Raw genomic sequence first — 72,089 nt, forward strand, 5'->3', positions numbered from 1 at the left:
CTGTTTCCTTCTCTTGTCTGCTTTGGAGTTGATTCTCTCCTCTTCTTTTAGTTTGTTTTTTTCCTTCTTCCCTATATTCGGACTATGATATATTATCAAACAAAATATTATGTGGAATACCCTTGCAAGAACCTGAATATGTATAACATAAATGTGATTCTTATGGATTGGTAATTACATGTGATAAATTATAAAGTGAAATAATTAAAGTACGCTTATGCATTTCTTTCTCTGAAATTTTGTGTCATTTAATAAAATTGGACTTCTTATGCGAAATAGTCCAACAAATATTCTTGCTCTGTGTATGTACCTGGGCATTTCCACCTCCCCAATTGTACAAATAAAACCTACAGCGATAACATACTGGATTTGCCCAATCTCGTCTGATCTTGGAAGCTATACAGCATTGGGCCTGGTTAGTACTGGGATGGGAGACCACCTGAGAATATCAGGTACTGTAGGTCAATGAATACAGGAGGTTAATTGGGACAAAGCGGTACACAGCATTGCATTAATTAATAAATATTTAAGGGTTACTAGGGTAATAATCCTCATGTTTAATCAGTATAGTATCTAAATTATTGTGCAATTGTAGGAGGTATGTTACCCTAACAAAATATTTTCACCATACATTACACAGGTTTTCTAAAAAAATTCTGTACACCTGATATATTCAATAATTATACAATTGTATTCAGCTAGAATAACTTTTTGTTGAATAATGTGCAGTATGTGTGCCCTTTAATTTTAAAGGTATTAATAAAAGTTAGATTTTATGTGAATCTAATATGAATTCACACTTAAGTGTGCCCCAGCAACAAGCCCTCTCCTCCTCCCTTATTGGCACAATTACAGTGGATGTGTAGTTACCAGAATGTCCTCCGGCACAATGACACACTGCTTGGTCCAGCACATATGTAATGGTGGTCATGTAACACAGTGATGTAAATGTCGCTATGAACGTGGCATGCACGGTGCTCCTGCACCAATAGCCATCTTCAGCACCTGACACAGAGTTGTACAGTATTGCGCAGCCGCATGGAAGTGCCTGTATAATACCATACAACTAATATTCTAATAAAGCAGGAGGTGTCTGATCTTCCAGGAGACAATACTCAATCTGAGTAACCCTGAGCAGTGTTCATTCGCTCTCTGCTCTGGTGCTTCTAGCACACTCATGCAACAAACGGCTCTGCTGGGCTGCTGTGATGGGAGAGGGGCCCAGGGGGTGCGGTGCCAGACCCGGGCCCCCGACCGGCCCCTCCAGCAGGACCCAGGCAATTAGTACCTACCCACCCCTCTGACGGTGCCCCTATGTAGCAGTACATGCCCACTGTAATGTGCACTCAAATGTGTTGCTTTCACAATCTCCCTGAAATGCTTTTTCAAAAGTAGGCAGGTACGCCTCAGGTGAGAGCACTATAACCTGCATTACCACTGCTGTGACTACCACCAGAGACCATACTTTCCTACTCGCCCAGAATGGATGGGAGGCTCCCAAAAATAAGGTGGTGCTCCCGGCCACCCGGAAAAGTGGGCAAGACTCCCGCATCCCCCTCTAGCCATCCACATCCCCCCTTAACCTGTTCACAGCCCACCCCCACATGCGACTACCCACTTACAGAGCTCAAATGGGTGTCGGGGGGGTTACGATGATACAATTCGCACTGAATCATGTCATCATAGTCCTGCCCCCATGATACCATGCCTGGTTTCTGTGCACTGTATAGAGGGGGGCGGGACCATGATGACGCAATCATGAAACCATGCCCCCTGCAAAGCTCACCTTTCTGGCACCCATACCGACCCCTGTGCTAACCTAGTTGCCCTCTCCCGGAGAAGGGGGCAGCAAAGTCAGCAAGCCTGGTTCAAGTCTCTTTGAGGGAAATTTATTAAGCTTTGAAATGTGATACAGTGGAGTAATAAAGTACCAACCAATCAGCTCCTGTCACTTTACAGGCTGTGTTTGAAAATTGGTAGTTAGGAGCCCTTTGGTTGGTACTTTATCACTCTCTATTTTATTACTTTTCATGGCTTAGTACATCTCCCCCTTTGTGTGGGCTAATCACCATTTCACATTCCGCTGGTAACTATTGAAACCACCCATGTTCCACCAATAGGTCAGATCAATAGATTTACTAAATCTTGTAAAACAGGCAAGTGGTGATTTCACCCATAGCAACCAATCAGATTATATCTATCATTTCTCTATGGCATTCTAGCAAATGATAGGCAGAATCTGGATTGATATGGGCAACATTACCACTGGTCTGTTTTAGAAGCTTTAGTCAATCTATCACTTGAACCAGGCCTGGCCAATCTGTGGCTCTCCAGCTGTTGAGAAACTACAATTTCCAGCACGCTTTATTAGCTGATCGGTGGGAGGGGATGCTGGGACTTGTAGTTTCACAACAGCTGGAGAGCCACAGGTTGGCCAGACCTGCTTTGGACTTTTATACCAGCAATCCCAAGCTCTTATACAGTATAGTCCCTTGATCATTTGAACAAGTAAACTATTCATTGAGTATATCCTTTTTTTTGTTATTTCTGTCAAGTGATCTCAAATCAGTGTCGTTTTGTAACTAGAACCAGAAGGAGGACATTTTTTTTTATATATATATATAAATTCCTCATGTTTCCACACTCACTCAGGAATAGCAATCTTGCTGGAGTGCTACACAGACCATTGGTGTAGGAGATAATCCGTATTCCAAATAATGTATAATAAACCTAGGGCAGGCTTGCCTACCCTCCCGATTTGGCCGGGAGCCTCCCGATTTTCGGGTGCCGCTCCCGGCCCCCCGGGAAGGCAGGCAAGTCTCCCGCAAGCCGCCATCCCTCCCTACCCCCCTGCAGAGTTACTAGAGAAACCCCTGCAGCGGGGAGGCCCGGTGACGCGATTCGCGCTGAATCGCGTCATCGTAGCCCCGCCCCCTGCTTTACAATGCCGTTTACTCCGGCATTGTGATGAGGGAGCGGAGCCGCGATGATGCGATCTCGCGGCCACACCCCCGGCCCGCACTGGCCACGCCCCCACAATGGCGTTATCGCGCAGCCACGCCCCCCACTGTCAGCTGACATTCAGCCCCCTCCCGGAAGGAGGGAGCTGAATGTCGGCAAGTTTGACCTAGGGGTGCACTCACCAGGCTATTCAGAGAAGTAAAAAAGTTCTATATTCCATCATAACATAAGTATTCACCCTAGTCAACATATTCATACTTTTTTTATGATGGAATAAAGAACTTTTTTACTTCTCTGAATAGTCTGGTGAGTGCACCCCTACGCTTATGATTATATTTATATATATATCTATATATACTATACACACACACAAGTTTGTAATAATGATGCACACACCCATTTATATAATAAATTCTGATGGAGCAGGTACACTGATTTCTAAATACTCATACAATATGCTGTACACAAGAAAAAATACAATAGTCCTAATGAACAACTAGAGACCAATTAGTCCAATATTCAGACACCAACAGCAGCTGTGCCTATAATACTCAGTTTTATCTCAAATAGTGTAACAGGAAAGATGGACAGCGCTAAAATAAAGTGTCTCTGTATTGGGCACACAATCCATGTCAGCCAAATAAAAAGTTTAAAACTGTAAATACTCAAAACATTTTAATAGATCAATATGCAACATGTATACAAACATATAGAAAAAAATACACCTAAATGTTATAATAATCAAAGCCTTACAGTCAAAATATACTTGTAAATAAGTAGGAAACAATCTATATGCAGGAAGCTCAGTGGCCAGAGGAGTGAATGATAGGTCCCAGCATAAAAATAATCATCCAACAGCCACACTGCAAGTTTATGTATATCAGCTGCCTGACCAGATTATAACAAGCAGCCACACAGCAGAGTCCAACATCATCTATAGCTGACTGCTCACTGATTGCTGCTGGAAGGTTGGATTTATATCCTACGTCCATTCTACAGTCACTGCCGATCACTATTATTGCAGCTTCTTTCTGGGCAGCCTTTCAAGCATGGAGTTTCCCTCTTAAACCAAGACTGTTCATCATCCAGGTATAGTAATTCTATTCTGCTGCACTGAGTGGTTATCAGAGCATTTTTTTTATATTTATGCTGGGAGGACCTGTCATTCACTCCTCTGGTCACTGAGCTTCCTGCATATAGATTGTTTCCTACTTATTTACGAGTATATTTTGACTGAAAAGTTTTGATTAGTATAACACTAAAGGTGCATACACACACACAACGATTTTTTGAACGATTATTGATAACAATATCGTTTATCATTCAATTGTTGAAAAAATTGTTCACTTTCTGAGTTAAAACGATGAACGATTACATTTCATGCGCGTTCACGTTTGTAGTTTGTAGTTCAGTCAGACTGACCAACTCAATGATTTTCAGTAAGGGAAAATGCAAAAATCGTTTGTAATATAATAAAAACTTTCACAACCTTTGGCGCTGCCTCATATAGCAGCAGAAAAAGATCAAAATAAAAGTCATCAACTTATAAATACAGTAATACACACATAGAATGATCTTACAAGTCTGCGCTATGAGATGTTCCAAACAGTAAAGGAGTGTAGTGTGTCCCCGGTAGGGTGTGCTCAATGTCGTTCATGACATTGAACACACCCGCTGAGCGGTATCATTAACGATATCTTCAGCGCCGGGCGCTCTCAGCCATTCCCCAACATGCAGCAACCTGACAATATCGACAGGTTGGCCTGCATGTTTACCCGATGAACCATAATGACGAACGACCCGCGGGAATGCGCATCGTGGTTATCGTTCATCGTTTTGGTGTTAAAAATGGACGATAATGTGGACAACTGAACAATAACAATATCGTTATCGTTCAGTAGTCCACTTTAATCGCCCAGTGTGTACGCACCTTAGGTTTTTTTTCACAGACTCCAATCATATTTCAATAAATCAGTCCATATGTAAAAAAACACATTTAAAAAGAAAATATATTGTAATATTGTTCAAACTGTTGAATTTCCACAGTATGAGGAATGAATGGAAAGATGTTGAAATTCTCAATCCGAAACAAGGGAAGATCTTGAGAGAAGTTCCGTTAAATACACCCACAACGTGATTAATATTTCATAGGGTGGTGCTTAAATGCATGCTTACTTTAGTAAGATGTGGTAAAGGTACGTAGCAGTTTCTTTATAATCTCCCATCAATTTCCATGAGGGATCCACAGAATCTCATATGGATGTAGTCCACAGCACTACAAAAGGAACAGAAGGGATCACAAAAATGACTATATCACCATAAATTTATTAAAAAGACATATAAAAGGACATTCCAATATATCCTACTGCGAAAGATGGATCCCGGGAATACCGCTATGTAGGTAACATGGGTCACACTGGGTAAGTATGGTACATAAAAAAGACACTAGTATGCGTTTCGACGCTCTGCTGCGTCTTTTTCAACATAAGTGTCTTGATAAAGCTAAAAGAATATACACACGTCAAGTTCCATAAAAGTATCAGCTGAAAAACCGTTTCTTAATAAGATGTCACTCACCACAGACCGGAGCATGTAGTTTCATGCGGCCACCATTTTGTCTTTCCAGACTACAAATCCCATAAGACCATACTTGCCTACCCTCCCGATTTGGTCGGGAGCCTCCCGAAAATCGGGTGCCGCTCCCGACCTCCCGGAAGGCAGTCTCCCGGCAACTGCCGACCCCTCCTGCCCCCCACCGCAATTACAGGAAAATTCTCGGCAGCGGGGGGCCTGTGACGCGATTCACGTCGAATCGCGTCATTTTGGCCCCGCCCCCTGCTTCACGCTGCCTGTAATATCGGCAGCGTGTAGCGGGGGCGTGGCCAACATGACGCGATCGTGTGGCTCCGCCCCTGCTCCGCCCGCAAACTCTTGAAGTCTGTCCAGCCCCACCCCCATTTGCTGGCCACGCCCCTCCAGTCAAGCCGATCTGGCTGCTCCCTCCCGGAAGGGGCAGCCAGATAGTCGGCAAGCATGCATAAGACACTGCTGCTATTTATGTCATATGGGTCATTTCTGTGCCCTTAAAAGGAGTGAGGTGTATTACTTCTTAATAAGGTGCAAGTGTCACATGGCCGCCTCGCAATCTTATCAGTCACAAGGCGATTGTAGTTAAAAAAAATCGTTCATTACACTTTAAAAAGTCTGACAGATAATCTGACAGAAAATCGTTCATAAAATCATTCTGTGTGTATGCAGCTTTAGGTGTATTTTTATCTATATATTTGTATACCTGTTGCATATTGATCTATTCCACAAGTTCTCAAACTCGGTCCTCAGGACCCCAAACAGTGCATGTTTTCCAGGTCTCCTCACAGAATCACAAGTTGAATAATTAGTTCCACCTGTGAATCTTTTGAAATGTGTCAGTGAGTAATGAATACACCTGTGCACCTGCTGGGTGACCTGGAAAACATGACCTGTGTGGGGTCCAGTGGCGGGCAGGGTACCATGTGCCCCCCGGGCTGCAGTGTCATGCGGGCCGCGGGCAGTCTGTGTCACTGTGACACAGACTGCACCGTGTGTGTAGTGCTGACCGGACTACTACTACTGGGGGCACTACAAGGGGGGAACCACTACTGGAGGCACTGCAAGGGGGGGACTACTACTACTGGGGGCATTACAAGGGGGGAACCACTACTGGAGGCACTGCAAGAGGGGGACTACTAGTACTGGGGGCAATACAAGGGGGGACTACTACTACTGGGGGCACTACAAGGGTTGGAACTACTACTACTGGGGGCACTACAAAGGGAGAACCACTACTGGGGGCACTACAAGAGGGAGGGACTACTACTGGGGACACTACAAGGGGGGACCACTACTGGCAGCACTGCAAGGTGGAGACCACTACTGGGGATTGTTACTGGGGGCACTTCAAGGGGGGAACTACAACTGGGGGGATTACAACTGGGGGCACTATAAGAGGGGGACTACTACTACAAGGGGGACTACTACTGGGGGCACTACAAGGGGAGGACTACTACTACTAGGGGCACTACAAAGGGGGACTACTACTACTTAGACACTACAAGGGGAGGGGACAACTACTAGGAGCACTGCATAGGGGGGAAGGGACTACTACTAGGGGCACTACATAGGGGGTAGGGGACTACCACTGGGGGCACTGCATCGAGGGACCACTGCTGGGGGGCTCTATAAAAGGGCAATACTGGGGGTACTGCATAAGGGGAGACTACAACTGGGGCCACTATTTAAGGAGCACTGCATAAGGGTTACCACTATTGGGGGCACTGCATGGGGGGTGGACTGCTACTGGGGGCACTATATAGGGGGTACCACTACTGGGGGCACTATATAAGGGGCTTACTACTGGAGGGGGGCAGAAGGGTACTGCACAGGGGGGACCACTACTGGGGGCACTGTATAAGGGGCACTGCAAAGGAGGGATCACTACTGGGGGCACTACTGGAGGCCTGCATAAGGCGGTCCTCTCCTGGGGCACAGGGGGGCACTGCATATGGGCACCATGACGGGGCTGCCCCTAATTTTTATTATTACTTTACATTAATCCCATATGGACCCGCCTCCTCCCTGGAACACTTGAGGGGGGGTGGCGGGCGCCGTAGCACACACGTTCTTCGGGGACCCTGGCTACACGCTACTCCTCTGCCAGGGCTGCCTGCATGCATTTGTATATATAAATAAACTGAGTCTTTTTAATTTATAAGCTGTGCATTTATATTTAGCCTAATTTTTTTACTATATAATACAGTGTAAGTTCATGAATTGGTCATTAAAACACTTTAGGGGTATCACACTAGTTTTGTAACTATACTCATTTGCCTCTTAGGGGTCAATGATATTAGCCATGATGAACTTGCGGGTGTGAGTTATAACGGCAGTGGGCGCACTTTACGGCCGCCCAGATCTGCTTAAAATTGCTTTCAGCCCCATAGGGCTCCAAGCAAAATTAAGCGAATTTGGGCTCGGAGCGATACACGAAGGGTGTGAGGTGCCAGTCTGTTGCCGGCATTTTAATGCCATTGCAACGGCAACTCGCACCCTTCACCTGGAATAGGATTGACCCCATTGTATTGGGACTGTAGCAAATTAACAGTTCTGAGATATCTTCCAAAAACCTTTCAATGCTGCCAGAACCCTCTTCTGACATCTTGTTTGCACCTCAGTTATTTTCATTCTTCCTTTTACTAACACATGGTTCAACTATACACACACACATGTAATTCATCCTCCAATCTCTCCCTTGCAAACAAACGATCATCTAGTGCTGTTGATCTTCTCAGCAGATCACCATCATCTGATTCTATCCTACAATTACTGTACACAATGTGAAGTGGGATAAATGTGGTTTTACCATATAATTTGCACCCTGCCCTATTTACTGTACATCACTGAATCTAATTAATTTTATCCTATGAAGGATATTATCTCTGCCAGTTGGGCAGGCCTGTATTAACAATGGACAATTAACAAAGGGTGGAGCTGCAGTTCCAGGGGAATTGGTATGATTCTGCAGCCCGAAAAGGATGAAAATCCCGATCGTCCCCAGGTAAGTATTCACTAACCTATTCTACCCCCTAACCCTCCCTTAGGGGTGCCTAACCCTAACCTTCCCACCCAGTACCTAACCCTAATCCCCCCTCTAAGTGCCTAAACCTAACCCCCCCTTCCCTGCCGCCTAAACCCAAGTCCCACGGGGGGGTGCCTAACCCCAAGTCTTCCCCCCCCCAGGAAACCTAAACCTAACCCTCCCCCCCCAGCGGCTGTCCGCGCTCGGTGCCCGGCATCACTCTGATCGGGATGCCGGGCGACGGTCTCTCGCTGTCGGTAAAATGACAGGCGTCTACATTTAGACGCATGTCATTTAACCCTCACCGGGATTATGCAGTCAGGAAGCCGGCTGTCGGGATTAGGTCCGCTGGCTTCCCATCTGCATACCGTTCCAAGCCTCCCATGAAAATAGGCCCTCAGGATCTGGTGGAGATTGGCAGTGTGTACATGAAAGAAAAGTGTATATCCTGCCATCTGAGGGCCCACCAAATCCAACCCCGTCTGCACCCCTGAGTGGTTAGTAATTACTATTGTCGTGTATGATTCTGACTAACAAGTTGGTTATCATAGTGATGGGCAGGGAATGTTCCCTTTCTCAAGGAGGGCTATCCAGTGTGCAACCATGCCACCATGGCACATACATGGGAAGGGCATGGACGCTGGAGTGATTTCCTCTAACAGTGTTGGCTTCTCCCCTTCACACAGGTTTCAGCGAGTCCCGCTTGCGATGTGGGGGCTTGCTCCAAGCAGCTGCATGCTGTAGTACAGTACATAGCCAGAACAAGACCCTGATCAGCTACAGGTGAGAGGGAGAGCATTGTGGGTGGGGTTGGGACCCGTACTCGAAAAAACTATCCAATCTGGCCATTCTAAAATAAATTGGCTCACTATACTCAATATAAAAACTATCACAAATACTAATACAACAAGATATAGATGTGTGAATGGACCGAACTAGATTTGATTGTGAGCAATGTAACAGATTGCTTCCTATTTTATTGTTGGTGGTGAGTCAGAAATCAAGGGTTCAGAAAAGAGAGAAAGAAGACTCTTTGTTAGGGGCACTCTAATATGTATATGAATAAATTAAAACTTAACTTTTATTATATATAGGGAAAATGATCAACATCAAATTTTGAAATTGTGTTCCTTTGTACGTGACACCTCATGGATTAACGGCATGGGATTGAAATACCAACGGCTCAACAGCCGCTGGTTCAAATCCCGACAGTGGAAGTCCAACAGTAGGAGATTCCAACGCCCGGTGGTATGTATCCTAATTTTCCCATCCCCCCGCCCCAACCCTTCCTTAGGGGTGCCTAACCATAACCTCCCCCTTGTGCCTAACCCTAAACTCCCCCAATGAGAGTCTAAATGTATCCCCCCCCAGCACCCTAAACCTAATCCTCCCGGGGGGTGTCTAACCCTAACCTCCCCCTGGTGGTGCCTGACCCTAACCCCCCCTTCCCCTAGCCTAACCCTAACCTTCCCCGCGGGGGTGCCTAACCCTAAGTCCCCCTGGTAGTCCCTAAACCTAACCCACCCCATACCCAGGCTAAGTGTTATACTTGCCCAGCACATGACGATCGGGATGTCGGGGGTCGGTCTATCAGCATCAGGATTAAGATAGGTGTCAGTATTTCGACACCTATCTTAAATCCTGTGTTGGAATTTAGACCGGCGGCATTGTGTCCACCGGTCTATTAACTACATCCCGGATCAACTATATGTCTAGTATAACACTGGTCAAAATTTAAAAAACTGACATACAAAAAGAAGTAGAAAAATGCTGTGGGAATAAAAATTCTCACCATGTTTGTCAAACAAGCAAAGGCGGTTATTGCTAATAGCTTATAGTACATATATCTACTGTTGAAAGTTTACACTTAGTTTATTGAGGGTAATTCAATTTGCATGTAGAAAATTCTGTATCACTAATCAGTGATTGTATCAAAAAGTTTGACCCACATGCAGAATACTGGTAAGAGATATTGTCATATCAATGTCAAATTATTTATTTACAACATGTTAAGTTGGTAACAGCCAAATTTCTTAAGAATCAGCAGAAAGTTAATCATTGCTCTCCAATAGTAAACCCGGCATATTTTTGTTACAAATGTAACCAGAGTTTCCCAAACAGAATATAACTTAAGATGCAGCTCAGATATATAGATGTTACATTTAGGCTCATATTCAATTAGTTTCGCACCCCCGGACGGGATTTGGAACCGGGGACACACTACCTCCAGCAATTGTCTAAATCCCACTGCACTAATGGCGGATACCGGACGCACGTCTAACACCAACATAGCAGTCAAGGCCTCAGTTATACGTTTTGCTTCAGGATGACTGCTGTCGTACTTCATCCTCCTCGCTAAGGGCTGTTGGAGGGTCAATTGTTTAGTAAAAGTAGTGGTGTTCCTACTTCCTCTCTGGGATGATGAACGACTCCCAGCAGCAGCAACAGCAGCAGCGGCAGCAGGAGGCGTAGCAATGCAGGATCCTCCGGAGGAATCCCGGATAGGAGAGTCAGTCATGCCAGTGACATGGCCTGCAGGACTACTTCCGATCCTGACTAAGGAGGAAATTGACGAGGAGGGAGTTGACGGTGTGGTTTGCAGGCGCTTGGATACAACAGGACAACGGGATTTAGGTGTCCCTGGACTGCTTACGGTCTTAGCCAAAGTTTCTGAACTTGACAGTAACTTATTATGAACGCGCTGCAGGTGCCATATAAGGGAGGATGTTCCTAGGTGGTTAACGTCCCTACCCCTACTTATTCCACCTTTACATAAGGTACATATGGCAAGACAGTTGTTGACCGGATTTGGATAGAAATATTGCCAGACCAAAGAGGTGGAATGTTTGGTCTTCTGCCCAGGCATGACCGCGATGCGCTTTTTCATCCCACGGACAACAACTGTCTCCCCCGGAGCCTGATTTAACCAAACCACATCACCATCAGAATCCTCCTCGCCAACTTCCTCCTCAGCGCCAGCTACACCAGTATCCTCATCCTGTTGTACTTCAACAGTGACATCTTCAATTTGCATATCAGCAAGTGGACTGTGGGTGCTCCTTTCAGCACTTGCAGGGGGCGTGCAAATGGTGGAAAGAGCCACCTCTTCCCGTCCAGTGCTGGGAAGGTCAGGCATCGCAACCACCACCACACTTGGACTCTCCTTGGGGATTTGTGATATCTTCTTAGAACGCACAGTTCTTCGCTGTGCTTTTGCCAGCTTAACTCTTTTGATTTTTTTAGTGGGAGGAGGGCTTCCATCGTCATGTGAAGCTGAACCACTAGTCATGAACATACTAGGGATCGACCTTAGCCGTTCCTTGCCACTCCGTGTCGTAAATGGCATATTGGCAAGTTTACGTTTCTCTTCAGATGATTTAAATGTTTTTTTCAAGGTCATTTTCCTGAACTTTGTCATTTGGGATTGTATGTGCCCTCTATTATGACATTGGGCATCGGCCTTGGCAGAAGACGTTGATGGCATGTTATCGTCTCTGTCATGACTAGTGGCAGCAGCTTCAGCACTAGGAGAAAGTGGTTCTTGATCTTTCTCTATTTTATTTTTATCGGAGAAAGTTTGGTCCTCCATTTATGTTATATCGATTTGATATATACGTGCAGCTAAACACAGAAAATATTTTTTTATTTTTGCTGGAGAGTAGTGCACTTTGTGGGTTACACCAGCCTTTAAGAAATGAGCCAGCCGGCTCTTTACTTATGGGACACAGGCGCACGCTTGGCACTGCTCCTTTGTTGATGCACGTGCGGCTACTGCGCACACAATTCACAAACACAGAAAATAATTTATTTTTTGGTTTGGACTGGAGTGTACTTTAGGGCTTACAGCACCCTTTAACGGTCAAGCCAGCCGGCCCTTTACTTATGACACAGGCGCACGCTTGGCACTACTTTGTTGATGCACGTGCGGCTACTGCGCACACAATTCACAAACACAGAAAATATATATTTTTTTGGTTTGGACTGGAGTGTACTTTGGGGGTTACAGCACCCTTTAACAGTCAAGCCAGAGGGCCCTTTACTTATGACACAGGCGCACGCTTGGCACTACTTTGTTGATGCACGTGCGGCTACAGCGCACACAATTCACAAACACAGAAAATATTTTTTTTTTTTTGGTTTGGACTGGAGTGTACTTTGGGGGTTACAGCACCCTGTAACAGTCAAGCCAGCCGGACCTTTACTTATGACACAGGCGCACGCTTGGCACTACTTTGTTGATGCACGTGCGGCTACTGCGCACACAATTCACAAACACAGAAAATATATATTTTTTTTGTTTGGACTGGAGTGTACTTTGCGGGTTACAGCACCCTTTAACGGTCAAGCCAGAGGGCCCTTTACTTATGACACAGGCGCACGCTTGGCACTACTTTGTTGATGCACGTGCGGCTACTGCGCACACAATTCACAAACACAGAATATAATTTTTTTTTTGGTTTGGACTGGAGTGTACTTTGGGGGTTACAGCACCCTTTAACGGTCAAGCCAGCCGGCCCTTTACTTATGACAAAGGCGCAAGCTTGGCACTACTTTGTTGATGCACGTGCGGCTACTGCGCACACAATTCACAAACACACAAAAAATATTTTTTTTTTGGTTTGACCTGGAGCGTACTTTGGGGGTTACAGCACCCTTTAACGGTCAAGCCAGCCGGCCCTTTACTTATGACACAGGCGCACGCTTGGCACTACTTTGTTGAGGCACGTGCGGCTACTGCCCACACAATTCACAAACACAGAAAATAATTTTTTTTTTTGGTTTGGACTGGAGTGTACTTTGGGGGGTTACAGCACCCGTTAACGGTCAAGCCAGCCGGCCCTTTACTTATGACACAGGTGCACGCTTGGCACTACTTTGTTGATGCACGTGCGGCTACTGCGCACACAATTCACAAACAAACAAAAAATATTATTTTTTTGGTTTGAACTGGAGTGTACTTTGGGGGTTACAGCACCCTTTAACGGTCAAACCAGCCGGTCCTTTACTTATGACACAGGCGCACGCTTGGCACTAATTTGTTGATGCACGTGCGGCTACTGCGCACACAATTCACAAACACAGAAAATAATTTTTTTTTTTGGTTTGGACTGGAGTGTACTTTGGGGGTTATAGCATCCTTTAACGGTCAAGCCAGCCGGCCCTTTACTTATGACACAGGTGCACTCTTGGCACTACTTTGTTGATGCACGTGCGGCTACTGCGCACACAATTCACAAACACAGAAAATATATTTTTTTTTGTTTGGACTGGAGTGTACTTTGGGGGTTACAGCACCCTTTAACGGTCAAGCCAGCCGGCCCTTTACTTATGACACAGGCACACGTGCGGCACTACTTTGTTGATGCACGTGCGGCTACTGCGCACACAATTCACAAACACAGAAAATATATATTTTTTTGGTTTGGACTGGAGTGTACTTTGGGGGTTACAGCACCCTTTAACGGTCAAGCCAGCCGGCCCTTTACTTATGACACAGGCGCACGCTTGGCACTACTTTGTTGATGCACGTGCGGCTACTGCGCACACAATTCACAAACACACAAAAATAATTTTTTTTTGGTTTGACCTGGAGCGTACTTTGGGGGTTACAGCACCCTTTAACGGTCAAGCCAGCCGGCCCTTTACTTATGACACAGGCGCACGCTTGGCACTACTTTGTTGATGCACATGCGGCTACTGCGCACACAATTCACAAACACAGAAAATAATTTTTTTTTTGGTTTGGACTGGAGTGTACTTTGGGGGTTACAGCACCCGTTTACGTCAAGCCAGCCGGCCCTTTACTTATGACACAGGCGCACGCTTGGCACTACTTTGTTGATGCACGTGCGGCTACTGCGCACACAATTCACAAACACAGAAAATATTTTTTTTTTTGGTTTGGACTGTAGTGTACTATGGGGGTTATAGCACCCTTTAACGGTCAAGCCAGCCGGCCCTTTACTTATGACACAGGCGCACGCTTGGCACTACTTTGTTGATGCACGTGCGGCTACTGCGCACACAATTCACAAACACAGAAAATATATATTTTTTTGTTTGGACTGGAGGGTTCTTTGGGGGTTACAGCACCCTTTAACGGTCAAGCCAGCCGGCCCTTTACTTATGACACAGGCGCACGCTTGGCACTACTTTGTTGATGCACGTGCGGCTACTGCGCACACAATTCACAAACACAGAATATAATTTTTTTTTTGGTTTGGACTGGAGGGTACTTTGGGGGTTACAGCACCCTTTAACGGTCAAGCCAGCCGGCCCTTTACTTATGACACAGGCGCACGCTTGGCACTACTTTGTTGATGCACGTGCGGCTTCTGCGCACACAATTCACAAACACAGAAAATATATATTTTTTTGGTTTGGACTGGAGTGTACTTTGGGGGTTACAGCACCCTTTAACGGTCAAGCCAGCCGGCCCTTTACTTATGACACAGGCGCACGCTTGGCACTACTTTGTTGATTCACGTGCGGCTACTGCGCACACAATTCACAAACACACAAAAATTATTATTTTTTTAGCTCCTGCGGGGAGCACCCCTGATGGACAGAGCACCCCCTGGACAACACTACAGCACCCCTTTAGGACTGGGACACTGCACAGGACTTTGGAGTGGACACAGCCCCTATGGAGAACTGACTGCACAACACAGTCCAGCCAGCCCCTATGGACTTTGAAGTAGTGGACACAGCCCCTATTAACAACAGCAGCACAGCACAACACAGCCAGCCCCTATGGACTTTGAAGTAGTGGACAACAGCAGCACAGCGCAGCACAGCACAGCACAACACTACTCTACACTGCACTACACTACACTACACAGCCCAGCCAGCCCTAACTCCAACCCTCCCTCTTCACTGGCCACAGCCGAGTGAGAAAATGGCGCCGACGCGGGTACCTTATATAGGTTCCAAAACCCGAGAGACTCGGAAGGCGGGATGATGACGTTTTGCCTCGATTTCAGATTCGAGTCAGACGGGAAAAGTCAAGCCTGACTCGGATCTGCCTCGGATCGGGGGGGCTCGGGGGGGTTCGGATTTCAGAAATCCGAACCCGCTCACCCCTAATATATATATATATATATATATATATATATATATAATTTTATAATTGTTCAATTATTTATTGCCCGATCACTGTGGCCAGCAGTGATCGGGCACATGGGGAGGCAGAGCTGAGGCCTCGGGAACATGGCAGCAGCTGCGGCTACCAGAGCCGCTGCTGCTGCTCCTACACAGTGATCACCTAGTGATCACTGTAGAGCCGGAGTTGCAGCGGGAGCGTCTCCTGCTGGTGGCCCGGATGCAGAGCAGCGGCGGCGGCTACCAGAGCCGCCGCCGCTGCTCCTTCACACACACAGTGATCACTATGTGATCACTGTAGTTCCAGAGCCGCAGCGGAAGTGTGTCCCGCTGGCTGCCCGGATAGATAGCAGAGCCGCCGCTACTGCTGTTTACTGAAGGGGGTGGAGATGGCTGCCCGATCACTGCTGGCCACAGTGATCGGGTCACAGCAGCAGCACTGCTGCTTCTATGGGAGGGGGGCTGCCGACGGTGCCCGTTCACTGTGGCCAGCAGTGATCGGGACACGCTAGAGAGGCAGCCATGCTTGCAGAGGGACCAGAAGGTCCCTCTGATGTAGGCGGCTGCTGGAAGATTAACTTCCCACAGCCGCTTAGTGGGCATTTCTGACTGGTCGTATCAGATACGACCATGTCAGGGAAAGCCCAGCCTGGTGCGGTCGTATCTGATACGACCGTGCCAGGCAAGTGGTTAAAGCTGAAAGAGCATTAGTGAATCAGGCTGTTAGTAGACAGAAGGCTTGCATGCATAAAGTCATTCCAGCTGGAGAAGGCTAATCACTCAGGAAAATAATAGCAATATGCGTCTTGTGCAAATAGCAAATGACAGTAAGATCTTACCACCTTTGAATGGTAGCCGGTGTCCTCCTATTACTATTACAAATATAATTAATATTAGAACACCATACAAGTGTATATTATTCTCCTGTACAACAGGAGACATTCTGCAGGGGATTCAAACATGTGCCATAGTCAGATATTTGTAATTTGGTTGCTTCTGTTAGGTAAAGCTTGGCACTTCATTTGGTGTAGGTTACACACAAGGATCAGGGAAGGCATTTTCCCAATTGACCAAGACCTAGCTTAGCAATTGTATAAGATTATGTAATCTTATACAAGAATGTATAAGATTAGATCATTTTTTAGGGCAGGGGGTGCCGAATACAGAGGATGATACATCTGTGCATACCAGAGCAGAGTCCTAACCACACAGTTTGGTGCCCTGTGTAGATAAAGAGCATTGGTGCCACCATCCATAACAGAAGTAGGGAGAGTGCGCGCCGAAGAATACAGGTTTGGTCTCGCTGGGAAGGGGCATGACCACACAATAGTACCTCCAACTGAAACTTCACCACACAGTAGTGTCCCTTATTCACGTCACGCCACAGAGTAGTACTCCTTAAAACACATTATGCCAAACACAGTAATGCCCCTTAAAACACATTATGGAAAACAATGAGTAATAACACTGCACACATGGGATTGATATAATAGGCGGGGTGTGTGGCATCTACAAAGAAGGGTGCCCTCCCTACTGTATATGTACAAAAAGTAGAGAGGAGTAGTGAATGCGCTCAGAACCCCTCTATACTATGCAGCTAGATGGCCTGTCGTGTCAACTCCGTAATTGACCACAAAAAAAAGGGTTATTACAAAATTGTAAAATGATCAAACTTTTATGCAATCAAATCTCAAGATACATGTACAAACTTGACCTGATAAACTGAAACTACATATCAGGTCAGGGGTAAATAGGGAGTGTTCAATGGTCGTGACTAAAAACAACAAACAGTAGGATACATGTTCAGAGTATGAAACAAAAACAAATTTAAATATAGCACTGGAGTCGCTGTAGATAGTATGTCTAGTGTAAAAATAACTGTGATTCGCAGAATGGTATAAGAGTCAGTACTTGGAGAACTTCGGTGTGGAGCCGGAGCGGTGTCCCACTACTCACCCCTCTAGATGCGGTTAGTCCTTGTGATGCCGCAGTGAAGTGTGTCTTTTGCCCGGGGTGATCAAGGTGGAATACGAGGTTGACCGGGGGGGTTGAGTAGCAGGGACCCTAGACCAGGGAACAGACACTGACAGTGTGGACCAGAGCTGCGCCTGGTTGAAACACCCCTCACTGTCCACGGGATACCAGCTCTGTATCCTCTGCCTGGGGAGGGAGTGTAACCGGTTTCGATGTTCAAGTCTCCACACATTATGCATCTTAAAACACATTATGCCACACAGTAATGCCCCTTACACTTTATGCCACAAAATAACGCCACGTATAAGACATAAAGACACAGTAATGCCCTTATAACAAATTATGCCACACCATGCCCCTTATACAGTGCCTCCTGTAGTAGTCCTCCTGTAGCAGTGCCCCTTATGCAGGCCCCCTTGTAGCAGTGTCCATTAGGCAGGCCCCCTGTAGCAGTGCCCCTTATGCAAAGCCCCCTGTTGTAGTGCCCCTTATGCAATGCCCCCTGTAGCAGTGTCCCTTATGCAATGTCCGCTGTAGTTGAGCCCATATGCCGTGCCCCCTGTAGTTGAGCCCATATGCCATGCCCCCTGTAGTTGAGCCCATATGCCATGCCCCCTGTAGCTGTTCCCTTTATGCAATATCCCCTGTAGCAGTGCTTCTTATGCAATGTCCCCTGTAGCAGTGCCCATTAGGCAGGCAACCTTGTAGCAGTGCCCATTAGGCAGGCCCACCCTGTAGCAGTGCCCATTAGGCAGGCACCCTTGTAGCAGTGCCCATTAGGCAGGCCCACCCTGTAGCAGTGCCCATTAGGCAGGCCCACCCTGTAGCAGTGCCCATTAGGCAGGCCACCCTGTAGCAGTGCCCATTAGGCAGGCCCACCCTGTAGCAGTGCCCATTAGGCTGGCACCCTTGTAACAGTGCCCATTAGGCAGGCCCCCCCTGTAGCAGTGCCCCCACCCCAGTACTTACCTGACGGTTATGACACATAGGATCTAGCAGCAACCCTTTCCTGACCCGTCGTCTGGGCTCCCGCTCCCACTGCCGCTCTGACTGGATCTAAAATGATCCAGCAGACACAGCAGCGCAGACTCCTCAGCTCGCAGGTGATGTCATGACATCACCCGCGCACTGCATGACTGGGAACGCTGGCCTCTGAAGCGATCGGAGGCCTCCTTAGCCTCCGATTGCTTCAGAGGCCAGCGTGCTCAGTCATGCAGTGGTGAAGTAATGGCCCCATGCCCCGAAGCCACCACGTGGGCTGCTGGAGCCGTAGTTACACCAGTCCACTCCTGGTGCCAGCTTCTCTTAAATTCTGGCTCCTCAGCAACAGCATGACGTTAACCGTCGTGCCACAAAAGGAGCTGCCGGGACGTCACGCAGGCAGCACCACGGTGAGTGACAGGAAGGGAGGGTCGCTGGTAAAGGAGGAGGAGGTGGAACAGTGATCGAGGTGGGAAGGCTGCGCGACGTCACTGACCGGACTGGCCCATTTGGCCATCGGCCCTTCTGGCATTTGCCAGAACTGCCCGATGGCCAGTCCGGACCTGTATGTGACCTACGGGTAACACATGCGAACAAGCGTATGGGGACAGTGGGCCTTTCTGTGAGAGGAAGGTAAGCAGGAGATATCTGTGCTTTACTCTCTTGATGAATGGCCCACAAACCTAAATTCTCACAATTGCAGGTGAAAATTTTCATTTTCCTCTGCCTTTGTAAAAATTAAGTGACGATGAATAGGCCGCTATATATTTCACTCCCTGTCCCTTCTCTTTCTCTCTTTCTCTCTCCCTTTCCCCTTTCTTCAACCTGGCAAATTTATTGATTGGGGGGCCCCCACAACATAATTGCCCTGGGGCCCCCACAAGTCTTAATCCAGCCCTGGGCCACATCATTACTTAGTGACATGGCCAGTATGAGATGTGCAGCAGGGGCCAGGTCTGGGAGTGATCTGGGAGCAATGGCTGGACGGTATTTTGACAGCTCCTGTGAGCTGCCTGCAAGACGGCACCATGCTGAGGACATGGAGTCACTGGAGTGTCACGTGCGGCCGCAGTGATGTCATGACTTGGCCGGCCCATGGATGAAAAGCACGGCAAGGGCAGGCAAGAAGCTGACTGGATGCCATCCTCAGACACCTGGATGCCATCTTCGACACCATGATCTGCTGACAGATGCCATCTGCAGATGCCAGGGTATTACTATGAGTGGCATAATGTATAAGGGGCATTACTGTGTAGCATAATGTATAAGGGGAACTACTACTGCATGGCATAATGTATAAGGGGCACTACTACTGTGTGTCATAACGTGAATTGGCTCTGGATGGCATAATGTGATTGGCTCTACTGTGTGGTGTAATATGAATAAGGGACACTACTGTGAGGTGTAATGTGACTAAGTGATACTACTGTGTGACGTAACATCACTATGGGGCACTATGTGACGTAAAGTGAAAAAAGGACACTACTGTGTGACATAATGTGAATAAGGGACACTACTGCACAGTGTAGTGTGACAAAGGGACACTACCGTGTGGTGTAATGTGACGAAGGGACACTACTGTGTAACGTGACTATGGGGCACTACTGTATGACGTAATGTGAATGAGGGTCACTACTGTGCAATCTAATTTGTTTAGATTGTAAGCTCTCACGAGCAGGACCCTCTTCCCTCATGTGCTTCTCCTTATACTTTCTTCTACTCCTTACTCCTCATAAGGGCATCTAACAATTGATTGATGACTCCCTGCTGCTTATTTTGAGCGTTATGATCGCTAATGCAGCATATTCTTGTCCTGTATTGTATTGAACTGTAAGTCACTGGTTTCTTGTTCACCTATTTGTTTGTTATTTGTAAGGCTCTGCGGAACACTTATGGCGCCATATAAATAGAGGATGATAATGTGACTAAGAGGCACTACTGTGTGGTATCATTTGAATTGGGGGTACTATGTGGTTACGCCCCTTCCCAGCGAGACGATACCTGGATTTTTCCCTGCTTCACCTGTGGATGGCGGCACAAACACTCTTTTTTGTCTAAATGTGTAGTTACAGCTCTCCTTTGGTGGCACAGATGTGTCCTCTGCGTTCAGCACCCCCTGCTCTAAAATATTCCTACCGTGAACACTGTCTAATCTTCTACAACTGCTAAACTAGCGATTGGTCATTTGGGAAAATGCCTTCCCTTTTCTTTGTGTGTGACCAACACCAGTAATGTTTGGCTAAGGCACATGTTTGAATTAGGGGTGAGCGGGTTCGGATTTCAGAAATCCGAACCCCCCCGAGCCCTCCCGATCCGAGACCGGTCCGAGTCAGGCTCGACTTTTCACGCCTGACTCGGATCTGAAATCGAGGCAAAACGTCATCATCCCGCCTTCCGGGTCTCGCGGGTTTTGGATCCTATATAAGGTACCCGCGTCGGCACCATTTTCTCACTCGGCTGTGGACAGTGAAGAGGGAGGGTGGGAGTTAGGGCTGGCTGGGCTGTGTAGTGTAGTGCAGTGTAACGCAGAGTAGTGTTGTGCTGTGCTGTGCTGTGCTGCGCTGTGCTACTGTTGTCCATAGGGGCTGTGTCCACTACTTCAAAGTCCATAGGGGCTGGCTGTGTTGTGCTGTGCTGCTGTTGTTAATAGGGGCTGTGTCCACTACTTCAAAGTTCATAAGGGCTGGCTGGACTGTGTTGTGCAGTCAGTTCTCCATAGGGGCTGTGTCCACTCCAAGGTCCTGTGCAGTGTCCCAGTCCTAAAGGGGTGCTGTAGTGTTGTCCAGGGGGTGCCCTGTCCATCAAGGGTGCTCCCCTCAAGTGCTAAAAAAAACATATTTTTTCTGTGTTTGTGAATTGTGTGCGCAGTAGCCGCATGTGCATCAACAAAATAGTGCCAAGCGGGCGCCTGTGTCATAAGTAAAGGGCCGGCTGGCTTGACCGTTAAAGGGTGCTGTAACCCCCAAAGTACACTCCAGTCCAAACCAAATAAAAAAATATTTTCTGTGTTTGTGAATTGTGTGCGCAGTAGCCACACGTGCATCAACAAAGTAGTGCCAAGCGTGCGCCTGTGTCATAAGTAAAGGGACGGCTGGCTTGACCGTTAAAGGGTGCTGTAACCCCCAAAGTACACTCCAGTCCAAACCAAATAAAAAAATATTTTCTGTGTTTGTGAATTGTGTGCGCAGTAGCCGCACGTGCATCAACAAAATAGTGCCAAGCGTGCGCCTGTGTCATAAGTAAAGGGCCGGCTGGCTTGACCATTAAAGGGTGCTGTAACCCCCAAAGTACACTCCAAACCAAATAAAAAAATATTTTCTGTGTTTGTGAATTGTGTGCACTGTGGCTGCACGTGCATCAACAAAGGAGCAGCGCCAAGCGTGCGCCTGTATCCCATAAGTAAAGAGCCGGCTGGCTCATTTCTTAAAGGGTGGTGTAACCCACAAAGTGCACTACTCTCCAGCAAAAATAAAAAAAATATTTTCTGTGTTTGTGTGCACCTTAGCCGCACGTATATATCAATATAACATAAATGGAGGACCAAACTTTCTCCGATAAAAATAAAATAGGGAAAGATCAAGAACCACTTCCTCCTAGTGCTGTTGCTGCTGCTGGGAGTTGTTCATCATCCCAGAGAGGAAGTAGGAACACCACTACTTTTACTAAACAATTGACCCTCCAACAGTCCCTAGCGATGAGGATGAAGTACGACAGCAGTCATCCTGAAGCAAAACGTATAACTGAGACCTTGACTGCTATGTTGGTGTTAGACGTGCGTCCGGTATCCGCCATTAGTGCAGTGGGATTTAGACAATTGCTGGAGGTAGTGTGTCCCCGGTTCCAAATCCCGTCTAGATTCCACCTGCATCCTCAAAGCAGCAGCGACAAGCGTGCGTCTGTCTGTTAAAGGGTGGTGTAACCCTCAAAGTGCGCTCCACAAACAATAAAAATATTCTTCTTTTTTTTTTCTGTCTTTGTGAAATGTGTGGGCTGTAGCCGCACCTGCATCCTTAAAGCAGCAGCGACAAGCGTGCGTCTGTCTGTTAAAGGGTGGTGTAACCCTCAAAGTGCTCCAAAGAATAAAAAACTATTTTTTTTATGTGTTTGTGACTTGTGTGCGATGTAGCCGCACGTGCATCAACACAGTAGCAGCGCCAAGCGTGCGCCTGTGTCATAAGTCAAGGGCCGGTTTGGACATCTGGTCCGGACTGAAGGACGTGCCAACAATTTCTGACAAGTCTACTGTCACTGCATATGATACTGTCCTCAAAGCAGCAGTGACAAGCGTGCGTCTGTCTGTTAAAGGGTGGTGTAACCCTCAAAGTGCGCTCCACAAACAATAAAAATATTCTTCTTTTTTTTTTCTGTCTTTGTGAAATGTGTGGGCTGTAGCCGCACCTGCATCCTTAAAGCAGCAGCGACAAGCGTGCGTCTGTCTGTTAAAGGATTACATCGGTGACAGCATCCAAGTAGGCATGTCAGACAGTCCGTACCTGTACTGGCAGGAAAAAGAAGCTATTTGGAGGTCCCCTGTACAAACTGGCTCTATTTTACCTGAGTTGACCCCCCTCCAGTGTGTACTCCGAAAGAGTGTTTAGTGCAGCCGGGAACCTTGTCAGCAAATGGCGTAGGAGGTTGCTTCCACAAAATGTGGAGAAGATGATGTTCATAAAATGAATTATCAACTCTTCCAGGGAGACCAGCCTCCAGAACGTACAGAGGGACCTGTGGTTGTGGATTCCAGCGGGGACGAATTAATACTCTGTGAGGATGAGGATGTACACAACACTGAAGAGGGTGAGGAATCGGTGGATGAGGAGGATGAGGACGACATCTTGCCTCCGTAGAGCCAGTTTGTGCAGGGACAGATTAATTGCCAGCTTGTTTTGTGGGGGCCCAAACGAACCAATCATTTCAGCCACAGTCGTGTGGCAGACCCTGGCGCTGAAATGTTTGGTTTGTTAAAGTGTGCATGTCCTGTTTATACAACATAAGGGTGGGAGGGAGGGCCCAAGGACAATTCCATCTTGCACCTCTTTTTTTTCTTTGAATTATGTACTGTTTGGGGCCTAGTTTTTCAAACTGCCATCCTGTCTGCCACTGCAGTGTCACTCCTAGATGGGTCACGTGTTTGTGCCGCCCACTCGTGTCGCTTAGCATAGTCATCCAGCTACCTCGGTGCAACCTTTTGGATATAAAAACACTATTGTGAGGTGAGAGGTGTTCAGAATAGACTGGAAATGAGTGGAAATTAAGGTTATTGAGGTTAATAATAGCATAGGTGCAGAAAAACCCACAAATTCTGTGATTTTAGCTGTTTTTATGCTTTTTTAAAAAAAAATACAGATCCAAAACACAAAACCCAGAACTCAAAACACGGAAGGGTGGTTTTGGCAAAACCAATCCAGATCCAAAACACAAAGAAAGATCCAGATCCAAAACCAAAACACAAAACACGAAAAGTGGCCGGTGCACACCCCTAGTTTGAATCCCCTGCAGGATGAGCTGTGTTGTAGGTATTACATTTTGAATACAAAGAATGATGTGTACTTGTATGTTGTTCTAATATTAATTATATTTTTAAGAGCATAAACTTAACCTGGGTACACACGTAAAGATTTTCTGTCCAACTAGTTGAATGGTTGGAATTAAAATCTGGTAACATATGTTCAGACAAGTTTGTTAAATGTTTGATCTAATCAATTTGTTCAAACAACAGTTTTTGTCCATTTTCCAGCGTTTGGGAGCAAATTGCTGATTGTCATTTGCTTTCATACTTTACCAGATTTTCATTCCAACCAATCAACTAGTTGGATGGTTGGACAGAATATCTTTACATGTGTACCCAGCGTAAGGCAAAGTATACTTTGGAAAGCACTATATATAGTGCCCTCAGTGAATTAATACAGCACACTAAGGGCCCTATTTACTACAATTCGCATTTGAAATGCAAGTTGTGTGATATTTTCGCCTAAATTTGCATTGCGAATTCAGGCAATATCACAGGGGTTTATGAAAAATCCCCTGCAGGGACAGAGCTTGCGATAAAACTCTGTCCCTGCAAATTCTCTCTGTACACTTGTCACTGTATTTTTTGTGAAAAATACAGTGATAAGTTGTCCGTGCCTGTCGCCACCGCCCCCGCTGCTCCCATTTCTCCCCTGGCTGACCGGATGTTCAGCTGATGCTACAGTCAGCTGAGGTGCTGGAAAGTGCCAGCCCGCACTTTCCTGCATTTCGGCTGACAGCAGTCATCAGCTGAACACCCGGTCATATGATCACGGATCTCTGGTCCCGGCCCAGGTAGGTGTAGCAGCGGCATCAGAGGCAATGGGGGGTAAGGCTGGGGGGGGGGGTAGAAGCACACTTGGGCAGCAGTGGTAGGTGGGGGTTGTGTAAATATTTAGCAGCCAGGGCAGAGGATGCAGCGGGGGTTTTTGTAAACTATGGGGGAGGGGTTTGTTCTTTTTTGTGATCAGCTTGTGGTCCATTTAGACCACACAGCTGATCACTGGGGCCGACTCCCCAGTGGCAAATGCAGGATTTCTAGAGGGGGGTTCCAAATGCTTGATTTTAGAGTGAGTGTAGCCAGTCCATGAAGAGGGCAGAATTAGCATTTAACCAGCTTTTATATGCGTCATACAATGTATATTGTGTGTCATAATTCCAGCATACAGAGGACCAGCGATCACAGTAACCCTTTAAATGTGGCAATAGGGCCATCCTGCCTGAGACGAATGTTTTTATTTTAGATGTAGGCACCATTCCAGAGCATTAGAGCAAGTCTGGGAGTCTGGGGGAGCAGCAGAAGAACCTAGCACTGTCCTGGACATATATGTGCATATTGGGCTCTATAGCAGCACATCCCTAACAGTGAATGTTTTCCAGATCTCCTAGTTGGTGCACAGGTTATTTATTACTGACTGATACATGTTAAAAGATCCACAGGTGGTGCTAATTATTTCATTTGTGATACTGTGAAGAACATGCAGCACTAGTAAAATTACCTTACTATTTCTATTGTGGTCATGGTGTGGGCTGGGGAGGGGGGTTTCCAGGCAGACGGAAACCCTCTCTGCATTTGCCTATGCTCCCGGCTCTGGTCTGCTTGTCAGTGCAGAGCAGGAGTCAGGCGACCGGGGGAAAAGTCCTGATAACTCCATCTTCAGGGGGCATTATTATCACAGGGCTTTCACACCTATTTTTTTTTACAATTTATTTTTAGTAACTACCAGACAGATCGCATTTCCCATTACAATTATGGAAAATGAGATCTGTTTACTAAAAAATATGTGAATTGAAGGGATTGGGGTAGTTTTTCATTAAAACTGCTCCAATTGCCCTTTAATAAATTTATGTGATACTAAACTAATGTAAAAAGGCTGTGAAAATTTAGTTAAATATAATAAATAGGTCCCTAAGTGCACACACAAATGACAATTATACCCCTTTTACACTGGAGCTAAAACTGGGGTTATTGCAGGGTTAACCCGGGCAGCTCCCTGGTGTAAAAGGGGAGAGGGTTGGATTGCCGGGTCGTGTGACCCGGCAATCCAACCCAGGTAAATAGGAGGGTTTAACACGGCCGTAGCCCGTGAAACCCTGCTGTGAGAACAGCGCACTCCGGGTCATGATGACCTGGAGTGCGCTGCTAGCTGGCCGATTGGTCCAGCTTCAGTGGCGCTTGGAGATGACGTCATCTCCAAGCATCCACTTTCACGCCAGGAAAGCCAGGTCTATGCAGACCCAACTCCGGTGTGAGCGGCACCGACTTGGGAATATCCCGAGTCGGCGCCGGCTAAATTCCGGGTCTGATCCGGTTAGAAACTTTGGCCCTGATTCAGAGCTGGACGCTCTAACAGAGCGCTCACTCTGAATCAGGGCCGGTCTTTTTTTTTTTGACCACCCAAAGCTATAGCGAGCGGCCAGGAAGATGGTCGCGATGGTCAAGACCATCGTGACCATCGGGCTTGCGACGAAACCCTTGTGGTAGGGTCTTGTTGCCGCAAGTCCCAGAGAGATTTCGGCTCTAACAGAGCTGAAATCTCTCCCACTGACATCACTCGTGATGTCAGTGGGGCCGGCCCCAAACGGAGGCGTTCACATGGGAACGCCTCCGTTTGGGCAGCCAGTCCCCCGGCCTGCGCACCAAAGGGGGCATGCTGTCACTCAACATCGACAGCATGCCCCCTTTGGTAAGAGACCCGGAGCGACAGATTGCCCATCGTTATCCGGGTCTCGCGCATGAGCGCGACAGAGCCGGCTCCGTCGTGAGCATGCGCTATGGGCCACCATAGACCCGGTTGCAAGCGCTCAGCGCTTGCGACCGGGTCTGAATCAGGCCTTCTTTTCCAACTCCGGGTCAGACCTGGAATTTTGGTGGAAAAGGGGTATTACTGTCCTCCAATATAGTTGAAATAAATGTCCACCCAATGCCTAGATAGCTCAGTTTTCATAGTGGCAGCATACTATGGTCTCATTATTTATTTTATCTCCTCCAAGACCCCTACCACTCCAGGAATTATGTTGAAGAAATTAATCCATGAGTGAAATTTTCTCTGGCTCAGATAAGTACATTTTTATTTCCATTTGGAAAGGAGTTATTTACTTCTGAAAATATATTCACATATATTTGTTAGTTTTCTGCACTAGGAGGCACCTTTGTCGTTATATTTTATAGATGTATGTATATATACTGTATATAATATATACACTCACAATGTAGTCATTATGTTGACAATCAAAATGTTGACAGGGTCTGTATGTCAACATTCAGAATGTTGACATGGACGTTATGTAGATAGTGAACATGTTGATAGCGACATGTTCTGTATGTTGACTATGTGAATGTCAGCAATCATTATTTTGACATTACAGATTTAGGGTTAGGGTAAGGTCAGGCCTATAACAGTAGAAAAACACTTTGCTTTAGGGGTGTGCACCGGCCACTTTTCGTGTTTTGGTTTTGGATCTGGATCTTTCTTTGTGTTTTGGATCTGGATTGGTTTTGCCAAAACCACCCTTCCATGTTTTGGGTTCTCAGTTTTGTGTTTTGGATCTGGATTTTTTTTTAAAAAGCATAAAAACAGCTAAAATCACAGAATTTGTGGATTTTCTGCTCCTATGCTATTATTAACCTCAATAACCTTAATTTCCACTCATTTCTAGTCTATTCTGAACACCTCACACTTCACAATAGTGTTTTTATGTCCAAAAGGTTCCACCGAGGTAGCTGGATGACTAAGCTAAGCGACACGAGTGGGCGGCACAAACACGTGGCCCATCTAGAAGTGACAACACAGTCACAGACAGGATGGCAGTTTGAAAAACTAGGCCCTAAACAGTACATAATGCAAATAAAAAAAAGAGGTGCAAGATGGAATTGTCCTTGGGCCCTCCCACCCACCCATATGTTGTATAAACAGGACATGCACACTTTAACAAACTAATCATTTCAGCGCCAGGGTCTGCCACACGACTGTGGCTGAAATGATTGGTTCGTTTGGGCCCCCACAAAACAAGCTGGCAATTAATCTGTCCCTGCACAAACTGGCTCTACGGAGGCAAGATGTCATCCTCTTCCTCCTGGAGGCTGGTCTCCCTGGAAGAGTTGATAATTAATTTTTATGAACATCATCTTCTCCACATTTTGTGGAAGCAACCTCCTACGCCTTTCGCTGACAAGGTTCCTGGCTGCACTAAACACTCTTTCGGAGTACACACTGGAGGGGGTGCAACTCAGGTAAAATAGAGCCAGTTTGTACAGGGGACTCCAAATTGCCTCTTTTTCCTGCCAGTACAGGTACGGACTGTCTGACATGCCTACTTGGATGCTGTCATCGATGTAATCCTCCACCATTCTGTCAATGGTGACTGTATCATATGCAGTGACAGTAGACATGTCAGAAATTGTTGCCAGGTCCTTCAGTCCGGACCAGATGTCCAAACTTGGTCCAGCCTGGCCTGCATCACCGCCAGTGGGTTGCTTAGGATACCTGTTTTTTCCTGGCAGCCCCAGTTGCGGGAGAAAATGAAGAAGGAGCTGTTGACGTGTCACGTTCCGCTTCAGCTGACAGTGTTTTCACCAGCAGGTCTTTGCACCTCTGCAGGCTTGTGTCAGCCGGAAAGAGAGACACCACATAGGCTTTAAATCTAGGATCGAGCACGATGGGCAAAATGTAGTGGTCTGATTTCAACAAAGACCACCCTGAAATCCTGGCAAAGCGAATGAAGGGCTTCATCCACAAGTCCCACATGCCGTGCGGAATCGCTCCATCTTAGCTCCTCCTTCACTTTCTCCAGCTGCTTCTGCAAAAGCCTGATGAGGGAAATGACCTGACTCAAGCTGGCAGTGTCTGAACTGACTTCACGTGTGGCAAGTTCGAAGGGCTGGAGAACCTTGCACAACACAGAAATCATTCTCCACTGCACTTGAGTCAGGTGCATACCTCCTCCTTTGCCTATGTCATAGGTGGATATATAGGCTTGAATGGCCTTTTGCTGCTCCTCCATCCTCTGAAGCATATAGAGCGCCCAATCTCGTCTGATCTTGGAAGCTAAGCACCATTGGGCTTGGTTAGTACTTGGATGGGAGACCTCTAGGGAAGACCAGGTACGGTAGTTCCTAATGTGACATACAAGTATGAATCCCCCAGGACATGTGACCGAAGAAGTAATCTCAGACCTACAATTTGAAGATGGATGCAAGAATTTCCAGAATGAAGTAATACCGGTTTTACTCTTCAAGACTCATACAAGAACTATTTGACCCTACAGTTTGAAAGGACTACATATTTACATATTGCTTCATTTTCAAAATGAAGCAATACTGGTTCTACGCTTCAACAAGAACTATTGGACCCTACAGTTTGAAATGACTACACATTTTTTAAAAACCCATGTAAAGAAAGACTAAAGGAGAATTCCATTCCATTTAAAAAATGTTATTATTTTTATTTTTATAGTTTTTTAAGAATATATTGAATTAAAGTGTGAATTTAGGATCTTACAATTATCCACATATATTTTATATTATTTATCACACACTAATATATGTGAAATATAGGGATGTCAGATTTGTGGTTCTAATTAGGTTTTGAGCAGGTGTGGAGAATAACTTGGAACTGTGATGTTTAAATAAATTCATTTTATATATGTTTAATATATGATTGGCAATATATATTATTTTATACTAACAGTGTTTCCATTGTGCCATATAGGAAACAATAACTAAATTGCTACTTCCACGATAATAGAAACTACGAGACGGATGGGAGTAGAAAGATGGCAGTAAAAACGGAATTCATGGGAGTTATAAGATGGCCGCGAGTAGAGACACCACTTGGAGTACCAAGATAGATGCCGCCAGCTATTGAGAAAGAATTGGAGAGGCCCGGGATGCAGGACGCGACATGCACGTGATCCGGGAACGAGTGGACCAACTAGCCTATCCTGAACAACGAAGGAGGTGGCACAGCGCTCAACGAGGACGGAGGCGGAAGTGATGAAAGATACAGTCCACACTACACACTTAGAAGAGGGCGCAAGTACCGCGATGTATGGATAGTAAGGGCGGAAGTGACGCGACGCTATGTGGATGGCAAAAGGAGTGATATACTAATAAATAACTCGTAATTTAGAAACGGATTTCCAATTAAATGATGTATTAATAAAGAGAACAATCTAATATAAATCCAAGCAATTATTTCTTTCTAATGGATATGTACCAATAAGAAAACCGGAAGTGATGTCACAAACAATCCCTGTTTGTCCTTATTAGAGGGGGTATAAATACTGGATACCCCATAGGAGCTAGGTTATCCCTTGAAGAAGTCCAGGACACGGACGAAACACGTTGGAGGCTCCTATTTTTCTTTCCATTCATGAACTTGCCATTTTTTATTAGATAAGCTACGATTTTTATCCCTATTTATTCTGATAAATTTACAGATATATATATATATATATATATATATATTTTGTCTATGGTTTTTATGTTTTTTATGTCTTTTATCCTTCATGTGGGAGGATATTATTGTTGTGTCTGATTAAAATTAATTTATGTAATTTTTAATGAACTTTTTGCACTTTCATTGATTTGCACTTTAAAGTTATTTATGCACTGTTGCACATTTTTATGAAATTTTATTGTTATTTAATGTAGTTATTGATTCTTGAAAGATCTCTGCATTAGCATTTTAGTTGCACAGACCGCTTTCATCCTAAAGGTTATATGTATTCGAGGATGATGGCCATTTAATATTGCTATCCCTGCACTAAGCACTTTAGTTGTACACATTTTTAAGGCTCATATAATTATTAGGTTCGCAAGTATTTTATAATAAGTTATATAAGCACGTGAGGCGCTCTATACCAGCTCTTGTATTTTTATGTATATATACTGTATATAATATATACACTCACAATGTAGTCATTATGTTGACAATCAAAATGTTGACATGGTCTGTATGTCAACATTCAGAATGTTGACATGGACGTTATGTAGATAGTGAACATGTTGATAGCGACATGTTCTGTATGTTGACAATGTGAATGTCAGCAATCATTATTTTGACATTACAGATTTAGGGTTAGGGTAGGGTTAGGCCTATAACAGTAGAAAAACACTCTGTTTTAGGGGTGTGCACCGGCCACTTTTCGTGTTTTGGTTTTGGATCTGGATCTTTCTTTGTGTTTTGGATCTGGATTGGTTTTGCCAAAACCACCCTTCCGTGTTTTGGGTTCTGGGTTTTGTGTTTTGGATCTGTATTTTTTTTTAAAAAAGCATAAAAACAACTAAAATCACAGAATTTGTGCATTTTTCTGCTCCTATGCTATTATTAACCTCAATAACCATAATTTCCACTCATTTCCAGTCTATTCTGAACACCTCACACCTCACAATAGTGTTTTTATGTCCAATTGGTTGCACCGAGGTAGCTGGATGACTATGCTAAGCGACACGAGTGGGTGGCACAAACACGTGGCCCATCTAGGAGTGACACTGCAGTGGCAGACAGGATGGCAGTTTGAAAAACTAGGCCCCAAACAGTACATAATGCAAAGAAAAAAAAGAGGTGCAAGATGGAATTGTCCTTGGGCCCTCCCACGTTCCCTTATGTTGTATAAACAGGACATGCACACTTTAACAAACCAATCATTTCAGTGCCAGGGTCTGCCACACGACTGTGGCTGAAATGATTGGTTCATTTGGGCACCCACAAAACAAGCTGGCAATTAATCTGTCCCTGTACAAACTGGCTCTATGGAGGCAAGATGTCATCCTCTTCCTCCTCATCCACCGATTCCTCATCCTCTTCAGTGTTGTATATATCCTTATCCTCACAGAGTATTAATTCGTCCCCGCTAGAATCCACCACCACAGGTCCCTCTGTACGTTCTGGAGGCTGGTCTCCCTGGAAGAGTTGATAATTAATTTTTATGAACATCATCTTCTCCACATTTTCTGAAAGCAACCTCCTACGCCTTTCGCTGACAAGGTTCCCGGCTGCACTAAACACTCTTTCGGAGTACACACTGGAGGGGTGGGCAACTCAGGTAAAATAAAGCCAGTTTGTACAGGGGACTCCAAATTGCCTCTTTTTCCTGCCAGTACAGGTACGGACTGTCTGACATGCCTACTTGGATGCTGTCACCGATGTAATCCTCCACCATTCGGTCAATGGTGACAGTATCATATGCAGTGACAGTAGACATGTCAGAAATTGTTGCCAGGTCCTTCAGTCCGGACCAGATGTCCAAACTTGGTCCTGCCTGCCCTGCATCACCACCAGCGTGTTGCTTAGGATACCTAAGTTTTTTCCTGGCAGCCCCAGTTGCGGGAGAAAATGAAGAAGGAGCTGTTGACGTGTCACGTTCCGCTTCAGCTGACAGTGATTTCACCAGCAGGTCTTTGCATCTCTGCAGGCTTGTGTCGGTCGGAAAGAGAGACACCACATAGGCTTTAAACCTAGGATCGAGCACGGTGGCCAAAATGTAGTGGTCTGATTTCAACAGATTGACCACAATGGAATCCTGGCAAAGCGAATGAAGGGCTTCATCCACAAGTCCCACATGCCGAGCAGAATCGCTCCGTCTTAGCTCCTCCTTCACTTTCTCCAGCTGCTTCTGCAAAAGCCTGATGAGGGGAATGACCTGACTCAAGCTGCAGTGTCTGAACTGACTTCACGTGTGGCAAGTTCGAAGGGCTGGAGAACCTTGCACAACATGGAAATCATTCACCACTGCACTTGAGTGAGGTGAATACCTCCTCCTTTGCCTATGTCATAGGTGGATATATAGTCTTGAATGGCCTTTTGCTGCTCCTCCATCCTCTGAAGCATACAGAGGGTTGATTTCCAACGCGTCACAACCTTTAGCTTCAGGTGATGGCGGGGCAGGTTCAAGAGTGTTTGCTGGTGCTCCAGTCTTTGGCACGCAGTTGCTGAATGGCAAAAGTGGCCAGAAATTTTTCGGGCCACCCAAAGCATCTCCTGCACGCCCCTGTCGCTTTTCAGAAAATTCTGCACCACCAAATTTATTGTGTGAGCAAAACATGGGATGTGCTGGAATTTGCCCAGATGTATGCCCGCACAATATTGGTGGCATTGTCAGATATCACAAATTCCCAGGAGAGTCTAAGGGGGGTAAGCCACTTGGCGATGATTTCCCTCAGTTTCTCTAAGAGGTTGTCGGCGGTGTGCCTCTTACTGAAACTGGTGATACACAGCGTAGCCTGACTTGGAACGAGCTGGCATTTCTGAGATGCTGCTACTGGTGATGCTGTTGCGTAAGGTGATACATCTACCCAGTGGACTGTCACTGTCATATAGTCCTTACTCTGCCCTGTTCCTCTTATCCACATGTCCATGGTTAAGTGGACATTGGGTACAACTGCATTTTTCAGGACAATGAGGACACTTTTTCTGACGTTTCTGTACAGTCTCGGTATCGCCTGCCTAGTGAAGTGGAATCTAGACGGGATTTGGAACCGGGGACACACTACCTTCATCAATTGTCTAAATCCCACTGCACTAATGGCGGATACTGGATGCATGTCTAACACCATCATAGCAGTCAAGGCCTCAGTTATACGTTTTGCTTCAGGATGACTGCTGTCGTACTTCATCCTCCTCGCTAAGGACTGTTGGAGGGTCAATTGTTTAGTAAAAGTAGTGGTGTTCCTACTTCCTCACTGGGATGATGAACGACTCCCAGCAGCAGCAACAGCAGCAGCGGCAGCAATAGGCGTAGCAATGCAGGATCCTCCGGAGGAATCCCGGATAGGAGAGTCAGTCATGCCAGTGACATGGCCTGCAGGACTACTTCTGATCCTGACTAAGGAGGAAATTGACGAGGAGGGAGTTGACGGTGTGGTTTGCAGGTGCATGGATACAACAGGACAAAGGGATTTAGGTGTCCCTGGACTGCTTATGGTCTTAGCCAAAGTTTCTGAACTTGACAGTAACTTTTAATGAACGCGCTGCAGGTGACATATAAGGGAGGATGTTCCTAGTTGGTTATTGTCCCTACCCCTACTTATTTCACCTTTACATATGGTACATATGGCAAGACAGTTGTTGTCCTGATTTGGATAGAAATATTGCCAGACCAAATATGTGGAATGTTTGGTCTTCTGCCCAGGCATGACCGTGATGGGCTTTTTCATCCCACAGACAACAACTGTCTCCCCCGGAGCCTGATTTAAACAAACCACATCACCATCAGAATCCTCCTCGCCAACTTCCTCCTCAGCGCCAGCTACACCAGTATCCTGATCATGTTGTACTTCAACAGTGACATCTTCAATTTGCATATCAGCAAGTGGACGCTCCTTTCAGCACTTGCAGAGGGCGTACAAATGGTGGAAAGAGCCACCTCTTCCCATCCAGTGCTGGGAAGGTCAGGCATCGCAACCGCCACCACACTTGGACTCTCCTTGGGGATTTGTGATATCTTCTTAGAATGCACAGTTCTTCGCTGTGCTTTTCCCAGCTTAACTCATTTGATTTCTTTAGTGGGATGAGGGCTTCCATTGTCATGTGAAGCTGAACCACTAGTCATGAACATAGGGAAAGACCTTAGCCATTCCTTGCCACTCCGTGTCGTAAATGGCATATTGGCAAGTTTACGTTTCTCCTCAGATGTTTTAAATGTTTTTTTTAAGGTCATTTTCCTGAACTGTGTCATTTGGGATTGTATATGCCCTCTACTATGACATTGGGCATCGTTCTTGGCAGACGACGTTGATGGCATGTTATCGTCTATGTCATGACTAGTGGCAGCAGCTTCAGCACTAGGAGGAAGTGGTTCTTGATCTTTCCCTATTTTATTTTTATCAGAGAAAGTTTGGTCCTCTATTTATGTTATATTGATGTATACGTGCGGCTAAGGCGCACACAAACACAGAAAATATTTTTTTATTTTTGTTGGAGACTAGTGCACTTTGTGGGTTACACCACCATATAGAAATGAGCCAGCCGGCTCTTTTCTTATGGGACACAGGCGCACGCTTGGCACTGCTCCTTTTTTGATGCACGTGCAGCTACAGTGCACACAATTCACAAAGACAAAAAAAAAAGAAAAATTTTTTATTTTTTGTGGAGTGCACTTTGAGGGTTACACCACCCTTTAACAGACAGATGCACACTTGGCGCTGCTGCTTTGAGGATGCACATACAGTGCACACAATTCACAAACACAGAAGAAAATGTTTTTTTTTTGTTGGAGTGCACTTTGGGGGTTACACCACCCTTTAACGGACAAGCCAGCCGGCCCTTTACTTATGGGACACAGGCAAACGCTTGGCGCTGCTCCTTTGCTGATGCACATGCAGCCACAGTGCACACAATTCACAAACACAGAAAATATTTTTTTATTTTGTTTGGAGTGCACTTTGGGTGTTACACCACCCTTTAACAGATGAGCCAGCCGGCCCTTTACTTATGACACAGGCACACGCTTGGTGCTACAATGTTGATGCACGTGCGGCCACAGTGCACACAATTCACAAACACAGAAAATAATTTTTAATTTTGTTTGGAGTACACTTTGGGGGTTATAGCACCCTTTAACGGACAAGCCAGCCGGCCCTTTACTTATGGGACACAGGCGCATGCTTGGTGCTGCTCCTTTGTTGATTCACGTGGAGCCACAGTGCACACAATTCACAAACACAGAAAATATTTTTTTATTTTGTTTGGAGTGCACTTTGGGGGTTACAGCACCCTTTAACGGACAAGCCAGCCAGCCTTTTACTTATGACACAGGCGCACGCTTGGCGTTACTTTGTTGATGCATGTGCGGCTACTGAACACACAATTCACAAACACAGAAAAAAAAAAATTTTTTTGGAGTGCACTTTGGGGGAGCACCCCTGATGCACAGATCACCCCCTGGACAACACTACAGCACCCCTCTAGGACTACAGCCTTTATGGGACACTGCACAACACAGTCCAGCCAGCCCCTATAGACTTTGGAGTGGACACAGCCCCTATGGACTACTAACTGCACAACACAGCCCAGCCGGCCCCTATGACAGCAGCACAACACAGCCTAGCCAGCCCCTATAGACAGCAGCACAACACAGCCCAGTCAGCCCCTATGGACTGAGTGGACACAGCCCCTATGGACAACAGCAGCACAACACAGCCCAGCCAGCCCTAGCTCCCACCCTCCCTCTTCACTGTAGACAGCCGAGTGAGAATTGGCGCCGACGCGGGGACCTTTTATAGAATCCAAAACCCGTGAGATCCGGAAGGCGGGATGATGATGTTTTGCCTCGATTTCAGATCCGAGTCAGGCGGGAAAAGTCAAGCCTGACTCGGATACAACTCGGATCGGGGGGGCTCGGGGGGTTCGGATTTCAGAAATCCGAACCTGCTCATCCCTACTATGTTTACATGCCAACTATTGACATGCACAATGTCAACATCATAAACCCACACTCTGTGCCCAACAGCTGTTTAAACTACTCCCTGGTGGTTTTTCTCAGAGGTCTTCAAGAAAGCTATACCACTCTGCTAAATGTGAGTGCAGGTTCTTCCTTGAGCTAGACAGATGGAGTAATGGGGCATACATACTAGATGATGAAAGTGAACGATAACGATATTGTTCAACAATATAACGTTCAATTCCTCCAGTGTGCATGCACCAAACGACCAATGATGCGAGCTCCCGCGGATCATTAACAATGTTTGCTGTCGTACAAACAATACAGGCCAATCTGACGATATCATCAAAGTGCCTATTCAGGGATGCGACAGGATGAATTCACTGAACAATATTGTTAATGATATCATTAAGTGTGTACACCCAATATCTTTCAGCACATTGTCTAGAGCACAGGTTCTCAAACTCGGTCCACAGGACCCCAAACAGTGCATGTTTTCCAGGTCTCCTCACAGAATCACAAGTGAAATAAATAGCTCCACCTGTGGATCTTTTAAAATGTGTCAGTGAGTAATGAATACATCTGTGCACCTGCTGGGTGACCTGGGAAATGTGTCAGTGAGTAATGAATACACCTGTGCACCTGCTGGGTGACCTGGGAAATGTGTCAGTGAGTAATGAATACCCCTGTGCTCCTGCTGGGTGACCTGGGAAATGTGTCAGTGAGTAATGATTACACCAGTGCTCTTGCTGGGTGACCTGGAAAACGTGAACTGTGTGGGGTCCTGAGGACCGAGTTTGAGAACCGCTGGTCTAGAGTGTATGCCCCTTAAGTGTGTGTAAAATATATACTGTATATATATATATATATATTTATATATATATATATATATATATATATATATATATCTCGTACAAACTCGGCACTCACTTGCTTTTCAAACTGCAACTCCTTTGAATACAGGGAATGTTGGTTCCAAAATATTGCAATAATTTGTTAAGCTGGCCACCACAGTCATCTGGCCAGTGCCTACACTGATTCTCAGATAAATGATCTTGGGCTCAAGCTTGCATACATTTTAAACATGAATATGGGTCCTGGCTTAAAAAGACAGGACCACACCCAGGGATATCAGTATTAACTGATATCCCTGGGTCTGGTCCTGTCTTTTTAATATAACATATACCAATAGCCCGGCACTCCCACAATCTTACTAAGTCCAACCGTGCTGGTTTGATATAAAACCAGATGAAAACAAGCAGCAGCACTTGTTGTTTTAAATACATTTGATGGACTGTTGAGCATTACACACACACACTGACAGACACACTCACAAAAACTACACGCACCGAAACAGACACACTGATAGGGCACGCACAAAGACTACACACACACTGACAGACACACAAAGACTACACACACACTGATATACACACGGATAGGGCACTCACAAAGACTACACACGCACACTGACACAGACTACACACACACACATACAGACACACACACTGAAAGACACTCACAAAGAATACACACACACACACTGATACAGACACTGATAGGGCACTCACAAAGACTACACACACACTGACACAGACACACTGATAGACACTCACAAGGACTACACACACTGACACAGACTACACACACATACTGACACAGACACACTGACACACTGATAAACACTCACAAAGACTACACACACACACTGACACAGACTACACACACACATACAGACACACACTGACACACTGATAAACACTCACAAAGACTACACACACAAACTGACACAGACTACAGACACACATACTGACACACTGATAAACACTCACAAAGACTACACACACAAACTGACACAGACTAAACACACACATACACTGACACAGGCATACAATACACACTCCTTTCGCTTACAAATGTAACCCTCCCCCTAATTTTTAGTCAAGGACTCCTGGTTACTACTCAACTGATTATTAATAGTATGATTGTGCTTCCACCCAATCTATTAAGGTGTGCCTGGGAAAACCTACTGACAGTGGGAATAATGTAGCAACTGTTCTATATACAGAATAATTTACAATATTAATTTACTTCACATTTACCACCTGTCTCTTTTCCTTTGCAGGCTCCGTTGTACCGGGATCTCCACGCTGTTTACACCTGGTAAGTGTACACACTAGCAGTTTTGTATTCAAATATCCTTTATAAAGATAAGATTAAAGGATAAGCATACAGTTACATTAGTATATACTGTAATTATATATATATATATATATATATATATATATATATATATATATTACACTAACAGTAATCCAGGGTTTTATAACATTCAAATATACAGTATGAACCCTCAAGCTTGCATACATTTTAAACATGAATATGGGTCCTGGCTTAAAAAGACATATATATATTACACTAACAGTAATCCAGGGTTTTATAACATTCAAATATACAGTATGAACCCTCAATATTCAGTAATATAATCTAATCATTACACTCACACATATACACACATATATATACCAATCCAAATTAAAGATGTTAAAACAAGTATTTTTGCATCTTTAATCGTGCCTTGAGTGCCTGTCTCTCTCTGTTGGATTGGTATATATCTCTGACATTGGACAAAAAAGGCCAAATTGTTTGATGTGCTATGAGTGCTGGCAGTTTTGGGAATATATATATATATATATATATATATATATATATATAGCCAAGGACTTATGATATTAATAGTCCAAGTCCAGGATATCTACCACCAGCTCAGCACCTTTAAATGTCCTTCAGTTTAATTGTCCAGTAACTTCTCTTGTGGAGGTTGTAGTCAATACTATCCCTTAAATTAACATAAGCTGGCTCCCTTTTCTTGGGATAAAGTGAGAGTCATATGAGGTGCCTGTATTGGAATATCGTTATTAACATATACTTTCCAATAAAAAGTCCTTAGCTAATCTGCTGTGGGATAAATATCACAAAAGCCAGAGAACAAGGCTGTATGCCTGCTTTGTTAAGTTATCTCCCTTGCTGTGGTAAATGTCACTGAGGTATTTATTTTTAGTCTATTGAATTCGATACAAATCCCTTCCCTGTAATGCAAGTATATACTCTGTAAATCCTTTTGTAGTTTAGATCTCCTGCTGGAATGTAGTAAGTATAGCAGTACTTATATAATTGTACTGCCTACTGCAATATGCTCTGTTTCCATATGCTTGGATAGTCATATATATTATAATGTATATATATATATGTATATGTATATATATATATATATATATATATATATTAGGGGTGAGCGTGTTCTGATTTCTGAAATCCGAACCCCCCCGATCCGAGGCCGATCCGAGTCAGGCTCGACTTTTCCCGCCTGACTCGGATCTGAAATCGAGGCAAAACGTCATCATCCCGCCTTCCGGGTCTCGCGGGTTTTGGATCCTATATAAGGTACCCGTGTCGGCGCCATTTTCTCACTCGGCTGTGGACAGTGAAGAGGGAGGGTGGGAGTTAGGGCTGGCGGGGCTGTGTAGTGTAGTGTAGTGCAGAGTAGTGTTGTGCTGTGCTGTGCTGCGCTGTGCTGCTGTTGTCCATAGGGGCTGTGTCTACTCCTTCAAAGTCCATAGGGAAAGATCAAGAACCACTTCCTCCTAGTGCTGTTGCTGCTGCTGGGAGTTCATCATCCCAGAGAGGAAGTAGGAACACCACTACTTTTACTAAACAATTGACCCTCCAACAGTCCTTAGCGAGGAGGATGAAGTACGACAGCAGTCATCCTGAAGCAAAACGTATAACTGAGGCCTTGACTGCTATGTTGGTGTTAGACGTGCGTCCGGTATCTGCCATTAGTGCAGTGGGATTTAGACAATTGATGGAGGTAGTGTATCCCCGGTTCCAAATCCCGTCTAGATTCCACTTCACTAGGCAGGCGATACCGAGACTGTACAGAAACGTCAGAAAAAGTGTCCTCAGTGTCCTGAAAAATGCGGTTGTACCCAATGTCCACTTAACCACGGACATGTGGACAAGTGGAACAGGGCAGACTAAGGACTATATGACTGTGACAGCCCACTGGTTAAATGTATCACCTTACACAGCAACAACAGCAGCGTCACCAGTAGCAGCATCTCAGAAACACCAGCTCGTTCCAAGGCAGGCTGCGCTGTGTATCACCGGTTTCAGTAAGAGGCACACCGCCGACAACCTCTTAGAGAAACTGAGGGAAATCATCGCCCTGTGGCTTACCCCACTTAGACTCTCCTTGGGATTTGTGATATCTGACAACGCCACCAATATTGTGCGGGCATTACATCTGGCCAAATTCCAGCATGTCCCATGTTTTGCTCACACAATAAACTTGGTGGTGCAGAATTTTCTGAAAAGCGACAGGAGCGTGCAGGAGACGCTTTGGGTGGCCCGAAAAATTTCTGCCCACTTTTGCCATTCAGCAACTGGGTGCGCCTGTGTCATAAGTAAAGGGCTGGCTGGCTTGTCCGTTAAAGGGTGCTGTAACCCTCAAAGTGCGCTCCACAAACAATAAAAAAATTCTTTTTTTTTCTGTCTTTGTGAATTGTGTGGGCTGTAGCCGCACCTGCATCCTCAAAGCAGCAGCGACAAGTGTGCGTCTGTCTGTTAAAGGATTACATCGGTGACAGCATCCAAGTAGGCATGTCAGACAGTCCGTACCTATACTGGCAGGAAAAAGAGGCAATTTGGAGGCCCCTTTACAACCTGGCTCTATTTTACCTGAGTTGCCCCCCCTCCAGTGTGTACTCTGAAAGAGTGTTTAGTGCAGCCGGGAACCTTGTCAGCGAAAGGCGTAGGAGGTTGCGTCCACAAAATGTGGAGGAGATGTTCATAAAAATGAATTATCAACTCTTCCAGGGAGACCAGCCTCCAGAACGTACAGAGGGACCTGTGGTGGTGGATTCCAGCGGGGACAAATTAATACTCTGTGAGGATGAGGATGTATACAACACTAAAGAGGGTGAGGAATCGGTGAATGAGGAGGATGAGGACAACATCTTGCGTCCGTAGAGCCAGTTTGTGCAGGGACAGATTATTTGCCAGCTTGTTTTGTGGGGGCCCAAACGAACCAATCATTTCAGCCACAGTCGTGTGGCAGACCCTGGCGCTGAAATGATTGGTTTGTTAAAGTGTGCATGTCCTGTTTATACTACATAAGGGTGGGTGGGTGGGAGGGCCCAAAGACAATTCCATCTTGCACCTCTTTTTTTTCTTTGCATTATGTACTGTTTGTGCCCTAATTTTTCAAAGTGTCATCCTGTCTGCCACTGCAGTGTTACTCCTAGATGTGCCACGTGTTTGTGCCGGCCACTTGTGTCGCTTTGCATAGTCATCCAGCTACCTCGGTGCAACCTTTTGGACATAAAAACACTATTGTGAGGTGTTCAGATTAGACTGGAAATGAGTGGACATTAAGGTTATTGAGGTTAGTAATAGCATAGGAGCAGAAAAACCCACAAATTCTGTGATTTTAGCTGTTTTTATGCTTTTTTTTAAAAAAAAAATACAGATCCAAACACAAAACCCAGAACCCAAAACACGGAAGGGTGGTTTTGGCAAAACCAATCCAGATCCAAAACACGAAGAAAGATCCAGATCCAAAACACAAAAAGTGGCAGGTGCACACCCCTAATATATATATATATATATATATATATATATATATATATATATATATAGCTTAATCCCCTCTATTTTAGTATTATGGATATATTCTATTCCTCACTGGTATATAGAGGGCTCTCTATACAGTACTTGTAGATCTCAGGTAACGGTCTCTTTTCCTACTCTGTTTTCTCCCCTGGATAATATGCACCACTGTGATAAATGAGTCCCAGAGCCTGTGTGTGAGTGCCAGGAGTTATGTTACTCATAATAGGCTCAGTGCTACTGCTGCAGCCAACCCGACATCTAGACCCCGCCTACAGGTCCTCCACTCCTCCAATGCTAAGACTTATCTCCAATCAGCAGCATATAGCAGCGGTGATGGATGGCCCTGCAGCCGCTGAGCTCATAGCTGTGTGCCGGCTCACTTCATAAACAAGTGCTGCCGGGTAACAGCACTACCGCTTCCTCCTTCCCGGCGCTCTGCTACTGGCTGGCTCTTTCAGGTGCAGGCAGGTCTGGCCTCCTCAGCGCTGCCCACACTTCCGCCAGCTGGCTCTTACAAGTACCGGCAGCTCAGGCCTCCTCAGTGCTACCCTCCGAGAACAGCCCCACACTGGCGACACTCCTGCTACTACCAAGCGCCACTGCTACTGACAGCACTGGTAAGTACAAGGGGTATACAATCGGGAAGCCGGCTGCCTTAATACCGGTAGCTGGCTTCCTGACTGTCATATCCCAACGAGGGTAAAATGCCGGGCATCTAGATGTAGACACTTGACATTTCCCTGATGCCGGGAGACCGGCGCCCGGCATCCCTTCGATCGGGAGCGGCCAGCCGCAGGGGGGGATGGTTAGGTTTAGGGCACCCGGGGGGGACTCAGGGTTAGGCACCCCCCTGAGAGGGTTAGGGTTAGGCTAGGGGGAGGGAGGGTTAGGGTTAGGCACCCCCAGGGGGGAGTTATGATTAGGAACCCCCCCGGGGGCTTTAGGTTTAGGCAGCGGTGAAGGGGGGGTTAGGGTTAGGCACTTGGGGGGGGAAGGTTAGGGTTAGGCACCTCTAAGGAGGGTTAGGGCTAGGGGGTTAGGTTAGGTTAGTCAGTACTTACCTATCGATGATCGGGATTTCCAGCGCTGTCAGGCTTCCGCTGCTGGGAACTCTGCTTTGGTCGGCCAGGCACTACCGGCGGTATTTCATACCTATTCTGTACGAGGTGCTCACTGGAGTGGAGAACCGCAGTCTGTCTGGCAACTCTAGTGCAGTGCCTTATATCCCTAACTAGTGCCGCGCGACCTACCCTTCTCCCGCCTTTAGCACTAGCTCCTGAAACTAGGGAGAGCTCGTGCAAGTTCTAGCACTTTCTGTGTCCTCGAGCCCTCTGCAGCACGAGCCATGCTATGGTTGAATTGCCTCTGCTGTGGCTTCTGCTTATATTTTACACATACAATATACAATATTACATATCTAATAAAACTACTATTCAACATATATATATATAAATATATATATATATATATATAAATACAATTTCCAAATTTAATATATGTGATGGTTATAACCAATGGCTCATAAAATTTTGTATATATATATATATATATATATATATATATATATATATATATAAAATGAAATTCACTGGGAAGCCCGACAGCATTCCCAATGTACTATTTACCACATTTCTAACAACATTTTGTAAATTGTCATTTCTATAAGAGCCACATATCATAGTGGCTACACAAACATGAAAGCAGGCAAACAACTACTGCATCTTTTATTATAGAAACCCCCCCGCCGGCGTCGGGAATAGTTAGCACCCGGCGGCAGCTCAGCTTCAGCCACCTCTCACAGTGCCCCATCGGAACTGCCTGGGAGGAGCCGCTCCCCCTACGTTCAGCCAGCAGCCAAGCCCCAGCCAGTTGTAAGCTGAACTTTGGGCCCGGCTGCTCCTCTTTAGAAAAAAAAAATAATTCAGCCAGGCAGTGATGGAACGGCGGCCAGGGGGGGGGATTTCTAGGTACTCGGAAACCCCCCCGCATGCGCCTATGGGACAGTCCCCATGAGAGCCAGTTTCATCATAGCGTTTGATGATTTTTGCAACTGCACTTGAGGTTACATTCAAAGTTCTTGAAATTTTCCGTATCGACTGACCTGCATGTCTTAAAGTAATGGACTGTCGTTTCTCTTTACGGAGTTGAGTGGTTGGTGCCATAATATGGATTACAACAGTAGTCAAAATAGTGGTGTCCACTGTGTACTAACCCTACCTCTGCACAACACAACTGATGGTCTCAAACACATTAAGAAGGCAAGGCACACCTGTTATTTCAAAACCATTCCAGGAGACTACCTCATGAAGCTGATTGAGAGAATGCCAAGAGTGTGCAAAGCTGTCATCAAAGCAAAAGGGGGCTACTTTGAGGAATCTAAAATATAAAACATATTTTGATTTGGTTAACACTTTTTTTGTTTACAACATAATTCCATATGTGTTTTCATAGTTTTGATGTCTTCAGTATTAATCTACTATGTCGAAAATAATTTAAATAAACAAAAACCATTGAATGAGAAGGTGTGTCCAAACTTTTGACTGGTACTGTGTGTGTGCATATGTATATATAATATACTCTTCATGGACCTATAAACCCTTCCTATATATACATACCCTTAGCAATTGTATGTTATCTGGCCTGTTGTTCAGAGGAACTTACATGATATCAATTGAACCACAAACAAGTCCCAATTGTTGATGTTTACACTGCAAATAAGCAAAGGGAAAACCTTTGATGAATATCAGATTTTACGACTCCAGCAAACATCTGCTCGTCACCTCTGAGCAGAACAAACCGTATTGTTTATGACACAATGGAAGAAGGTTCCTTTGAAGAAAGTGATTTATGTGTATAGATCAGAGTATACACACAGGTTATGGCTCTTTGAAATATGCCATGAGAACTATGCCAGTTAATGGAAGTTAGGGGTATAAATATTAGGGAAATACAGCTCAGTTAGAGCAGAGGTAAGGTGAGGACAAAAGACAGAGAGCTCAGTCATCATAGTACAGGACAATGTAGTCCAGAGTTCAGGGAGAGAGGGCAAAGATCATAAAGTTTGTGCAGGATGTCGAAGCCGGATGGTTGGCTGAGACCTAAATTGTAACAATAATATCTTCACGACGCCATTTTGCGTTGTCCGCACGACGCCATCTTGCGGCGATACACGATACCGCCGTGTACGGCGCTATATTATGATTATCAGCGTAGTGCGTCTGCCACTGCTCTATAAAGTCCTCACAATACAATACGTACATTTATTAAAACATATAATATGAACAACCCCTCAAAGCACATTTCATACTGTACTCCACAAACATGTAGACGCACAAAGCATTCTAGCATCTTTACTTGATATCCCCACATTTATGCATTGCTCACTTACACTGAAAGGTTCCCTAGCATTAAGGTTAATATTAGAGGTTTTACTCGTTATCAATTATGTTGTGAAATTAATGTATTTGATATCTAAGGTTTAGTACATGATAAGCAGACCATGTTTGGTGCCATTCTAAGTTATGAATCATAGAGAGTTAGGTATTGAAATGTACTCTGTAATGTAATGTTTATTAGCCAGTTTAGACTTGTTCTTCAGCAGGAAAAGATACACAAAGAGCCATTGGAGGGCTGAACTACAACTGTTCAAACTGATCTATGAACTACATCATAACAGAAGAACCAAATGGAATAACCAATGAGACTATGCCAACTCGTTTCTATTGTGTTGCCCACTCTCTGTACGGTATATATTCAAGTGCTCTATGTCCAGTAGTGGGTCATCATATTCTTTCTTTTGATGGAGGCTTCACCTTTGATGCCGGGAAATTTGGATCCAGAGCGCTTGCGTATGTATCGACTGTACCTTGTGAATGTATAATCTTTTGCGCTAACTAAATTTAGATCAAGGCGTGTAAATGAATTCTTTTATGTGCATAATAACTTTTTGTGCTTTGGAACCACACTCAAAGTCTGGAAAGCAATTATTTCTTGTGCGACGTGCAGCGCTAAATAGCGACATTTAGGTATATAGATAATTAGGTATTCATAAGGAGGCAGTTCGGTAACTATGGGCTTCATTCAGAGGCGGCCGTACGGTCTACGACCGCACGGCTACCTCGATGTTTGTCCAGTGCGCATGCGCACGAGGGAGCCGGCTCCTTCGTGCGCATGCATGAGACCCGCTACAACCGACAGCGCCGGTCGTAGCGGGTCTCTTTCCAAAGGGGGCAAGCTGTCAATGTTGATTGACAGCTCACCCCGTTTGGAAGGCGGGCCGGGGGGGTGGCAGCCCAAATGGAGGCATTCCCATGGGAATGCCTGCCATTTGGGGGAGGCCCCACTGACATCACTAGTGATGTCAGTGGAGAGCTTCCGACTCTGACAGAGCCAGAAGCTCTCCGGGGCTTACGACAAGTGAGACCCTACCCTAGGGTCTCGTCGTAAGCCCCGATGGTCGTGATGGTCTCTGACCATCGCGACCTTCACCCTAGCGGTCATTAGAGCTGTGGGTGTAAACCCACAGCCTAACGACCGAAACAGAGGCGGCCGGTCAGGATGCAAGCGGCCGCTTAGTTTCTGAGTGACCGCTTGCATCCTCCGACCGCCTCTGAATGAGGGCCAATGTGCTTGCAAGTATATAATTTGTGTTATTATTAATTGTCTAAGTCTGTTAAATTGTCTAAGTTTTATTTTTTAGGAAGCAGAAAATTATAATTAGTAAATCTGTCACTACTGTGTATAACATTCTGTATAATTTGATTTGTCTATAAATAAAATATCAGTTAATCAGCTTGAACTTCATGTTTGAACTCACTTTTCAGAATCCTAATTCATACGTATGCTTGTATTTGTATGTGTGTGTATGTATATATATATATATGTATATATATATATATACATATACATATACATATACACATAATAAAACTAGGGATGCACGCCGACCCCCGTGTTTTGGATCTGGGTCCAAAGTTTTAAAAATCATAAAAAAACGCACCTGCTGCAAGGTTCTGCATTCCTAAAAATACTTACCCCATACTTGGGGACCCCCAAGAAGTCTATTTTGCTACCTTTTATGTTTGTACCCCAACTTTGAAACTTTTTCCTCCATTTTTAAAGTCTTTTTTTTTTTTTCGGGTGTTGCTTACTTTTTTAAAGTTTTTTTATGCAGTTATCCTTTGGGGGGGCTGTCCCAAGAGTGCAGAGGATTGGTTTTATCAAAACCTCAACTCAGTGTTTTGGTTTTGGATCTGGATTTTTTTCTTACACAATAAAAAAAAAGCTAAAAATCACATCACAATTCCTACAGTATTAATAACCTCAATAACATTTATTTCCAGTCAATTTTGACCACCTCACAATATTATTTTTTTCATCTAGTTAAGGCCAAAAGGTTGCATCCAGCTAGCTGGCTAAATAAGCTAAGTGACACAGTGGGTGGCACTAACATGTGGCAGTTCAGCTTCCAATTTCCAACACAGATACAGTGTGTTATACAGTGTAGATTGGATACACCAATAGTGCACTTACTGTGACAGCAGTGTCAGCAGATCGGGATTGCTGACAGTGTCCTCAGAACATGGAATGGCAGTGCTGTGGTGCTGGCAGGTCCTCAGTGCAGGGTATCGGCTGTGTCAGAAGAGCGGGGGTGCCAGCGGAGTCTTCAGTGCAGGTTTGCTGGCTGTGTCGGCAGTGCAGGGGTTGCTGATGGTGTCCTCAGTACATGGAATGGCAGTGCTGCGGTGCTGGCAGTGTCCTCAGTGAAGGGTACTGGCGATGTCAGCAGTGCCAGTGGTGTCTTTAGTGCAGGTTTGCTAGATGTGTTGGCAGTGCAGGGGATGCAGACGATGTCCTCAGTACATGGAATGGCAGTGCTGCGGTGCTGGCAGTGTCCTCAGTACATGGAATAGCAGTGCTGCATTGCTGGCAGTGTCCTCAGTGAAGGGTACCGGCGATGTCAGCAGTGCCAGTGTCAGCAGTGTGGGGGTCGCTGACAGTGTCCTCAACACGTGGGGCAGCAGTGTCGGCAGCGGTGGTGTTGGCAGTGGGGGATGCTACCAGTGGGGGTGCCGGTGGTGTCAGGCAGCAGGGGATGGCAGATGCCATCTTCTTTTGCTTCCTGACTGACTGTGTGCATATTAAATGGGCTTAATGCTGATTGGCTGAGAGCCATGACAGACAGCTCTCTCAGCCAATCAGCGTTAAGCCCGCTCAATACAAAACCTTGTGACCCGACAGCGGGATCACGAGGTTTTGCCTCGGGTGAGGGATCCGGGGCAGGCAGGGAGATCCGAGCTTGGCTTCGATCATCCCGTATCCCCAAAATTTGGGTGGGTTGGGTTCTCTGGACCTAGATAAAACATATGGTAATTGAACTTTATCTATATATATATATATATATATATAATATATATATATATATATTATTATTGGAGACTCCATCTTCAATAATTGACACCCCAGGTATGAATATATAAAATATAGAAACAATTCCTCTACAGGCAGTATATTTAGTTTAGTAACACCAGCAAATATGCCGCCAGCATTTAGCAATACTTACATTTTTATATTCGCAACAGGCTAATAAGCAATGTGCTTATGTGACAGCCATTTGCACATGTGCATTGCTCTTCCACCCTGTGGGGACTCAGAAAAGTACATGAGGCTTCTGCTGGGTCCTGATTTGCCAACAACAGGGTCTCTCACTACTAATACCATCTATAGATGGAGTAAGTGGTATGGTGACAAGCAGCAGTAAGCTAAGCTAACCGATGTTTGCTAAATACAGAGTGTAGGAGAGAAGCCCTTTAATAAGTGCTCACGGGGTTATGGCACATCCACAAATGGAGCCCTTAGAGAGGCAATAATAGGTTGGGAAATGGACTCCTGGTGTAAAATGAAAACTGATGGTGATGACCATCGGCAGCCGCTTGTGTTAAGAGTCAGACCCCTCCTGCTGATATTAAATAAATCTAGTGTAGTTATTATATGAAACCGCAGCCATCTAGTTACATTACATCATTGAAATTTTCATTTGGACCAAGTCAGGAAAGAAAGTTTATAGTAAAGTTTTTGTATTTTAAAGAATTGAATTTGTGCTTTTTGTATCTTTTTTGTTTTACATGGTAAATGTGAGTTTCGTATCAATTTATAACTGTTCAGACACTATTCTATTATATGCGTATGACATTTCCTAGTATGAAATTGTGTGCAAATTGGGTAATGTGAGCTTTCTACTGATACGGTCAGGCGGCATCTCTGTACATGTAATACAGTACTTCTGGCATAAACTAGTTGCATAGGCTACTGCTGAAAGATAACATATATTATATAGAGTTGTGTTTTCTTTTGGAAGTACTTTACGCCTGCTTTATTTACGTAATATGCGTCCAATTCCCCATGAGCCAAAATATGTCTAATTTCTATTTCATGCATTGAGGGACACTCATGACACTGTCACCATATTATTATTATTATTATTATTATTAAAGTAGCCTTCAGAAGAATTATATTATTGTGTAAGTTATGCAATTCACACCTGACCTCCATTTTGTCTCTAGGGCTTCCATTTGCAAGAAATGATCTGGCTGGGAAATGAACATGCGATCGGCAAAAGCATTTTTCCTTTTCTTGACATTCTTCATTATTTTCATTGCTTTATACTGGCATGCCAAAGGGCCAAGAGGAGTTGTACCAATATTCTGCAAAAATAGCAATGCACAGAACATCCACAGTGACTATGCTGTTATAAACAGGAGAGCAATAAGCAAAGTCAGGCCAGATACAGTGATGTGGACAGTCCTTCCTGCCGCACGTCTAGGAAACAAAATGGGGGAGTATGCAGCACTCTATGCTCTGGCAAAGCTTAATGGACAACAAGCCTATGTTTTACCCATCATGCACAGTGAGCTGGGAAAGATATTTAAGATCAAGTTGCCCGTACTTCACCAAGAAGTAGCAGATCGTATTTTATGGAAGGACTATCAGCTACATGATTGGATGTCTCCAGAATATTTAAACATCTCTGGGCAATACGTGAAGCTTTTTGGTACACCCTGTTCATGGACCTTCTATCATCACATAAGGGAAGAGATTCTACGAGAATTCACTTTCCATGATTATATTAAGGAAGAGGCAAATTCATTTCTTGCAAAACTGAAAGGGGAGCGGGAAAATGTGACCTACATTGGGGTTCATGTCCGCAGGGGAGATTATGTACAAGTTATGCCTAAACTAAGAAAAGGTGTAGTAGCTGGCAAAGGGTACATGGACAAAGCCATGGGCTATTTCAGAAACAAATATAAGAACCCTCTCTTTGTGGTGACCAGTAATGGTATGGATTGGTGCAAGGAGAACATTAATAATTCACTGGGGGATGTTCACTTTGCTGGTGATGGCCAGCAAGGATCGCCTGCCCGGGACTTTGCCCTCCTGGCACATTGTAACCACACCATTATGACAATAGGGACATTTGGGTACTGGGCTGCATATTTGGTTGGAGGTGAGACCATCTACCTTACAAATTTTACTTTGCCAGATTCTCCTTATCTTCAAATTTTCAAGTATGAAGCTGCTTTTCTGCCAGAATGGATTGGGATTCCTGCAGATCTCTCTCCACTTTTGAAAAAGTAAATAATGCATAGTGAGTTTTCATGAGAGGTTTTAAATACTGTACTGTACTAGAGCAGCTTACAGGGCATATTGTGTGTCTGATGTTATGTGAAGATAATGTTTCCACATAGTAATTATTTTGGGGGTAAATATTTTCAACACTGTATTGTGCACATAGGTTCAATAATTAGATGTAAAGAATCATTAGATTTAATTTACTCACCAAGTAACATATCTGAAACACCGCCGTCTTTGGTGGGTGGGTTTGAACTATTGTTGGGCAAAATGAGGCAGGGTCAATGCAAATATTTTTTTGTTGTTGTTCATATGGTCAGAGGTTTTGATCAGGGGGAAATGAAACCTGCGTGGAATAGATACAAGTCTTTTCTAAGTCTAAACCATTAATGTGTCAAACTGGAAGATTAAATGAATCTAATGATCTTTATCTGACAATAAGGTTTATATTTGTTAATGCATACAGCCCCACCTTGATTCTGTCATCACTTTATCTAAAAATAAAATGTAATAAAGACATATTCAATTACATCTACTCTTTCTCAACTGAATTAAAGGATACATTTGACACTATGGAAGAAATTTACTAAACGTTGGATAGAGATACTGTATAGTACCAACAAATCCGCTCCTAACAGTCATTTTCCAAACACAACTTGTAGTGGCAATTAGGAGTTGATAGGTTGGTACTTTATCTCTCTCCACTTTATCTATCTCCAAGGTTTGAGACATCTCCCCCTATAAGTGCTTGTCTTTTTCTGTAGCTGGAGAGTGCACCAATATTTAAAATTCACCAACTGCAGGGTACTATTGCTCATGCTGTATTAAAGAGGTTGGAAACCCCTGACTACATTGTAGTAGTAGGGACTCTTCAGCAGAGGGGTTTACCTGGTCTCAGGTGGGAAGTTTGACTGGGGAGATACACCTGTCCAACAGTAACAAAGATGCCATAAGGCAAGTTCTGGGAGGACAGAAACCCCTCTTGGAGCAGAAGAGCAGATGCATGGCATCTTGTCCTGTGTTGACCTCCTTGGACAAGACCTCCAGCTAATTGTGATAAATATTGTGGGGGGGGGGGCTGGGAATTCCATTCTATCCAATCACTTACTGACCAGCTTAAAAAGGCAACCTGCTGCTTATTTCTGTAGTGCTGTTAGTAGGCCTGCAGAGAACGTTGTCCACATTCTTATAGAAGGAAATGTACTCTCCAGCGCTGATAGGAACACTTATAAAATGTACAGTAGAAATCCACTACAGATAGTGTCTTTGACACCGTAATTCTATTTGGGGTACACACTTACCAATTTATCTGCCCGATGTCCTTGGCTTGACAACTCTAATGGACGGGCTTTTAATCGCTTGCCCAGTTGAGCTGTCAATCGCCACCATGCCCCCGCAGCATATGTACGGGTGATCCATGTGTATATCAACGTTATATTTTTCTGATAAATTGGCCATCTGCTGTGGTGCACAGATCGGATATGTCTATGAAAGCCGTCATTGACAGACATATCCGCTGTATACACCCAGCGATGCGCTAAAGATATATCGCCCATTCAATGGAACGGGCGATATATCTATTAGTGTGTACCCATCTTTACTTCTATAAATGGAGCAATATAAACAAAAAATGTCCAAACAGCGAGTAAAAGTTGAAACCACTATTTATAATTAGAGTCAAGCAATTATACCTGACAATTTTAAAATAGTTAGCAAATTGTCATATAGATTGCAATATACGCTTTTCTCGCTATTTCAGACAATACATCGCATTTAAAGAGTTATAAAATAAATATTGAACAATAAAATGGAAATGAGACTGCAGTATCAGATGGTAAAAAAATAAAGCATAACATAGTATCGCAAAATAAAAGTCTCACTAAAATTTGCTATGCGTTTCATGGGGCCAGTCCAATTCTTCTGGCAGTCACAGAACCTGACGCTTAGTAAATAAACCCCTTAAAAATCCATCAAGCTGGTTTGGGATGAACTAGACAGTAGGGTGAAAGACAATCCACCTACTGTAGAAGTGTAACACATGTATGGGAACTTAACCAACAGTGTTGGTAAAACTTTCTTGAACAATATTTGATTTCCATTGTGGCAAGAATGCCACGCGTGAGTTTGGTGGATCTACAGAAAGTCACTACTTTGACTCAAAGTTAAAATTTTGCTTAACAAAGTGATTCTATGATTTCTATTTTTATCTCCAATCATTTATTTGATCTATGCTTTAATGTCAGAGTACATTGAGACATTAAACTGTACAGTTGTCAGTAAAAAACAAATTGAAAAGTTAGGGTGTTCTAAAACTTTTGGCCAGTAGTCTATATAATGGGGCCTATCCATTAGCAGATGTTTTTCTGAAAGATGAAAGACAAAAGATATCTATGGAAAATTCCGGTGTGCTGAAAAATATCTGTCATGTACATGACAGTTTTGGCAAAAGACAAAAGATGAAGGATATCACATGACTTCATTGTGGGAGTGGATTTTTTTTAATGATTGTTTGAATATTCATTAAAGAAGGAGTTTACATTATGATTTTTTTTAAGGGATGGGTGGTGCTCTCAGAGAGCCCTCTAAATTCCTGATTACCTATTAATAATAATTAATAATGTGACCATGTAATGTGCAAACTGACACTTGTTAACAAAACTAAAAATGTAAGTTTTTAAAATAAACGTGAAAAAAAATATAAGTTCTTTAATTTAAAAAAATATTTTTTACACTGCTATTTTGTCTAATTTTATGTGTATATTTAAAAAAAATGTTTTATTACTGGCAGGATTGATGACAAACCAAAACATTTATTGTTGTAAATAATGTAATCATATATTTCTATCCTGACCAACCTGTGTTTAGCATAAAGATGTTAATTTAAATATTTAATGGTTTGTATTATAAACCCAAGGTTCACCCCAACCCCATCCCATAGGGGAGAAAAAAGAAAAGTGTTATTTAATTACCCAATCCCAAACCTACTGTACCCTCCCAAAGTGTGGTGTGTACCCATAACCAAATACACCAAACATATACTATAACCAAAAGCCCAAGACAATTGCTATAATTTAACTAACCCCTTCCGTTAAGGGTTAAAAACTAATACCGCTTTCAGACCCAAATGTCGGGTCTGATCCGGGAGGTGGAACAGTGTACCAGCCAGATCAGACCCTGCACCGATCCAGCATATTCCTGAGTCGGCACCGTTTACACCAGAGCCGAGTCTCTACAGATGCGGCTCTTCCGTCATGAAAGTGAACGCTTGGAGATGATGGCAACTCCAAGCGCTACTTAAGCCAGCCACTTGTCTTGCCTGCGGCGCTCTGCAGGTCTTCTAGACCCGCAATGCGCCATTTACACTGCAGGGTGGCACAGTTACAACCCGTGGCCAACCGTGCAGTTTACCCGGGATGGATCAGCGGGTCCACGGACCTGGCTGAAGCCATTACACCGCCACAATTCCCGGGTTGATGTGAATCAACCAGGATTTTTGACATGGTGTAAAAGTACTTACCTTGTTGCTAATAATGTCCATTGTAGTTCTGCCCTTGTAGTTAACACAGGTGTCCAAGTAAAGACACCTATGTTAATTCAACGAGGCCCTTCTACAGTTGTGATCCAGATAGCCAAATCTTGTAGAATTGCCTCTAAAAAACAACTTGATTAGCACAACACAATTTACCAATTCTAAACATGGTAAGAAACAAAATTTACCAATATTTAAAAAAAAAAAAAAAAATGCAACAACTTTTTTTTTTATTTTTATTTTTTTACTTCTCATGAAGTATGGATGGGATTCATCCCTTGTTACCAGGCCAATGACTGCAGGAATGCTCAAACAGAAAAAGAATCAGGCACAGAACAATGTTGTGAAATACAGTTGAGGCCTTAGAAAAAAATACTGCCGTCAATAGGGTAAAGGGGAATAAACAAAACTCGAAAACAGTGTTCTTTAAGCACAATAAGTAACTAGATGACACAACGTTCGGACAGCAAGTTTGATGAAGTCCATTTGCCCAAATCATGGCAACATGATCAAACTCACGGTTGTTCTTAAAAACAACCCAAAGACAAAAGGACTGTCCAATTGAAATGGATTTGCTTACTCTGAGTCATCTTATCCATTTCGTGGCTGACATTGTTGCCAAAAGATTGGTTTGCACTCGGGGGATTCCTCAAAACCTCCTCCACGTGTTGTAGAAATTGGACAGTCCTTGACGGTCCAGAGGCTGGAGTCTTTATACCCAGCCTTCGTCTCTTCCTCCTGGGAGAATTTGCAGAAGAAGATGCAGACTCGGCTGGCCTCTCCATATCCGACTCCAAAACCTCTGTGGGCTCGCTGGAAGGAGGTTCAGGATAAATGTCGACAACTTCGACCTTGAAAAAAAAAAAAAAAATAATTAATATACATTTACTAAAACAATAATACTTACCATTAAGTGATCTGTAAATTAAGGAATCCCTGGGAAAGGTAAAAATTCTGACGCACAATCAATAAACATTTTTTTTTAAGGTAAGCAATAGACTTTACCTAATCCAAACATTTTTAATAGCTTACCTCTTCCTGACCCTCCAACTCTTCTTTGAGGTCCTCCTCCTCCTCGACCCTTGGCTCCAGCGAGCACCGCGCTTTGGGTCTTGGTCAAGAACAAATACCGTGTTTCCCCGATAATAAGACCTACCCTGAAAATAAGCCCTACCCTTACTTTTGTAGCCCGGTCTAAAATAAGCCCTACCCCGAAAATAAGACCTACCTTTTTTTCTTTTTGAGCTGGGAACGCTGCAGAGACCAGCGTTCCCAGTCATGCAGTGCGCGGGTGACGTCATGACGTCACCCACGCGCTGAGGATCCTGTGCGGCCGCGCCTGGTGGATCATATTAGATCCAGTCAGCGCGCAAGTGAAAGGGACATCCCGGACGGCGGTGACTCAGGTAAGTACCGTACTTGCACTGCAATAAGGGGGCCTGCATAAAGGACACTGCTACAGGGGGGGGCTGCATAAGGGGCACTGCTACACAAGGGAGGCTGCATAAGGGGCACTGCTACAGGGGGGGCTGCATAAGGGGCACTGCTACTCGGGGGCCTGCATAAGGGGCTGTCAATGTTAGTTAAAATAAGACCTACCCCGAAAATAAGCCCTATGGTGTTTTTTGGAACCCAAAAAAAAATAAGACAGTGTCTTATTATCGGGGAAACACGGTAGGAGCAGGTCATAATACCACAGCTTAGGCTTCTGGACCTCATCAGCACCTGCTCCCGAACGTTGTGCATCTTTGTACTTATTGTGCGCCTTTAAGAACACTGTTCTGAATTTTCGCCTTTACCCAGTCGACTACAGCATCATTTTCTCGGCCTCAGCTGCAGATTACAAGCTTATTAAGTGCCTGATTCTTTTTGCATTTTTTTGAGTAGTCCTTGCTGGATAACTTCCACAGGCGCTCACTGGCCTGGTATAATTTGATGAATCCCATCCAAAATAGTCATGCATTGGATCGCGACATCACAAAATAATATATAAAAAAATAAAAATTTAAAAGATATTTGCAAACAGTAGTGCCCCTGTGCTCCCATTAGATCCCCTTTTTCTGTGCTCCCATATGTGCCCCTTTTCATCCCTTTATTGTCCCTTCAGTTCTCCTTGTATGCCCCTTCACATCCCCCGGTAATGCCCCTGTAGTGCCCTCCCGGCAGAGCCCCTGTAGTGCCCACTTTAGAGCCCCCATAGTGCCCATGTTAGAGCGCCTGCAGTGCCCACTTTAGAGCCCCTGCACTGCCCCCTTTGAGCCCCTGAACTACCCCCATTAGAGCCCCAGCAGTGCCCCCATAGTACCCCCTTTATAGCCTCTGCAGTACCCCTTTAGAGCCCTCATATTGCCCACTTTAGAGCCTCCATTGTGCCCCATTAGAGCCCCTTTGCTGTGCTCCCATTTGTGCCCCTTCTCATCCCTTTATTGCCCCTTCATATCCCCCTTAGTGTGTAATGTTGTGGTTTAGTTGTGGACCCGGGGTGGTGACAGGAGCTGACACAGAAGCGGATTGAAATAAAAAGGTAGATTCTTTAATGTGTGATTTGGCAGACATGGGATTGGCAAAAGCAAAAGTCCAGGTTTAGCACTAAAGTGCACTTGTAAACTGTAGTGAGGGTAATGGGAGAATGTCCAGATGGTGGCAGGTGAGAAAAGTCCAGTATGCAGGTTAGTGAGCTGAAAAAATACAGGCAGAGGTAATGAGTCCAGCTGGGAGTTAAATGGAGACAAGGTGCAGGGTGTCAGCAGGCTCAGGCACTCAGGCAGGGGAAAAGGTAGTGGAGGATGCAGGGTAGTCCAGCAGGTTTTACTGGAGCTGACAAGCAGGCTGGCAGGTAACGTTTACACAGGTAACCAAAGGTGAGCTCAGAGAACTCCCTCTCAGCTAGGCTGAGATACAGCTTGCACTGGCAATGAAGGAAGGCTCTGGACCTTCCTAAATACCCCGTGCTGCGCTATGACTGCCTGGAAGGAGCACATGACTCAACAGGATTGGGCAGTTGAATCACATGGTCAGAAAGCAAGATGGCGGCGCCCATGCCAAATGGAACGGAACCACCACCAGGCCTCACCAACCCTGAGTGACAATGTGCCCGCACAGAACCAGGCGCAGCCAATGCCCCTCGCCAAACACCAGTGCCACCACCAGACACCCCCCACCATAGTGACCTCACAGGTAATACCAGCCGACCACCATGCTGAGAAACCCTGGCCGTGACTTAGTGCTCCTTCAGTTCTCCTTGTATGCCCCTTCACAACCCCCGGTAATGCACCCTGTACAGCCTCTGTAGTGCCCCCTTGAGAGGCCCTGTAGTGCCCCCTTGAGAGCCCTTGTAGTGCCCCTTTCAGTGGTGGAACTAGAGAGTGGTGGGCCCAGGTGCAAGAATATGCTTTGGCCCCCCCATCCACTCCTGGTACCCTGCACCCCAACATTTTTTCACAACCCCTCACTCACCCCCCCAGTAATTTAATCCAGTGTCTGTCCTGCTGCCCGGCCTTGTTTTTTCACCAACCCTCACTGCCCCCCCCAGTCATTAAATCCAGTCTGTCGTGCCCCAGCGTGTCATCCTCACTCTCCCCCCAGCCCCTGATTGTCATCCTCTTTACCCCCAGCACCAGCGTGTCAGCCTCTTCCCCACCAGCCCCAGCGTGTCAGCCTCTTCCCCACCAGCCCCAGTGTGTGTGTGCTCAGCCTTGCTCCCTCAGCCACTATAAACAATCCCGCTATCCTCACTATAAACTACCTCGCAAATCCCCCCTATAAACAAACCCCCGCTACCCCACCCCCACTGCACTACAAACCACCCCGCTACATTAAAATCCACCCATAGATGCACTGAACTTACCTTATTATTTTTCAAAGCTGCGTTGTCCCCCTGTGCTCTGTAGCTGCTTCTCTCCAGGGAATTCGGAGCGTCCTGGGTGTGGCTTGAATAAATTATCGTTCATCGTTTACCGCTTATAAACTGCCAGATATTTCTAATATCTAGCAGCGATAAGCGATAATTGACCAACATGTTAGAGAGACGAAAGATCAAATTTATCGTCCGCGGGAGCATCTGTCATCGTTCAGGGTCTATCCATTAGCAGATAAATTGAACGATATATCATTCAATTTATCTGCTAATGGATAGGCCCCTTTAGCAAACAAGTACAATAACAATGGCCCTCTGGGAGCAATTGCAATAAACGTAGTTTTATTTTTAACAAATATAGCATTTTGGGTCAATGTGATGAGGGGCATAGCTAGAAGTTATATGGCAAGATTGTCAAAGCCGCCCCCCCCCCCCCATGTCTATATTCATTGCACTTCTCTCCAATCCTGGGCTCACCTACCACATTTATTCACTTTAAATGCTGCAGCTTCTGCTGCAGGCACTTGATTAATAATATCTGAGAGAGAGGATGCATAGCGCTCACCTTGCACAAAGCTCCAAAGCTGCAGTACACTGTTACTGTGTCCTCCTGCCACATCTGGCTCCACCTGCTGTGACATTGTAGTCACTCCATCCCTGCAGGGCAGAGAGCTGGGATGGATTCTGCAGCGTGACTGGGTGAGGGGAAGTGTTCAGACAAGGCCAGGTGCTGAGCAAGCTGGGGACGCCTCTTAGCACTTTCCTGTCATACTCCAGAATTTTGATATAAAAACAATTTTTTTATATATATGTGTGCCTCCCCAGCCATTAACCTCACCGCATGTCACTGATGCAAGCCCAGAGAGTGCCTTGGTGGCAGTATTGTAGGATGGTGGGCAGCAGAGGAGACTGTGTGATTGGTTGCAGTGGGGAAGGTGGCCTCGAAGCCAGTGCCGGCCCCATAGCAACCGCACACCCTGCACCAATGGTAGCTACGCCCTTGAATAAGGCCCTTGCTCACACTAATATGTTGTTGCTTGTCTGCTTATATTTCTTTACTCCTCGCAACTGGATACAAAAAAAACATAAGAATCGTAGTCGTGTCTATAATGGGGATCGGTATGATTTACCGCCGGCTGCATGGCGGTTCAAATCCCAACAGTGGAAGCCCGGCAGAGGTGAAGATCCCGACTGTGCTAAAGGTGGGTATGAAACTAACCTAACCCCCCTCCTAACCCTCCCTTGGGGGTGCCTAACCCTAACCTCCCCCTCAAGTGCCTAAACATAAACCCCCCTTTCCCACTGCCTAAACCTAAGTCTCCTGGGGGGGGTTCCTATCCCTAACCTCCTGGGAGTGCCTAACCCTAATCCTCCTGGGGGCTGCCTAACCCTAAGTCCCCCCAAAAGCCCCTAACCTAACTCCCCACACCCACGGCTGTCCACACCCCGCTTATTTTCGATCGGGATGCCGGGCTCCCGGCGTAGGTAAAATGACAGGGATCAGAATTTTGACACCTGTCATTAGACCCTTGCTGGGATTAGACAGTCGGATGCTGATGGTCTGGATTTAGACAGTCGGCATCCCGACTGCATACCCTATCATGGGTACAGGATGTTTGGTGCATATGGGACCTGGGGACCCTGCAAAGCACACAGAGCATACTAAACTGGTGCTGACAAGTGGGGCCCCCTCCTACACGCTGCCACCTTACTAGTGTCACAAGCCATGGCAGCAGCTTGTTTCCCACCGGCTCGGGACCTACACTGACTCAGAATCCGGTTCCGCTGTTTACCAAGCACTGGGGATGCTGCAGAGAGTGACATACTCCATACGCTGCTGATTGGCTGCTACTCCTATTTGTAGCTTCCAGATTCATTCCCCCTCGCCGGTTATAGAGTTTCCTCCGTGATTGTCTACACTTCAGCCGCTGCTTCTATTTACCACTCTCCATCTCCCTCCACGCTGCCTTCCAGGCTTCAGCAGGTAGCTCAATTATTCAAGACTGTTGTTCCACTCTGCTCTGAATGCTGTTAGCTTGCAGTCTGTTTTCACCATCCACATGCTGTGCTCAGTATATGCAGGCCCAAGCCTATGGGTCCGTGCTTGCTCTGTATAATCAGCAGCTACAGCTTTCTCAGCCCTACTGTGTGTAATCAAACTGTACATTTACACCTGAACTATTCACCATCCACATGCTGTGCTCAGTGTATGCAGGCCCAAGCCTTTGGGTCCGTGCTTCCTCTGTATAATCAGCAGCTACAGCTTTCTCAGCCCTACTGTGTGTAATCAAACTGTACATTTACACCTGAACTATTTTCAGCCTGTGTTATCCTGCCTTCCTGGCAGGCAACTCATCTAGCCAAGAAATCCTGCCCTCCTGGCAGGCAACTCATCTAGCCAAGAAATCCTGCACTCCTGGCAGGCAACTCATCTAACCAAGTTATCCTGCCCTCCTCGCAGGCTACTCTACAAACCAAGTTTTCCTGCCTTATGTGGTGAGACACTTTTCCATAACAACTAGTGATCACATTGGATTTATGATGCCGTGCAGTAAAAGCAAAGCCTTTGGAACTGTGCCAGAGCTTTTACTTACTCTCGTGTGCATGAGCCATCCTCCCAAATATCACTGGGAAGATGGAGACGTGAGGTGTGGGGGTCCACTGCACACAGGCCTCCTCGGGCATTGGTCCCCCCCCTGACAGGGAATGCCCATTTTTCTACATATATACATTTTTTTCTTTGTTTTGTCTACAAAGAAAACATGATACCTCTTGTAAAGGGAAGATGCGATCATATGCATTCTGGTGCTGCTAATAACAAGCCCGAGCTTGCCTTGGCTCCTATCCAAATAAAACTTGTGTCTATGAAATCACACACCATGCTTCTGCATGTACTGCATACTTGCCGACATTCAGCTCCTGAGGGAGGGATGAAGCTTAATGTCTGCTTACAGCAGGGGACGTGGCTAGGCAATGAGGAAGCATTGGGGGCGGGGCCATGGGTGTGATCATGCAATTGCCTAATCATGACCCCGCCCCCTTTTCACCATGCCAAAAATAACAGCATTGTGAAGCAGGGGGCGGGGCAACGATGACATGATTCAGCACAAAACGCATCACCCGCCTCCCCACTGCAGGGGTTTCTAGTTTATTCTGGGGGGGTTTATTCTGGCGGTAGAACAGTATCTTTGCACAGGACATAACAGTTCTGCAAATATTATTACAGAGAAGTATATAGTGACACAACCCCCTTGTCTGTGCAGTTGAGAGTACATGGTGCAATCCCAATTTATCACGTATGTTACCCAGTAAGGGTGTATTCCTCTGCACCTGTTGTGTTCCCATTTTTCTTTCTGGTTGCAACAGAGAGGTAAGGAGTATGGTCCTTAGCACAATAATCAACACTTTTTTAAAGAAGGATTTTCTTTATTCAACAATAAGTTAGTTCTTCGGTGGAGAAATAAAATAAATTCAATATAGGATTGTTGTTTTTTTTTACAATACAACAGTATTTTAAGGAAAACTTTTTGCACTTTCATATCACACAGTTGCAAAAAGGAACAAAATTGTACTGGGATTCTCTTCTGGGCTTGTACTGCGGAAGCAAATAGGATTAGCAATACACATTAAATATAGACCATCATGCAGTCCCGATTTGTATCAACCTATTTGCACATTTACTACTAACATTCTATAATAGTCTTATTATGAGTTTTACTCATTATGGCCAGAAGGAAGACGTACTGCATTTAATATGCGCAGAGGTAAATTAAACACCCGAACCTGGGGGTGACCTCTTTTTCTGATAGGAAAGGTTTAGTTATGGTGAGCTGAGATTGTGGGCGGGGTTAGAGAGTAGCTTTAGTATATGGGGAATGGAGTTTAGGTGCCATTTTAGCGTGTGCTGGTGGAAGGCATGTTAGACAGCCTTCCTAGAGTTGTTGGTGCAGGAAAGTACTGTTTTTCTCTTTTTATCTGTAAGCTTTTTTCCTTGTTTCTCATTGCTATTCACTTTCTCTTTGCTTCATTAATTCTATCCTCTGTTTCCTTCTCTTGTCTGCTTTGGAATTGATTCTCTCCTCTTTTAGTTTTGTTTTTTCTTTCTTCCCTATATTCGGACTATGATATTGTGAGGGTAATTCTGAGAGCTGTAACTCTACCTTTGATGTGTCTGGAATCAGCATTAGTTACTAGAAGAAGCAAGCAGACAGACATACAACCATGGTTGAAGAACAAAATCAGATACAGGACAACAATGAGGGTTCAACGTGATACTGGTCAGACTGTTCTAACCACCATCCCAGTTCACTCGTTTATTTATACCTATCTGAAACAGGTTAGTCACCATGAGTCAGCTAAACGCACAAACAACTTGTTTGTGCACCCCAATACTGGCTGGACATACAGATAAGAAAAGCATATGACAATATGACGCATCTTGTTATTCTCTCCTGTCTTTCTGGTCAACATCCTCTGTCTAGTCATCTTCAGACTGTCTCTTTAATTGTGCTTATCTTCTCTATTCTAGACTGTATAGTGAATAACATGTTTTTCTGAAACTCCAGACTTACATAACTCTTGAAATCTTTCTTAAAGCGATATACACATAGATAGAGCATTTAATAAACTTAATTAAGCCTAGCTTACGCTAACAATATATTATTAAACAAAATATTACGTGGAATACCCTTGCAAGAACCTGGATATGTATAACATAAATGTGATTCTTATGGATTGGTAATTACATGTGATAAATTATAAAGTGAAACAATTAAACTACGCTTATGCATTAATTTCTTTGAAATGTTGTGTAATTTAATAAAATTGGACTTTTTTTGTGTGAGATAGTCCTACTCATATTCTTGCTCTGTGTATGTACCTGGGCATTTCCACCTCCCTGATTGTACAAATAAAACCTACAGCCATACCATACTGGATATGCCCAATCTCATCTGATCTTGGAAACTATACAGCATTGGGTCTGGTTAGTACTGGGATGGGAGACCACCTGAGAATATCAGGCACTGTAGGTCAATGAATACAGGAGGTTAATTGGGACAAAGCGGTACACAGCATTGCATTAATTAATAAATATTAAGGGTTACTAGGGTAATAATCCTCACGCTTAATCAGTATAATATCTGAATTATTGTGCAATTTTAGGAGGTATGTTACCCTAACTAAATATTTTCGCCATACATTACACAGATGTTCTAAAAAATTCTGTACACCTAATATAGTCAATAATAATACAATTGTATTCCGCTAGAATAACTTTTTGTTGAATAATGTGCATATGGGTGCCCTTTAATTTTAAAGGTACCAGTCCCGCCCACTCCCCGCCCCCAAACGGCTGCAGTCTGTCAATCAGGCTACGGTTTGGGGGAACGGCGAGCAAAATTGCGAAGGGAGACCTGCACATGTGCAGCACAGATCTTCTAACATCGGAGTAAAATGTAAAACATCAGGTTTACATACTACTCTGAATCAGGCCCTTAGGCAGCAATGTAGATTACACACAGGTATAACTAAAAGGCTCCAGTATGGGTAGTTTTTCACGAACACTACTCCAGTTGCCCTTTGACCACTTGCCTGGCATGGTCGTAATTTCACCAAACCAGGCAGTTCTTTATCTGCTCTTGTCTCAAAATTTCAACCAGTCAGATAAACATGAGGGCGGCTGCAGGAAGAGAATCTTCCCGCAGCATCTGCTCTCAGAGGGAACTTCCAGTCCCTCTGCTTGCCTGCACCCTCTCCCCCTGTGTCTGCTGTGCTGCCAATCACTGCTGATCGGTCAGCCAAGCATGACCCCCACACCCAGCGTCTGCAGAACTGAGCAGCCTCCCCCCTCACCCCCTTAGTGTACCTGGTGCCTGAAACCGGTCTCAAATCAAACATCGCGATGGTCGTGCTGTTTCCATTGTTTGAATAAATGATTTATTTATTACAAAACTTTAAAAAAAAAAAATTATATATTTTTTATGAAATCATTTTGGATAAGTTAAAAAATAATGCGGGAAAAAAAAAAAAAAGTGTGAAAACACCCATTTTCACATTATTTTAGTAAAAATAATGTTGATAATAATGCCTCTTTATTACTCCTGCACTGTCTCCTTCCCCTCTGCAATACACTCCAGGCAGTAAGGGCCTCATTCAGAGGCGGTCGGAGGATGCAAGCGGTCGCTCAGAAACTGCCGCCTGCCTCTGTTTCGGTCGTTAGGCTGTGGGTTAACACCCACAGCTCTAATGACCACTCCGGTGATGGTCGCGATGGTCAGAGACAATCGCGACCATCGGGACTTACGACGAGACCCTAGGGTAGGGTCTCACTTGTCGTAAGCCCCGGAGAGCTTCTGGCTCTGTCAGAGCCGGAAGCTCTCCACTGACATCACTAGTGATGTCAGTGGGGCCTCCCCCAAATGGTAGGCGTTCCTATGGGAACGCCTCCGTTTGGGCTGCCACCCCCCCCCCCCGGCCCGCCTTCCAAACAGGGCGAGCTGTCAATCAACATCGACAGCTCGCCCCCTTTGGAAAGAGACCCACTACGACCGGGCTCTGTCGGTCATAGCGGGTCTCACGCATGCGCTCGAGGGAGCCCGCAAACATCCAAACATCGAGGCGGCAATGCGGTCGTAGACCGTACGGCCGCCTCTGAATAAGGTCCTAAGACCCATAGTCAGCCAGAGGTGCTACTGCACACAGGGCCGGCAACAGAAATCTCGGGGCCCATTACACTGATGTCTCTGGGGGCCACACCTTCTCACCACCAACCCCGATCCTGCACATTCCACCCCTGCATGTGTGATATTTGAAGCATGATATTGTTAACTCCCCCAGCCCCATTACCTTCCTCTGCCCCTTTATCTTCCTCCATCCCCAGCCCACATTACCTTCCTCTGCCCCCAGCCAGGGTCACCTTCTTCCCCCAGCCAGTGTAACCTTCTGCCCCAGCCCCCATCACCTTTCTCTGTCCCCAGCCCTTATCACCTTCTTCTGTACCATACTTGCCTACCCTCCCGATTCGGCCGGGAGCCTCCCGAAAATCGGGTGGCGCTAACCGGCCCCCCGGAAAGGCAGGAAAGCCTCCCGGGCACCAGCAACCCGTCCGTCCCCCACTGCACGTACTGTAAAAATCCCAGCAGTGGAGGGGCCGGTGATGCAATTCGTGCTGAATCGGATCATTGTAGCCCTGCCCCCTGCCACACAATGCCATTAATAATGGCATTGTGAAAAAGCCGCCAGACCATGCCCCCTTTTTGCCACGACCCGCCCCCCCCCCCCCCGAGAAAGCCCGACAGCTCCCTCCCAGAAGGGGGGAGTGAAATGTCGGCATGTATGTTCTGTTCCCAGCCCCTATCATTTTCTTCTGTCCCCAGTACCCATTAGCTTCCTCTGCCCCAGCCCCCATCAGCTTCCTCTGCCCCAGCCCCCATCAGCTTCCTCTGCCAGAGCCCCCATCAGCGTCCTCAGCATGCAACGTTTATTCCTCTAAAATCTCCTATCCCCAGTAGCAACCATCCCCTCTACAGCGCAGCGCAGCTTACCTGATGCTGGGCATTTGGAAGACGTGCGGAAACGTGACCTATGACATCATGTTGCCGCATTGCACACTTAAAGATCAGGCCTGGCCTGGGTGGCAGCTGAGACACCTGAAAAGAGCCCAGTGCTGCCCGGGCCAGGCTACAAGGGAAACGGGGCTGAGGCTGGGCGGTGACTATGGGTCCCGGCAGCCGCATCCCAGCAGGAACAAGGCGGCCTTGTTTTGAGCCAGTCCAGTTCTTGGGGCCCCTCTGGACCTCGGGGCCCAGTTCGGGTATTCCTTGTTCCCCCCCCCCCCGTCACCAGGCCTGACTGCACATGCTCGGCCCGGTACATGCCACTGTGTAAGAGTGTCATAGTAATGTGCAGTTCTTGGCTCCTCGGGTCATACTTGCCGACTCTTCCTGATTGTCAGGGAGTCTCCCTGAAATAGTAGCAATCTCCATGTCTCCCTGATGAGCTTAGCAATCTCCCTGATTGCACTTTACCTCCATTATGAAGCTGTTATATTAAAAAAAAAAAAAAACAGAGAGATATACATTCAAAAAAGGATCATTATTTGATCCACAGCAGCTCCTCCCACAAACCTTTGCGGAGCCTGTCAGTCACTACTGATGGCTCCGCCTCCAGCCCCTCCGCTGCCCGGCCCCTCTTCTGCATGCATGCTGCAACAGTAGGCAGCCGCACGGTGACGCCGGCCACAGTCAACAGACATTCAGCGCCATGGGTAGCCAAACAGAGGAGGTGGAGCAGCAGTAAGTGGTGTTGGCGGTGGAAGGAGGGGGGGGAGTGGGGAGGGGGAGGATAGACCTGACAACACAGGGCTGGGGAGGGGTTTGCCACACACTGGAACTGGGAAATGTGGCTAAGACTGTCACACTGGTGCTGGGGAGTGTGGCTGAGTCTCCCACACTGGGGCTGGGGAATGTGGCTAAGACTGTCACACTGGTGCTGGGGAGTGTGGCTGAGTCTCCCACACTGGGGCTGGGGAATGTGGCTGAGTCTGCCACACTGGGGCTGGGGAATGTGGCTGAGTCTGACACGCTGGGTCTGGGGGAATGGGGCTGAGACACACTGGGCCTGGGGATGGAGAGACGCAGGGGACCCCGGGGATGGAGAGAAACATAACTGGGTCCTGGAGAGAGACATAAGGGAGCCTGGAGAGAGGCAGAAAGTCCTGGAGATGAAGAGACACAAATAGCCTGGAATGCCACGGTGGGCCTGGAGAAGCAAAGGGGGGGCCTGGGGATGGAGACGTATGGGGGTCTGGAGTAACACAGGGGGGCCTGGAGAGAGTCAGAAATTGTTTCATCAGGGAAATTCACATTTTGCCCTGCACAAAAATTTCTGTTACTAAACATTATCTGGTTATGATGGCGATATTGGTTATATTTCTACGTAAACAGGCATCTTCCAGACAGTGTGATCTCCTACATGAATAGTGAATGCCGGCTAAAGACTCTGGGCCTGATTCAGACCCGCTCACGAGCGGTGAGCGCTCGCAAGCGGGTCGATGGTGGCCCAGTGCGCATGCGCATGATGGAGCCGGCTCCGTCGTGCGCATGCGCAAGACCCGGATAGCGATGGGCAAACAGTCGTTCCGGGTCTCTTACAAAAGGGGGCATACTGTCAATGTTGAGTGACAGCACGCCCCCTTTGGTGGGCGTGCCGAGGGCGTGCCTGCCCAGACGGAGGCGTTCCCAAGTGATGTCAGTGGGAGTGCTTTCGGCTCTGTTTGAGCCAAAAGCACTCCAGGGCTTACGGCAACGAGACCCTACCACAAGGGTCTCGTCGAAGCCCGATGGTCGCGATGGTTTTGACCATCGCGACCATCTTAATGGCCGCTCGCTATAGCTGTGGGTGGTCACTCTAAAAAAACAACAACAGAGGGACGGCCCTGATTCCGAGTGAGTGCTCTGTCAGAGCGTCCGGCTCTGAATCAGGCCCTCTGTACAGTGAGGCTCAAATTCTTCAAAGGTTCCACCATATAGGTAAGAAAACACTTTCAAACTGACAGGCCTGTTCGCAGCGCTGGTCTGACCATTAAGCATGTTACACGGGCATGTAGGGCACCAAGCACCCTGAATAGTGCAGACTTGAGTATAAAATCCCACCCGTCCGCATTAGCTCTGGCTATGGAGAGGGAGGGGAAAGGGAAGGCGAAGGGAGGCGCACGAAAAATGTGCAGCTTCCCATCGGTAATCAGGTATGTCCATCCCTGCCTGTACCTAGTGCAGAGGGATGGGGGCCCCCAAAAAGTGCATCGTTCACCAAAATTTATGTTGCCGACCCTGCTCCCCTCAGTGGCTTGCAAAAGCCCCTCCAGGCCCTAAGAGGAGGGAATATACTACCCTCCTCCATAGACCCCACCCCCTCAACAGACCCGCTCCCATTAGGGCTACTTCCAGAAATTTCCCAGGCTGGTTTTCCATCCCAATCCACCCCTGATCCCTTGAACCAGGCCTAGTCAATCTGTGGCTCTCCAGCTGTTGTGAAACTACAATTTCCAGCATGCTTTATCAGCTGATTGGTGGGAGGGGATGCTGGGACTTGTAGTTTCACAACAACTGGAGAGCCACAGGTTGGCCAGGCCTGTCTTGGACTTTTATACCAGCAATGCCAAGCTAACAGTATATTCCCTTGATCATTTGAACAAGTAAACTATTCATTGAGTATATCTGTTTTTTGATATTTCTGTGAAGTGATCTCAATCCACCAATACCAGAGAATATGAAAAATCAGTGTCGTTGTGTAACTAGAAACAGAGGGAGGAAGAAAAAAAATTATATATGTTTTTTTTTATATATATATACACACAGTATATATATATATATATATATATATTAGGGGTGAGAGGGTTCGGATTTCTAAAATCCGAACCCCCCCCCGAGCCCCCCCGATCCGAGGCCGATCCGAGTCAGGCTCGACTTTACCCGCCTGACATGGATCTGAAAACGAGGCAAAACGTCATCATCCAGCCTTCCGGGTCTCGCGGGTTTTGGATTCTATATAAAGGTACCCGCGTCGGCGCCATTTTCTCACTCGGCTGTGGACAGTGAAGAGGGAGGGTGGGAGTTAGGGCTGGCTGGGCTGTGTAGTGTAGTGTAGTTCAGTGTAGTGTTGTGCTGCGCTGCTGTTGTCCATAGGGGTTGTGTCCACTCCTCCAAAGTCCAAAGGGGCTGGCTGTGTTGTGCTGTGCTGCTGTTGTCCATAGGGGCTGTGTCCACTCCAAAGTCCTGTGCAGTGTTCCAGTCCTAAAGGGGTGCTGTAGTGTTGTCCAGGGGGTGCTCTGTCCATCAGGGGTGCTCCCCCCAAGTGCAAAAAAAATAAATATTTTTTCTGTGTTTGTGAATTGTGTGCGCAGTAGCCGCACATGCATCAACAAAGTAGCGCCAAGCGTGCGCCTGGGTGATAAGTAAAGGGCCAGCTGGCTTGACCGTTAAAGGGTGCTGTAACCCCCAAAGTGCACTCCAAACAAAATAAAAAAATATTTTGTGTGTTTGTGAATTGTGTGCACTGTGGCTGCACGTGCATCAACAAAGAAGCAGCGCCAAGCGTGCGCCTGTGTCCCATAAGTAAAGGGCCGGCTGGCTCATTTCTTAAAGGGTGCTGTAACCCACAAAGTGCACTAGTCTCCAACAAAAATAAAAAATTATTTTCTGTGTTTGTGTGCGCCTTAGCCGCACGTATACATCAATATAACATAAATGGAGGACCAAACTTTCTCCGATAAAAATAAAATAGGGAAAGATCAAGAACCACTTCCTCCTAGTGCTGTTGCTGCTGCTGGGAGTTGTTCATCATCCCAGAGAGGAAGTAGGAACACCACTACTTTTACTAAACAATTGACCCTCCAACAGTCCTTAGCGAGGAGGATGAAGTACGACAGCAGTCATCCTGAAGCAAAATGTATAACTGAGGCCTTGACTGCTATGTTGGTGTTAGACGTGCGTCCGGTATCCGCCATTAGTGCAGTGGGATTTAGACAATTGATGGAGGTAGTGTGTCCCCGGTTCCAAATCCCGCCTAGATTCCACCTGCATCCTCAAAGCAGCAGCGACAAGCGTGCGTCTGTCTGTTAAAGGGTGGTGTAACCCTCAAAGTGTGCTCCAACAAAATAAAATAATCTATTTTTCTGTGTTTGTGTGTGAAATGTATGGGCAGTAGCCACATCTGCATCCTCAAAGCAGCAGTGACAAGCGTGCGTCTGTCTGTTAAAGGATTACATCGGTGACAGCATCCAAGTAGGCATGTCAGACAGTCCGTACCTGTACTGGCAGGAAAAAGAGGCAATTTGGAGACCTCTGTACAAACTGGCTCTTTTTTTACCTGAGTTGCCCCCCCTGCAGTGTGTACTCCGAAAGAGTGTTTAGTGCAGCCGGGAACCTTGTCAGCGAAAGGCGTAGGAGGTTGCGTCCACAAAATGTGGAGAAGATGATGTTCATAAAATGAATTATCAACTCTTTCAGGGAGACCAGCCTCCAGAACGTACAGAGGGACCTGTGGTGGTGGATTCCAGTGGGGACGAGTTAATACTCTGTGAGGATGAGGATGTACACAACACTGAAGAGGGTGAGGAATCGGTGGATGAGGAGGATGAGGACGACATCTTGCCTCCGTAGAGCCAGTTTGTGCAGGGACAGATTAATTGCCAGCTTGTTTTGTGGGGGCCCAAACGAACCAATCATTTCAGCCACAGTCGTGTGGCAGACCCTGGCGCTGAAATTATTGGTTTGTTAAAGTGTGCATGTCCTGTTTATACAACATAAGGGTGGGTGGGATGGCCCAAGGACAATTCCATCTTGCACCTCTTTTTTTTCTTTGCATTATGTACTGTTTGGGGCCTAGTTTTTCAAACTGCCATCCTGTCTGCCACTGCAGTGTCACTCCTAGATGGGCCACATGTTTGTGCCGCCCACTCGTGTCGCTTAGCATAGTCGTCCAGCTACCTCGGTGCAACCTTTTGGACTTAAAAACACTATTGTGAGGTGTGAGGTGTTCAGAATAGACTGGAAATGAGTGGAAATTAAGGTTATTGAGGTTAATAATAGCATAGGAGCAGAAAAACCCACAAATTCTGTGATTTTAGCTGTTTTTATGCTTTTTTCCCAAAAAATACAGATCCAAAACACAAAACCCAGAACCCAAAACACGGAAAGGTGGTTTTGGCAAAACCAATCCAGATCCGAAACACGAAGAAAGATCCAGATCCAAAATACGAAAAGTGGCCGGTGCACACCCCTAAAATTATATATATATATATATATATATATATACACACACCGATTTATATATTTATATAATAGACTTTGATGGAGCAGGTAACCTGATTTCTTCTAAATACTCATACAATATGCTTTACATGAGAATAAATACAACAGTCCTAATGAAAAACTAGAGACCAATTAGTCCAGTATTCAAACACCAACAGCAGCTGTGCCTATAATACTCAGTTTTATCAAAAATAGTGTAATAGGAGAGATGGACAGCGATAAAATAAAGTGTCTCTGTATTGGGCACACAGCCCAAGTCAGCCAAATGAAAAGTTTAAAATTGTAAATACTCAAAATATTTTAATAGATCAATATGCAACATGTATACAAACCTATAGAAAAAAATACACTTAAGTCTTATAATAATCAAAGCCTTAGAGTCAAAATATACTCGTAAAGAAGTAGGAAACAATCTATATGCAGGAACCTCAGTAGCCAGAAGAGTGAATGATAGGTTCCAGCATAAATATAAAAAACAATCATTGATATCAACCACCAGTGCAGCAGCATAGAATTACTATACCTGGATGATGAACAGTCTTGGTTTAGGAGGAACACTCCATGCTTGAAATGCTATGTGGAAAGAAGCTGCAATAATAGTGATCGGCAGTGACTGTTCAATGGATGTAGGATATAAATCCAATCTTCCAGCAGCAATCAGTGAGCAGTCAGCTATAAATGATGTTGGACTCTGCTATGTGGTGGCTTGTTATATACCCCTTTTACACCAGAGCAAAAACCTGGGTTTTTGCTGGGTCTACCCGGGTCGCAGCTCAGTGTAAAAGGGTCCCTGAAAAATAACCCAGGTCAAGTGACCCAGCAATCCAACCCAGGTAGCTACCAGGGTTGGACCCAGGATGGACCCGGGTAATGGTGCAGTGTAAACGGTGCAAACCAGGGTATCTGACCTGGGTCATGCCTAAAATGAGCTGATTGGTGGTTGTGGAGCATTCACCTCCCACTTTTTATGACCTCACAGGTTTAGCAGGGCAGACCTGAGTTCAGTGTGAACAGGGCTGACCTGGGAGTAACCCAGATCGAAGGTGCAGTGTAAATGGGTCTGACCAG

The 72,089-nt window shown here is 45.6% G+C and overlaps 1 protein-coding gene and 2 pseudogenes across 3 annotated transcripts; all 3 read left to right on the forward strand.

Annotated features, from left to right (window-relative positions):
* The first annotated feature begins 345 nt into the window (after positions 1 to 345).
* LOC148535455 (5S ribosomal RNA) lies at positions 346 to 464 on the forward strand (annotated as a pseudogene).
* Positions 465 to 3,891: 3,427 nt separating this feature from the next.
* LOC148535456 (galactoside alpha-(1,2)-fucosyltransferase 2-like) lies at positions 3,892 to 51,288 on the forward strand. 3 transcript variants are annotated; one of them, XM_088462627.1, is made up of 4 exons: positions 3,892 to 4,050; positions 9,262 to 9,358; positions 38,649 to 38,686; positions 49,759 to 51,288. In XM_088462627.1, exon 4 carries the CDS (start codon positions 49,793 to 49,795, stop codon positions 50,828 to 50,830), a length of 1,038 nt encoding a protein of 345 aa, XP_088318753.1. In that variant the 5' UTR covers positions 3,892 to 4,050; positions 9,262 to 9,358; positions 38,649 to 38,686; positions 49,759 to 49,792; the 3' UTR covers positions 50,831 to 51,288. The 3 variants fall into 3 exon arrangements, with proteins under 3 accessions (XP_088318753.1, XP_088318754.1, XP_088318755.1); XM_088462628.1 differs by lacking the exon at positions 9,262 to 9,358; XM_088462629.1 differs by lacking the exons at positions 3,892 to 4,050; positions 9,262 to 9,358 and adding an exon at positions 37,201 to 37,244.
* An 11,835-nt stretch (positions 51,289 to 63,123) lies between these two features.
* LOC148535457 (5S ribosomal RNA) lies at positions 63,124 to 63,242 on the forward strand (annotated as a pseudogene).
* Positions 63,243 to 72,089: the final 8,847 nt, after the last annotated feature.

Source organism: Taudactylus pleione, unplaced genomic scaffold (genome assembly GCF_031769625.1).
Source record: "Taudactylus pleione unplaced genomic scaffold, aTauple2 ptg000051l, whole genome shotgun sequence".
NCBI lineage: Eukaryota > Metazoa > Chordata > Amphibia > Anura > Myobatrachidae > Taudactylus > Taudactylus pleione.

Bases quoted from the DNA above. Each gene is read 5' to 3' on its own strand.
- LOC148535456 (XM_088462627.1), top strand. From the start codon at position 49,793: ATGAACATGCGATCGGCAAAAGCATTTTTCCTTTTCTTGACATTCTTC.